This window comes from Camellia sinensis, chromosome 1 (assembly GCF_055761805.1).
Source record: "Camellia sinensis isolate YWXY chromosome 1, ASM5576180v1, whole genome shotgun sequence".
NCBI lineage: Eukaryota > Viridiplantae > Streptophyta > Magnoliopsida > Ericales > Theaceae > Camellia > Camellia sinensis.
In genome coordinates this window covers 242,826,088-242,892,224 of record NC_138961.1, presented here as the reverse complement: position 1 = coordinate 242,892,224, position 66,137 = coordinate 242,826,088, and the positions used below count along the sequence as shown (strand labels likewise).

Sequence of the window (66,137 nt, the reverse complement as noted above, 5' to 3'; positions counted from 1 at the left end):
AACTACTCTTTGGAAACCTAGCGGTTTTGGGTTGAGCGAAAATGGTAGTGTGTTTGCTTTGAGTTTTTTCAATTAAGGCCTTGTTTGGTTTGCGTTTTTCAAAAAATTTTGAGGAAAATTTTTTAGAAATAAGTTTTTAAAAGTAATTAAATTAAACAAATTTTCTTAAAATTTTTTTCTAAAACTTGTTTGGTTTATAAATTTTTCAAACAAATCTCTCTCTTATACACATCAAATTAATCATTTTTTCAAAACTCTCTTTCAAAATAATTTTTCAAAATATCTTTTGAAAAAAAATCAAACCAAACAAATTTTCGTACTTTTAAAAATTTAGTTTTTTGATTTTTGTATTTTTTTTTATTTTTAGTAAATATTTTTAAAATTTTAAACATTTTTTTTTTACTTTTTAGATTCACTAGATGTATCTAAAAAGTAAAAAAAATTGTGAAAAAATATTTTTAAAAATTAATAAATAAATAAAAATATAAAAAATATATTGAATTTTCATTTTTTTTTATATTTTTGGTATTTAGTGAATTTTTAAAAGGTTTTTTTTATTTTATTTTTTTTACTTTTTAAGTATATTTATGTTAGGTATACCTACAAATTAAAAAAATCAGTAAAAATAAAAAATCATCAAAAATAAGAAAATAGAATTTTTTAAAAAATGTTTTTGAAAAATGATAGTAGCTAAATTCGGCTGCGCTGTGCAAACTGAAAAATTATTTGGCGGTACTAGGGCAACTCAGCGAGGTGCTGAAATAGCGAGACTGCGGTATTTTGTTGGGTTTTTTGAATTATAATATTACAAGTGTTAAGTTATAAATGGTATAATAAATTTCTCGAAAAACACCGAATAATTTCTCGTCCAGACCATCGCCTCCTCAGATGTCATGCCGGATTGACTTACAGGTGGATTTAGTAACGTAAATTTTATTTAATTTTATTGTTAGAGATAAGAATCGTGTTCACATTAACAATTCTACCCGTCTTTAATGCTCCAGTTGCAAATATATATAAATATAATATTGGTAAAAAAAAAAAATTATATTTTGAAGTGGCACCTGATTTTAGAGCTCCTTCACCTTGTAATTTTTTTTTTAATTCAAAATAAAATATATAATCTGCTCACAAATGTTTTGTGAAATTATAAAAGTGAGATTATTAGACCATCTCTAACGGTTCACCAAACTTGATATCAAATTTAAATTTTGATGAAAAAGTTACTGTTTGGTGCTCCAACAGTTGCACCAAATCGATATCAAAATGAGATTTTACCAAACGATTCATCAAACTGAGGACAGGCTTCGCATTTCACCAAAACACTGTACATGATTGTTGGGGGAGACGAACCGGTCGACCAGCCGGTTGACCGGTCGGTTGACCAACCGGTTGTCCATGAAAAAGTTCAAATAGTTTAACATTTATGGTTCAAACAATTCAAAAAAAAAAAAAAAAAATTTTGGCTGACCAGCCGGTTGACCAACCGGTTGTCCCGAAAAGAGTTCAAACAGTTCAACATTTCTAGTTCAAACAATTCAAAAAAAAAAAAAAATTTCCCCTCACCGGTCGATAGGGGTGGGCAACAGTTTATCCGAATCGCTCAAACCGCCCAACCCGCCCAATCCGCATATAAATAGGCAGTTTCGCAAATATAATGCGGGCGGATGCTGTTTGAAATATGACAAATTTGCGGGTTGCGGCGGGTCGCGGTTTAAACCCGCAACCCGCAAAAATCGCCCGCACTTTAATTATTATTGTTATTATTATTATTTTTTATATACCAACTTTGTAACTTTAACAGGAGCCCCATTATGTTCTCTATGACACTAGGATCCTTATTTTTAAGTATTTCTCAACTTTCCTAATACCGTAGAATTATCAAGTCCTAAACTTGATTTCTTATATATTTTCATTGGTGACTCATCCACTTTTTTCTAATAAAATTTTCCTTCTGGTAGTCGATGGAGCTTCTAGTTTGATTATTGATTACTGAACTGGCAATTCTAATTGCGTACAACCTTTAATGCATTGATATATATTTTTTAATGCATCGATATATATTTTTTTCATGGCAAAAATGCTAGTGTAGGGTCTCTTTGTTTTAGGTACTTTCATTTATGCTGTGTTTGGTTGAAGGATTTGAGGAGGGATTTGGAAAAGAAAAGGGAAAAGGTGTGTGAAACTAGGTGAAATGTAGGTATATTTTATTCACATTTCACCAAATTTTTCCCTTTTCCTTTCCAAATCCCTCTTCAAATTCTCCAACCAAACACAGCGTTAATGCATTGATATTCAATTTTTATTTGTAAACTCATCAGAAAATTATTGTCAAATAATCACAAATATATAAAAATGAATCTGATGCCTAAATTCGATGGGGAAAAAAAACTCAAAAATTAATTTTTAAAGAAAAAAGTGTAAACCGCAAACCGCCCGCACATCCGCAAACCCTATCCGCATAAACCGCAAACTGCACTGTGGGCGGTTGCGGGTTGACTTTTTCCCAAACCGCATAGATGCGGGCGAGTCAAAACCGAACCGCAAACCGCACAAAACCGATCCGCGAACACCCCTACCGGTCGACCAACCGGTTGTCCCAGGATAGAGTTGGTGAAAGGTGAACCGTTGGAGCATCTGATACCAAATTAGGAAAATGGTGATTTTTTTACTCAAATTTGGTGAAAAAGTTTGGAAATTCTCTTAACCGTACATTTTTAATAGAAATGATTGAATTGAATATATGTTGAATAAATGAATATGTGGTTGCAAGGGTGGAGAGATGGTAACGATGATAGTAATAGTAATGAAGTGACTATCAAGAAGTGATGATAATAGTAAAAAGGTGATTTAGGTAATAATGAAGTTAGCAACAAAAATAATAGAGTGACAACGATGAAAGTGGTGAAGTGATAACAACAATGATAATACATGAGATGAAGGTGGTGGTGGATGAAGTGGTATCCATTTAAATCGATACTACGTTCAAGTTATTTATATTTGTTTATAAAGCGAGTTTTAAATTAGGTTAATTGAAATGATTTACAATTTCAAATTGAGTTTGCCGCTTTTAAATTTTTACTTGACTTAGAATATTATCTAAATTAATTTTAGTTTTTTTTCTTAATTCAAGTAAAAATTTTAATATTAAGTGTTAATTTACATCTTAAGAATAAAATTTATTTGTATATTTCATTTTGAATAAAAAAAATTAAAAGCCCTGATTTTACCCAACTAAAAAGACAAATTTTACTAGCTAGATGCCTCAACATGTCTCAATACTTTGTCCAAATAAAAAAAATAAAAAAAGTAAATTATACTAATCTCTGTTTAAATTTGGAAAAAAAAACACACACACACACAACCTTACATATTTAATATAATTATAATATATTTTTTAAAATTTTAATTCACATATCATTTTATAAACAATTTTACCATTCATTAATTATAATAATAAAAAAATCTTATCATATTATAGGAAAATGTCTCGTAACTCAAATTTTGTGGCTCAAAAGTGACTCAAATGGCCAATTTGAATCACTTTTGAGCCACAAAATTTGAGCTACGAGACATTATCGTTATAGATAGTTGCAACGATAATTTTTCATCACAAATAGATTTATGCAATTATTGCCTTTCTGTTTAAAAACAAGAAAAAAAAATGGAAATAATAATAAAAATAAAAAACTGCAATACCATCTTTGGTGAAATTGATACACAAATTTTCAAACCATGCTTACTGGCATTTTCTTGAAAACGTGGTAAATGTCTAACAAATTTAAGAAATTAAGAGGTTGTTTGAGATGATCTAAATAAGTATAATTTTTTATTTTTTATAAAAAAATAAAGAGATAATGTGACCCAAATAAGTATATTTATCTAAATAAGTGTACTTATTTAGTTTATGCTAAATAGTGCCTAAAACAATAATAAATGTTAAATCTGTTTCTCTTGCAACAATTATACACTAAAACTTGCCCTGGTACTCGGATCAAAAAAATAATTATAATATAATGCTTCATTCAACAATATGAAAATAAAATGTTCAAGTAATTGTCAGGAGTCAACCGATCTTCTCTTTAGCTCCAAGGCTTAAGAAAAAAGGAAAAAGTTGGGGAACTGTTGGCTTTTTGGCTTTTCGAAGGGTATTTTTGTGAATGTGAGCGTGCCAGCAAGGATCAATCAGTCCTTACAGAAATTATAATTGCCAACCAATTATCAGACGATTGTGTTTTAGTTCTTTTCAGCCTCAATGAAGAGGACTTTTACTGGTGGCTTGACTTAGGAGAAATTAAGAGAAATAACAGTAATATGAAGAACAATTGAAGTATTTCATAAAAATGAACACTTACAACGGTCCGAACTCAGCCTCGGAGAGGTTTACAACAGCAATCTACTTGAATCTACTTGAAGCTACTCCTATGAATCGAAGTGCAGTGCGAGTATTTAAAGTGCAGGTATTTAAAGAACAGGTATTTAAGGACTGGAAATATAAATGACTGGAAAGAAAATATATGAAGTAAATGACTGGTTTGTATGGTCTGAGTCCCTCCCTCTTTCTGGGGGCTACCCTGCTATTTATACTCGTCAGTGATGACCTTCGAACTGCACTTCGAACTGTCGAACTGCTCCTCCATGATCGCTGGTCATGCTTCCTTACAAGTAGCTCCATTACGCCATTACTGGCAGTTGAGCTTCCCTCTTGTACTTAGATTTGAATATGAGTAACCGTTTGAAGACACGTCATCTTGCATCCCGTTTATTTGATCTAGTGTTACTCGGATCATGTGAGGACCAATGTTTATTGTCACGTGTACGATCAGGATTAAAGGCTTGAATAACCTTCCTTTATTACCCTTACTATGCCACGTGTCGAACTGTAACTGGCTTTTACAAAATATGTAGCCAACATTACCCCCCGCACTAATATACCCAATACTTGGTGATATTAGTGGATTGCAATTTTCCCGCGCTTCCAGAACGTGTATGAAGTCCATATTCTGGAAATACAACCGTCATCCATTTGGAGATCATCTACATTAACTCGTCGAACATCCCAATACCTTAGTATTCGAACAGGTTATGGCTGCATCAACTTCCCTTTCTATTGATCAAGCATATGAAGAGCCTTTGAGTGATGTTGTTCCCCCTCGAAAGAACCTCCACGCATTCATTAGCCACCTTTACCCGCCCTTCTATATTCAGGTAATGGAGGCTTTTGTAGATTATAAACCTCTGGACTATGAACACATTGCTTTTAATCCCTTGGTTTACAAACTTACAGATACAAAGAATTCTTCCCCTAAGCTCCCTTTGTATTCTGACCGAACTACCCTCGAGCCTTTGCTTCGACAAGTTGAAAATATGGATCTAGGAAACTCTTCTTCACAGACCTCTGCATGGGATGAAATTGTGACCTCTTCATCCTCTGGAGCTTCTGGCTGGACAATCTGGTCCTCTCCTGAGACTTATGATCTAAGGGAGCGAATCAATCATCATTTTGTTGAGTTTACTGACCCTTTGGAGTTTCCCTCCTACGCTCGAAGCTCAGTGGTCTACCCTTACGCGCCCATTGACCTTCGACGTAGCTTGGAGGAGAATCTGCTTGTGGCTTGGTATACTTCTTCCATGCCTACGAAGATAATGCATCCTGCCCAACGTTCAGAAGAAGCACAAGGGTATACCCCTTCATTTTTAGCCAAAAAGGCGAAGATTTGTTCTTCTGATTGGCTTGACTATATTAATGCTTTTGCTCCTTCTGTTCCCGTGCCATCTCCCATAATAGAAGCATCCACACCTTCTTCTGCATCTGCATCCTCTGAGATAGAAACACCTGCTCCTTCCCCTTCGTCTTCTGAAGCAGAATCATCTTCTCCTTCTCCTCCTCCCATCCTTTCCTGGACAGAAAAACTAAGACTTGCCCTTCCAATGGACAAAGTCTTTCCACCTTACCAACCTCCGTCACCCCCTTCTCCAGCCGAGCGAAAGCAAGCTCAACTTTTGCTTGCGGCTTTCTCCCACCTGCCCTTCAATGTTCTTGAGGATGATATTCCTCTTAAGAATTTCCAATGGGCTTGTGATATCCTCACTAGGGGTCATGTCCTCAACCCTCTTGCTCAAGCAGAGCTCCATTTGTTTTTGGACCAACTCCCAGTGCTCCTCTACTGGCATCAGAATTCTAAGATCACCATCCAAAATCTGGATGAACTTTTATCTCTCCGAATTCATGCCCAATATGAAGCAGAGAATCTCATCGAAGAGCTCGATGACTTCAGGAATAAAGATTCTACGTACTGGGATGGTTTGGTTATGGATGACTTGGAACAAAAATCGAGGGAAGAGGCCTTCGAAGCAAAGGCTGAAGAACTCTATTATGAAGTGAGGGCTCATCAGCTTATGCAATCGACTTTAGAAGAAATAGAAGAAATAATAAAGAAAGAACAGAAATTTATTGACCATTGCTGGACAAAATTTCATGACCTTGTTATTTATTCTATTCCTTATTTTTATGAGCTTGAATTTGTACCGAGATAGAGTTACTTAATGTAATAAACAAAGTCTTTCTGTACTTAACACTGTTTGACTCTGTTTCCTTTTATCTCTAAAAGCTAACTCATAACTTTGAATTGAACAATTTCATACTTCGAATCAACTGTTTAATGAAGTACTAAAAGAACCAATCATGTCTTCTTCCAATTCATGGAGTAAAATTGACAATTCTGGCAGATATCATTTTAGTACTTTGATTTTAATGACTTTATATTAACTGTAACCAATATATGGTCATAGTTGATATAGCCAATCAATTTGAAACTGATCTCTTTTGGCTTCGAAGGGCAAACTATGGTAATTCCTTCTTGCTCAAACCAATAACTGGTTTGGATGTTCCGAACAATGCCCTTTTTTCCTTAAAGAGTTCTAGGGCTTGCTTCGAATGTTATCACTTCGAACAGGTCTTTAGATTTTTTGAAGTAGACCAATACTTTGAATATTCAGACATTTTTAAGCATGCAGTATGCTTCGAAGTCGGCTCCTGCATTTCGAAGCCGTTTTTGTTTGAAATTTTAGCGCAAAAATGTGGCTTCGAAGCTGGCATCAATGTGCTTTTCCCTCCAGAAATTATCGATGTTGAAAGAGATTCCTTGTTTTCGCACGTTTTAGTACTTAATGACTTACGAGATGTATCCCCGCACACAAAAGTTATTTAAAACCTTTTCACTCTGTGCCCCGGAATTGCTTACACATTCAAATCCCCTTTGGATTTCCATTTCTCTCTACTCCCTTCTATATTCTCCGAAAACCCACGATCAATGGCTTCTTCCCCATCAAAAGTTCCGACCATAGAGCGCGTAAGCTCATCTGTGGCTTTGAAGCGGCTTATTGATGCTGAATGTGAGAAATACAAGGGTGATGAGAAAAGTGCTATCGATGGGCGTTTCTTTATCCCTCGTCGCCATGTGCAGCGAGAGTACGTGCTAGGACCTATTTTCAAGGAGATCCCTTCCGAGCTTCCCGCCCTATATCCTCGCTTGGAGAATCAATGCCTTCTGTATGAAGGTGGTCTCGACTGGCAAGGCTGGAAAGTCAATCGTCCTCACCGATGCTGGCCCACGATGAGACCAGAGTGGCAAGAATGGTACGACCGAGTTGTCCCTGCTAGGACATTGGACCTTCAAGAACTCTGCCTTCTTGATGCTCTTCGACTATCTAGGGTAACTATCCCAGAAGACCCTTTTCTAATCCCCGCTGCTTTATGTTTCTGGAACCCTATTTTCAATTTCTTTCAGTTTAGGTGTGGGATGATGGCTCCCACTGTTCTTGATATTTGCCACCTATTAGGAGTATCCCCCATTGGTACCCCCATCACACCAGATTTTCCTGACTTAGTAGTCCCTTTCTCCCTCCCCTCTCTTAATGTATCTTACAGTGATTTTGTTAGAGTCGAGAACAAAAGAATGGGTCCAGTAACTGATAGGGAATTCTTTTCCTTTTTATTATATTGGCTTTGCAAATTTCTTTTCTGCACCTCCTCCCAAAGAATCATGCTCGAATTTGCTCCTCTTGCCAAAGCCTTGGTTTTGCAGAAAAGAATAGCCTTAGCCCCATACATTCTGGGTCATGTATATAGAGTTTGTTCCCTCTTTTGTGAGAAACCCCTAGATGCCAATCAAGGGGGACCATTTTGGATTCTTCAGCTTTGGCTCTTTGCCTATTTTTCTGAACTACAATCCAAATGTCTTAAATTTTCTGGGCTACACTCCCTCACTCATGGCATAAAACTGGCCAATGCTTCACTTTATCCAGCTACTTTTGCCTTTTATTTCTCCTTCTTTCATCAACTACCAGCTGCTCTTCCTGATCATCGTTTCCGTCCCTTCGAAGCTAGCATAGGTCCAACCTGGTTAAATCACTTCCTTAGTGATAGGCTCTGTGCTTTGCCTATTCATAAAGATATGTGGGCTTCCCTACTGATCCCTAGGGAACTGTTTATTGGGACCACCAACCCCAGAGCCTATAAATGCATAGCTGAGCCTTATTGTCCTGCTCAATTTGCTAGACAATTTGGCCTCACACAAGGAGTTCCAATACCTCTTTGCAGCAACACCAATCTGAGTCTTACTAAGAGGGATTTGAAGGTTCGAAAATCGAGATTAGAAGAGGCAACCTTCAAGTTTATGGATGATTTGGCCAGTTTTGAGTTCATCCCTTTCTCCCCTCATGGTACTGCATTGAAGAGATATCAAAATTGGTGGGTGAGCAACATGGAAGTTTATTTGGCCATCTCCTCTCAAAACCTATTGGAGGTGCTGGATGTGCCCAAGCCCAAAGAAGCTGAGACTGTCATTTCTTCCACTATTCCAATTACAGTAACTGCTACAACTCAGTTTACTTCTGCTGCTTCAATTCCTCCCAGGGTCACTCGAAGTATGTACCCCTTTCTCCTTTTCTCTAACCTCTTCATATAATGCTTGCTATCTTATCTCTAATCCTTCTTTTATGAAGGTGGTCAACAACAAAAGAAGAAGAGACTCTTTGAGCTAGAAAGGGAAAAAACTGAACTTCCAGAGATGGAGGAAGAAGAAAATGATCAAGAACAGGAGTCTCCCTTGAAAAGAAACAAAAGAGACCCTCAATTGGCTCAAGAGGGGATAGCCGCTAGGGAAGAAGAGGAGAAGCTCACTTTTGAAGAGTCTGGACCCCAACCTAAAAAGGTCGAGAAGACAATGGAGGAGCGAATGATTCCAACTCAAAGGAAAAGGAGAAGAAAAATTACCGTTTCTCCTTCCGATTTTACCGAAGATTCTGATTCCGAGACAATTGCTCAAGTAATAGAAAAGAGGAGGAAGATCACTGTTCTAGCTACCAGCTCGTTTGAAGATCCCATCCATGAGGTTGTAGAACAAGAATATCCCAAAGCCATAGTTGTTCTTGAAAGAGCTGAGGAGAGGCAGCAGCAACAATTCCTTGGGACAAGTAAGTTTCTGCATGCCTTTATTCTTTTCTTGTCGACTTTTCAAGACTAAGACTTGACATTACCTCACATTTTCTTCTTTTTACAGCAACGACCACTGCATTAATCTTCCCAACGGAAACTTCCCCAATTTCAGTCGAAGTTGATCAGATGCAACGCGTGAAAACCATTCAAATCACGCTCCCACTTCCTAAGCCTATATTCGATACGTCTTTACCGAGGCCGAGTATCCCTGCATCTCTTTTCCTTGGCTTAGAGCCATACCTCCCTTTCTTGACTCTTGATCTGCCTCAGTTTGTTTCTTCGATCCTCACTCTTCCTCCTACTGCTACTTCATCTCGCATGGCAGTTGATTCTCCTTCAGGGGATGCCGATAATTTTCCAATTCATGACTCATCACCAATGCCTACTTCCAGCCCTTCCTCACTTGATTTGCTGGTGGCCAAGACCATAGAGGCTGCCAAAGATGCTCCATCTGTTTCTCCCATCCCTATGCAGCCCTTTGTGTCTTCCACCACAACACTCTCTATGCCCTTCATGTCAAGGGATGAGGTAGACATTTTTGAAGAAAGACTAGCTAGTCTTTTTGACATTCCTTCTACCTCTCCTACTTCTACTACTGAAGCTGAGCCATTAGCCTTGGCTAACTCCCTTTTGGAAATCTTCGAGAGTTCTCCTTCCTCCAGCAACAAGCCTTTTGTACCTTTAGTAGATTTGGACACATGCTTGCAACTGTTGACTTCCTTTTCGAGGATCCCCTTCGAGGCTCTACAAAGGCCTATCATCAGGAACGGGTTCCTTCAATGCTGTAACATTGCTGAGCAGTCTGCCATGAGTGTTTCAAGTCATCTATCTCAGGCTGCAGCTACTATTGATTTCTATCTCAACATTTGCCATGCTGCTAAAGCTGCGGATGATAAGCTGGTTAAGGACCAGAGTTTTGTTTCTCAGGTGCATACTGAAGTATCAACTCTGAAAGAACAACACTCTTCTGCCTCCCACTTTCGAGTCCAACTTCTGGAGAAGAAAGCTCAGCTCGAAGAGGAGTTAGCTGCAGTAAACCAAGCCTTGGTTCGAACTGATAAGAAATTGCACATCACCAATCAAGGACTGGCTGATCGAAAAGAAAACATGGCTGCAGCTATTCAATTATTTCCTTCCCTTAGTAATAGGAAAGCTATTGTACAAAAACAATTAAAGCATTGTAATGATTTTTGGGCCAACTTGTGGCATAATGTACTTGATTCTTTATGAAAGCACACTATTTTGAATATAATTTGAACAAGCTTTGTGTTTTTGCATATGGTGTTTACTCTATCCCTTGTGTCTCCCAAACGGTTGGAAAATAAGGTTTTAGATATCTGCCATTAATCTTTTTGGGATGTACATAACCATTCAAATTTCTTAAATGGTATGCTCCGAAAGGCAGAACCCTATGAATTTGATATGGACCTTCCCAATTAGGTGACCATTTGCCAAACTTATGGCTTTTAATCCCAATTGGGAGTATTGTCTTCCATACCAAATCACCTTCATCAAAGCCAATGTGTTTGACTTTCTTATTATAATTCTCGGCTGCTTTCTTCTTTTGGAAAAGAATGCTATTTAATGCCAAAATTCTGGCTTCATCTATGCCTTCTAATTCTAAGCACATACTTTGATGGTATTGTTCAGGATTCAATTGATCTTGACATCTTACTCTCAAAGATTTGACATTAATCTCCACTGGTAAGACTGCGTCATGTCCATACACCAAGGCATAAGGAGTGACCCCTGTGCTTGACCTCGGTGAGGTTCTATATGCCCACAGAACATCCAACAATAGGTTATGCCAATCCCTGGGATTGTCATCCACAACCTTTTGTATTCCTTTTTTCAAGGACTTATTGGATGACTCAGCTTGACCATTAGCTTGTGCATAATAGGGTGTGGAATTAACAAGGCTAATTCTAAATTCTGCCGCAAAAGCCTTCACCATCTTCCCATCAAACACAGTTCCATTATCAACTGTTATGGTTTGCGGGATTCCAAATCTATGGATCAAATCTTTAATAAAACCAATAACCTCTGTTTGGTCTACAGCCTTGTATGGCTTAGCTTCGACCCATTTAGTGAAGTAGTCAGTAGCCACTAGAATGAAACAATGATGTTTCGAAGAAGGTGGGTGTATTTTTCCCATCATATCCATGGCCCACCCTCTGAATGGCCAAGGCTTTACTACTGCATGTAGGTCAGTTATGGGCACGTGCCTTATTGTGCCATGCTTTTGACATGCCTGACACCCCTTTGCATATTCTATGCAGTCTTTAAGAATGGTTGGCCAATAATAGGAATGCCTTCGAAGCAACCATCTCATTTTTACACCAGGTTGATGAGCACCACAGATGCCTTCATGAACCTCAGCCATGGCTGTTAATGCTTCTTTAGGGCCTAGACATTCCAACAATAAGCCATCTCCCCCCCTTTTGTAGAGAGCATTACCATATATCATATATTGCATAGACTGCAATTTAACTTTTCTACTGGCCTTCGAAGATGGACCAGCCAAGTACTGCATTATTGGATGCCTCCAATCTTGTTCTTGTAAGTCATTATGATTGACTTCCAAGATCACATTCCTTTTATTCAAAGGTTGAATTAATCTCTGATATGTTGTTTGGCTTATGTCCCTTTGGGTATTATCCCTTCTCTTGAAGTTCGAAGCCTTTTGAGCCACATCATTGGCTCTATTGTTCAAGAATCTTGGAACATGGGTTACATTTGCTATTTGAAACTGAGAAAGCAAATGTAATGCAACAACATAATATGGCAAGATACTTATGCTTTGACACTTGAAAATTCCTTTCACTTGGTTAATCACCAATTGAGAATCCCCAAATATGTCAACTGCATGTACTTGTAATCCAATAAGAATCTCTAGTCCCACAATTAAGGCTTCATATTCAGCCTGGTTATTGGAACAGGTAGCTTCATCCACTCTAAAACCATGGGTAGTTTCTGTCCCCTGTGGAGACTTGATTACAATACCAATTCCAATTAACCCATTTGCTTTCGACCCATCGAACCACATTTGCCATGGCTCAACACTGGTCATACCAAGTTCCATGATCTCCTGGTTCTCAGTTTGAGATGGATGGTCTGCCAAGAAATTGGCTAAAACCTGCCCTTTTACTGCCCTTTGAGGGACATATTCTAGATGAAATTCTGATAAGGCAAGTATCCATTTGCCAATTCTTCCCCTCAACATTGGTCTAGATAACATATATTTAACCAAATCTGTGGTTGCAATTACCAAGACAGTTGTAGGCAAAAGATAATATCTTAATTTTATTGCAGCAAAATACAAAGCAAGACACAGCTTTTCAACAGCTGAGTATTTACATTCACACGAACTTAAAAACCTACTAAGGTAATAAATAGCTTGCTCCTTGCCTTCTTCATTATCTTGGGCTAAGAAAGCTCCCAATGAATCCTCTGCTGCAGCTATGTATAACTTCAAGGGCTTGTTCCCCTTTGGTGGCATCAGCACTGGAGGTTTAGCCAAATAGGCCTTGATACCTTCGAAAGCAATCTGATGCTCTGCTGTCCACACAAATTCCTCTTCATCTTTCAGCCTTAACAAGGAAGAAAATATTTTAGTTTTCCCTGCAGTGTTAGAAATGAACCTTCGAAGAAAGTTAACCTGCCCAAGGAACCTTTGTAATTCTTTCTTACTTGATGGGGGTTTGGCTTCGATGATTGCTTTGGCTTTATTCTGATCAATCTGTATTCCTTTCTTGTGAACAACATAGCCCAAGAAATTTCCAGATGATACCCCAAAAGCACATTTAAGAGGATTGAGCTTTAACTTGAACTTCCTCATCCTTTCAAAAGCTGCTTCTAAGTGAAACAGGTGCTCTTTCATGGATTGGGATTTAACTACAATATCATCAATATAACATTCCAGATATCCTCCAATAAGATCATGAAAGATAGTGTTCATGGCTCTTTGGTATGTAGCTCCAGCATTCTTTAGACCAAATGGCATTTTAACCCACTCAAAGGTGCCAATATTCCCAGGACATCTGAACGCTGTCTTGTGGATATCTTCCTCTGCAATGCATATTTGGTTGTAGCCGGAATGCCCATCCATCATTGACAAGACTTGGTGACCTGCTGAACTATCTACCAGCAAGTCCACTATAGGCATAGGGTACTCATCTTTGGGAGTTGCTAGATTTAAATTTCTGAAATCGATACATACCCTCATTTTGCCATTCTTCTTGACTACAGGCACAATATTAGATAGCCACTCAACATACCTGGCTGTTCTAATAAAACCTGCCTTGAGGAGTCTAAGGATCTCTTCCTTGACCTTCTGAATTACTTCTGGACTCATCCTTCTTGGTCTCTGCTTATAGGGCCTGAAATTAGGCTTCATAGGGAGCCTATGTTCCACTAATGACCTGTCCAATCCTGGTAGTTCATTATAAGACCATGCAAAGCAATCTTTGTATTTCTTCAGAACAACCAAAAGCTGGTTTCTGTCCAGATCATTCAAACAAGCACTTACATAAGTGGGCTGTTGTACAGAACCTTCCCCTAGATTTACTTCTTCTAAAGGATCTTGTGCATGAGAACTCCCTCTAGTTTCTGCTGCCTTTGAAGTGATCTTCGAGCTTGGTTCTGCCCCTAAGTTCTTCAGTTCAATATCTCTGCCCTCCTCCTCATAGACAAAATCTGTCCACAAGGCTTCCTCTTCCTGTATTTCTTGGACTTTTGTTTCAATGTCCAAGGCACAGTACTTACCAAGAGTCAAGACTCTAGCCTGTTGCTGCTGCTGTTTGCAGCCAATTATCATGGCCTCTCTCTCTTGCTCCTGAACTTTCTGGACTATTGCTTTTATGTCCAATGCTGAAAACTTGATCAAAGCCAAGGACTTGGCTTCTGGTGATTCCTCTCTTTGCCTATAACCAGGCATCATTGTCATCTCTAAGGACAACCTCTTCACCAGCACTTTTTTGGACTAAGTGCTTCAGGTGTGTCACCTCTTCATCAGCCGTCACTTCGGCTGAATTGTCATCTTTCAACAGTATACTGAGAGGTGTCACTCCCTCAATATACAATTTAGCCTCCGCAAAGTCTGCACAGGCTATGAAGGGTTGAGGATCTGCGTCGATCTCCTCTGTCTCTCCATTGCCCAAGGCCATCATGATTTTCTGATGTAAAGAAGAAGGCACACACTTGTTAGTGTGGATCCAGTCCCTTCCAAGCAAAGCATTGTATTTAGCATTACTGTCGATTACGAAAAATGCTGTCATACAATCCCTGGTTCCCACACTTAAATTAATGGGTAGAATCCCCTGAGCCATTTGTTTATCTCCAGCAAATCCAGCAATGGTTGTGCTGGTTGGTATCAACCTGGGATTCTTTTTCCCTAGTTTCTTCAAAGAAGATTTCGGGAGAAGGTTCACTGCTGCCCCATTGTCTACTAGGACTCGGTTCAGCTGTACCCCATCAAAGAAAGCTTTGATGTACAAGGGCCTGACGTGCTGTGTCATCGAATCCGAGGGGTACTCAAATGGATATGATAGATTGATGCTTACCACCTCTTCACCCTCATATCCATCTTCCATCGGGATGACCATTTCGAAGTTATCTTGCACCATACTTGCTTGTGAATCTTCACTGGAGATCTGAACTGGGTCAGCTTCCTGCCCCTCTTGATTCTCATCTCCAGCTTGAAATTCTTGTGGCAATATGTGCACCATGTTTACTGATACTGGGGGAAACGAGCCAAACTGGATGGCTGGCTGTACTTGTTTCCCCTCTTGGTTACTTTGGTTGACTCCCTCAGAAACATCCTGCATGATGCATTCTGGTATTTCATCACTAACTGATCCCTTCGAAGGATTTTTTTCAACTGGCTCTTTAGTCAGAAACGTTTGCTCAGCCATGAAGGCTTCAAACATCTCTTCCTCCACAACTTCTTTCTTCTGACTCACGCTAATCTCTTCTTCAGTCTCACTATCTGTTTCCATCAGAGCTTTCTCCAACCCTACCAAACTGGCCTTTTCTCTGGTTTTCAGTTCAGAATGAACCTTGGCCAACTGTTCTCGGCTGCAAACCACTGTGCTCTGTGGAACTGGCTTTGGAGCATGGTCTGATTTTAGGTTCTTCCTCCCTTCCGTTTTGACTGATGAAGAATTTTCTCCACCTTCCTTCAGATCCTTTTGGTACTGGGTGTACCTGCGCTGAATTTTTCTCCTCTGTGATCTTGAGATGACTGGGATCATGTCGGGTTCCCTCGTCTTTGGGTGTTTAAGCAGTACCCAGTTGTTCGGAGCCACCATAGGAGGCTTGATCATCCTGCCTTGGTTTACAGTATCTCCATAAGCCCGTACCTCCCTAGGTTTGTTTTGCATTACAAACCAATCCGGGACCCCAGGTACCCATGAGCTTACTGATTCAGAAGCTGACCTGCCTTTTTCCACCTTCGAAGCCATCTTCGAAACTGGCCGTGAAGGTAAGTGCTTGGTTTTGTCCTCATGTTTTGAATCTGGTTCAGACCTTCGATAAGGGTGACCATTTTCTGACCTGCGTGAAACTGATCTAGGGAGCCAATCTCTGGCTTTGATTCCATGGACTGAACTCCTCTCCAGCTTTCTTTCAGAATGGCTACTCTGCATTCTATAATAGTTATGTGGTCTGGATTCATGCAAGAGTTCCTTGCCTTTGTCATGCATTCTGTTTACCACAGGCTCAACCACCGGTGGTCTCTGCCTATCACTAGCCGGATACGGCCTTTTGTTGTAAGCATTGGTTGATTTAGGACGTCTCTGAACATCCCTGTAGTATTGCTTCCCATCAGTTGGAAGCCCCTTCAACCACTTGTAACTGAGTCTGCACCTGGGGCACATTCTCTGCATCACTGCTGCTTCTAAAGAATCATCATCCAGTGACTCTTCATCAGAACATTCCATCTGGTGTGAGGAACCTTGTTCAATAACTGGTAGTCTTCTAGTATTCTTCTTGACGTTGGTTTGATTAGCAACATGCATCTGCACATTGACTTCCTCCAATTCTGTCAAGGACAAGTTCTGGAAATCTGATGTAATGACATTGGCTGCTGCCTCTCCAACTTCTGGAAAGGGATCACTGTCAATTCCCATGGCTTTTTCTGTTTTAGCTGAGAACTTCAAACTTCCTTTCCGAATCTGTTCTTGGATCCTGTCTCGAAAAACAATGCAGTTTTTAGTCGAGTGAGACCAAGAATTATGCCATTTACAGTATACTTTTCCTTTCAGTTCATCCGGAGATGGTAGTTTTACTCCTTTAGGCAACTTAAGGAAATTAGCCGCGAGCAAATGATCAAAGATGTCATCTGCTTTTGTTAAATCGAAAGAGTATTTTCTGTGAAAGTCTTTCTTTTTAAACTGCTGGTCTATAGTTGTATCCTTACGAATTAATGCTTCACAGATTACAGGTTCTTTGCCTACAATCTCTGCTGCATCTATTTCATAATTAGGATCTCTATAATATGTCTTATATGATGCATTATTTCGATCTTGTTCCTCTTCTAATAATGTTTCATATCGAGACACCTTATAGGTCAGTTCGACCAAATCTCTGAATTCAGTTGAATCAAACTTCTTTCGAAGCCTGAATTCTAAACCATTTTGAGCCAATCTGACGAATTCTGGCTCTGGCAGGATGACTCTACATTTATTTCGAGCCCTTTTAAATCTGGCAATAAACTGAGTAGCCTTTTCTTCAGGCCTTTGACTCAACCTAGCCAAATCTGCCATAGATACTTCTGGTTCTGATTGGAAGAATTGGGCATGAAATGCCTCTTCCATTTGTTGCCAATTTTGAATGGAGCCAGGTGTAAGGTTGATGTACCATACAAATGCTCCTCCCGTTAGGGAATTTGGAAATAATCTCAATTTCATATAATCATGGTTAGTGAATTCACCGCATTGAGCAGCAAATCTAGCAATATGTTCTATCGTTGATTGATTTCCAGTCCCATAAAAAAGGGTAAAATCTGGTATCCTGAATCCCCTTGGGTATTCATGTACCCTATCTACCCATTCTGGGTATGGTTTTCTGTATATAGGAGTCTGGACCCCCCGAGCCATTGGTCCACATATCTCCCTAACAATATCAACAATCTGGTCTCTAGGGACCATATTTTGTGCCTGCTGAACCACTACTGGAGGAGCAAACACAGGATTTGGTGGATAAACTTGTGCTTGTGGTCCTCTTGGTCCATAAGGTGGTAAATTTGGGGCTGGTTGTCCTTGCGGTGCAGGTTGCTGTTGAGGGTATGGGTAACCTCTTTGAGCATGACCTGCGAAAGGACCTGCAACAGGTGCTGGGACAGGTGTCGTGTCTCTACCATTTGTAGGAAAACCCTCCAACCCCCCGGGTGTAAATTCGAATAAGGGATTGGTGTACCCTCTTGTGCCAGGTATGGCTTCGAACATAGGATTTGTAACCATTCTTACACCAATTTCTTGTACTTGGCCAGATCCACCAACTTGTGTGGCTTCATTATTAAGTGCTGAGGTATTTTGGCCTGCTATAGGCCTTGAAATGGGTTCATACCAAGACTGAGGTGATGGTCTTTCAAAGTTTTGGGTACTAGTTTGACCATTAACTTGCATAGGCTGTTTTTCTCTAGCCAATCTTTGTTGGGGGACATTTACAACTTCCTCCGTTTGTCTTGTGTTTGTTGGTTGGTGGTTATTCATTCGATCCAAAAAGGATGTTGCCCACCTTTCCATTGTGTTCATTAGTTGTTGTCCCATGGCATTCACTAAACCATCCCATGGATTTGTTGGCATAGTGGACGGTCCAATTCCTTGGTTTTGTCCAATAATATGAACATATGGTTCTTGTCCAGAAGTACTGGTCTGCTCGACCATGGGTTCTGACAATATAGGAGTTTCCACAGGATGTGTTACCACATTATCCTCTGGATTTGGTATTTCTACCTCTCCTTCCACGCCTTCTTCGAAGCGTTCATTTTCTCCTTGTCGTCTTCTTCTAGCCATTTTTAATTAAGTCCCACTGGGCGTGCCAAAAATATATGTTGGCTTTTTGGCTTTTCGAAGGGTATTTTTGTGAATGTGAGCGTGCCAGCAAGGATCAATCAGTCCTTACAGAAATTATAATTGCCAACCAATTATCAGACGATTGTGTTTTAGTTCTTTTCAGCCTCAATGAAGAGGACTTTTACTGGTGGCTTGACTTAGGAGAAATTAAGAGAAATAACAGTAATATGAAGAACAATTGAAGTATTTCATAAAAATGAACACTTACAACGGTCCGAACTCAGCCTCGGAGAGGTTTACAACAGCAATCTACTTGAATCTACTTGAAGCTACTCCTATGAATCGAAGTGCAGTGCGAGTATTTAAAGTGCAGGTATTTAAAGAACAGGTATTTAAGGACTGGAAATATAAATGACTGGAAAGAAAATATATGAAGTAAATGACTGGTTTGTATGGTCTGAGTCCCTCCCTCTTTCTGGGGGCTACCCTGCTATTTATACTCGTCAGTGATGACCTTCGAACTGCACTTCGAACTGTCGAACTGCTCCTCCATGATCGCTGGTCATGCTTCCTTACAAGTAGCTCCATTACGCCATTACTGGCAGTTGAGCTTCCCTCTTGTACTTAGATTTGAATATGAGTAACCGTTTGAAGACACGTCATCTTGCATCCCGTTTATTTGATCTAGTGTTACTCGGATCATGTGAGGACCAATGTTTATTGTCACGTGTACGATCAGGATTAAAGGCTTGAATAACCTTCCTTTATTACCCTTACTATGCCACGTGTCGAACTGTAACTGGCTTTTACAAAATATGTAGCCAACAGGAACACTTCTTCGAGGACTCGTTTAAGCAATTTGGGCACCTCATTCGAAAGAAGAAACCACTACTGTAAAGTATTGTGAAGAACCTAGTTAGTACGCGTGACACGATAAATTCAAGCAATAAGGTTTCGTTTGGTAATACTTACGTTTTCAATTTTCTGTTTATATTTATAAAAATTTTAAAAACTCAAATAAAAATTTGTTTGGTAAAATTTTTTATTTATAAATCAGTGGTCTCAGTTTATAAATTTGGCCAAAAAATGAAAACACAAAAAATGTGTTTCTGTTTTGAGTTTTGAGTTTTTTTTTTTTACCACCCAACATTAGCCACCACCCGCAACCATTTTCCACCACCGTCTTCCGCCACCACCACCGATCACCCACCCCCTACCACCACCTGCTACCACCACCCACCACCACCCACTCCTCGCCGCCGCCGCCGCCGCCACCACCACCACTCACTTGCCATCCACCCACCACCCGCCACTACCATCCACCACCCGCCACCACCACCACTCGCCACCTACTTGCCACCACCACTCACCACCCACCTGCCACCACCATCTACCACTCGCCACCACCAGCCACCCGTCACCACCAGCCACTTGCCACACACCCGCCACCACCACCCACCACCCACCACCACCATCTACTACCCACCCGCCATCCACCTGCCACCACCCACCACCACCACCACCACCACCCGTCATGGTCACCCACCCACCCACCACTACCACCACCCGCCACCTATCCGCCATCCGCTACCTACCTGCCACCACCACCCACTACCCGCCACCCGCCACCACCATCACCCGCCACTGCCCACTCGCTACCACCCGCCACCACCACCACCACCTACCACCCACCACCCACTACCCACCCGCCATCTACCTACCACCACCCACCACCCGCCATGGTCACCCACCCACCCACCACTACCACCACCCGCCACCTACCCACCATCCGCCACCCACTTGCCACCACCACCCACTACCCGCCACCCGCCACCCGCCACCACCCACCACCACCAACCACCGCCCACTCGCTACCACCGACCACCTGCCACCGTTACCCACCCACCCACCATCACCATTACCACCCGTCACTTACCCGCCACCACCACCCACCCGCCACCACCGGTCATCCGCCACCCACCTGCCACCCGTCATCCGCCACTCACTCGCTACCACCTACCACCCGCCACCGTTACCCACCCACTCACCATCACCACCACTCGCCACCTACCCACCACCACCCGTCATCCACCACCTACCTGCCGCTACCACCACCACCACCACCACCACCCGCCACTGTCACCCACCCACCCACCACCACCACCCGCCACCTACCCACTACCACCCGTCATCCGCCACCCACCTGCCACCACCACCACCACCACCACCACCCACTCGCTACCACCCACCACCCGCCACCGTCACCCACCCACCCACCACCACCACCCGCCACCTACCCACCACCACCAGTCATCCGCCACCCATCTATCACCACTACCCACCACCCGCCGCCACCACCGCCACCACCCACTCGTTACCACCCACCACCCGCTACCGTCACCCACCCACCCACCCACCACCACCATCCGCTACCCACCACCCACCGTCACCACTTTCCACCACCGTCTTCTGCCGCTACTTGCCACCACTTGTCATTTCTCATTCTTTTTTATATTTTTAAATTTTTTCAAACATTTTGTCAATTACCAAACGCATTTGTAGTTTATGTTTTTCTAAAAATAAACAAAAAATAAACAAAAACCAGTTTATAAAATTTTTGTAAATATAAACTGAAAACGTAAACGTTACCAAACAGACCCTAAATGATATGCCCATAAGGAACTGCAATAACAATTTACCCTTGAATAGTCTCTAGATCTCTGTATGTATAATGTCCTCATCGTCATAAACTTCTTGGATTTTCAAAATACTATCCTACATGTGTGGGTGATTTTCGGATCACACTGCCCGCTTAGTAATCAGCTGGAGAGCACTGGCAGAATAGATGGCACCTGACTGACCTACAACAGATAAGAATCCCGCGGTGGTTCGTCCACCCGGGGGCACTCCGACGATCAAGTAAGAGCAGAAATATAAGAATCTCTCAAAGATAATCAATTATTCAACTCACAAGCTTGAGCCTAAAAAGCATACCTTAGACCCATGGGGGTGCCTCTCTTTTATAGCCAATACAATCCTAGTCCCAATAGGAGCCTAGCCCTAATGGACTTAAGATTACTGCTAATCTGGGACTCCCAGTGGGAATAGGATAAACTCTCTAAGAGTCTTATCTTTACCCAAACTGAAGTCTTCTCCCAATCTAGGACTCTTGTCCCTTATCCACTTATCTCGGTTTCCAATATCTTCGGAGATAACCTTGGCCTAACCGAGATTACCTCGGCATAACGACCAGGACACGTGGCACCTCGGCTGACACGTTAGCGTCACCTTGGCCACGTGTTGGTGCTCAGAAAATATATCCCCACAACTGCCCCCTAGGTTCTATTACCTCGGCATTCTGAGGTGATGGAACCTATATTGTTCGTTCATCTGTGCCCCTCTGTCCGAGATCAAACTCGCCAACCTCAGAGTTCCCTGGACTTTACTGTCCACTTGTGTCAAGTATCAAGTTTCAAGGTTTCCAAGCGGCTTGAGATCGCACCTCCTAGCCGAGGTTCTGGTTCCATTAATTCAAAAACTCCAAGAGCTTTGCAACTGCTTCATTCACATCTTCTGTGGGTTTCCGACTTCCAGTCATCTATTTGACTCCGGCGATATTCATATCGGCGTTCATTTCTCTTGGTAGGTTCATAAACTCTTTTATTAAGCTCAATCTTCCATAACACTTCTGAATTTGTTTACTTGCCATCTGTTGCCTTCTATTTTCGTCTGTTTTCAAGTTTTGAATTGTTTGAATGCCTGGCACTGTTCTTGTCACATCCGCTTTCTGTTGCTAGCATCGTGTCTGGGTCATTACTTTTTTGTTCTTCACATACTTACTTAGTGCATGTGCACTTGGCTTTATTCTTGAACTTTGTTGTCTTCTTGACTCTGATTTTTTTCTTTTTTCATTCAATCCTCTGGCTTTTTCTCTTTCTAGCTCTTTTGCTTAAATCCATCATTTGTTCCAAGCTTTCAAGCTCTGTAACTATTTTCGTTCCTCTCCTCCGGTGAAGCTTATGCCATTTTGTCATTTTCGCATTCGTCGTCAGACTTCAGCAATTCTCATTCCGGCTTCCCTCTTTCTGGTAAGCCACTGTTTCCTCCTAGTTTTATTTCTTGTTGCTTTCCAAGAAGCTCTGCTTCATTGTTAATCACCATTGTTGTTTTACCCGTTGTTTTCCAAATCATCTTCTTGAATACACATTGTTTACACATCTGTTGATTTCTGCCCCTGTTCTTGGCTTGACACACTTGTGCAATCTTTTTGTCTTGATTTCCTGATAGTTTCATCACCATTCTTGATTACGAATTACATTCTTGTTTCTGTTTTCTGTGTCTTTTTCCAAATTCTTGCTTTCAATCCTTGCCTTCAAACTCCGAGGTGCCAATCGTCGAGAAGAGCTTTGATCAAACTCTTCGGGAGATCGATGCTGAGCTCGAGGCCGAAAAGGCTGCTGAGAAGTCTTCCCAACTGTCGTTTATATCCTACCATTGATGCCAAGTAGTTTTGTTTCCTTCTTTTACTCCTTGTACCTTGTACCTTGTACTTTGTCCTTCTTTGTATGCTTTTAATCCGGCCGACGTGCCATTTTTGTAGTCTGAATAATTTATTTTTCAATATTCGGCCCGAAATGCCTTCTTTCTTCTTTAAATGCATTTCTCTAATTTCTTCTTTAAATGAATGTCTTCTTTTTTCTGCTCTTGTATGATTCTACACTTAGAATAATTTGTATGTCTTCAAAAGTACGCCTTGACTGTGCAATCTCTTCGGGTAAAATACCTCTGTCACAACTTCTAATCTTGCTCATCTCGACCTTGTCCTAACACTTGAAAATATTGTAACAAATATTTTCACAAGTGTTGCTTAGGACTTGTCACTTTCTCAATGTCTTCTATCAAGACTTTAGTTTTCTATATTTCAAGTTTTGACAACCTGGTAGTCTCGACAAGTACGCAGATATTGCTTGAGCTTGACTTTAACTTGTAAATTTTTCTCAAAAATTTCAACAAGTGTTTTAACCATCATCCTTTATCATAACCTCGACTTAACTTCAGCTTGTAAATTTTTCTCAAAATTTCAACAAGTGTTAAACCATCTTTCTTTCGATACGACCTCGGTTTAACTATAACTTGTAAATTCACACAGAATTTCAACAAGTGTTAAATATCATCTCGGTTTAACTTCAATTTGTAAATTCACACAGAATTTCAACAAGTGTTAAATATCACATCGGTTTAACTTCAACTTGTAAATTCACACAGAATTTCAACAAGTGTTAAACATAACCTCGGTTTAACTTCAACTTGTAAATTCACACAGAATTTCAACAAGTGTTAAACATAACCTTGGTTTAACTTCAACTTGTAAATTCACACAGAATTTCAACAAGTGTTTAAATATCACATCGGTTTAACTTCAACTTGTAAATTCAGACAGAATTTCAACAAGTGTTAAATATGATCTCGGTTTAACTTCAACTTGTAAATTCACACAGAATTTCAACAAGTGTTAAATATCATCTCGGTTTAACCAACTTGTAAATTGCTACAAATTTCAACAAGTGGTAAACATCATCTCGGTTTTAACCAACTTGTAAATTGCTACAAATTTCAACAAGTGGTAAACATCATATCGGTTTAACCAACCTGTAAATTGCTACAAATTTCAACAAGTGGTAAACATCATATCGGTTTAACTAACTTGTAAATTGCTACAAATTTCAACAAGTGGTAAATATCATCTCGGTTTAACCAACTTGTAAATTGCTACAAATTTCAACAAGTGGTAAACATCATATCGGTTTAACCAACTTGTAAATTGCTACAAATTTCAACAAGTGGTAAATATATTCTTCTTCTCTCTACCCCCTGCATGACTTCCATATACTCCTTTGCGAACCTTATAAAAGGTCTTCAACCTGGCTAACTGCAGTCCAACCTTGTGTGTTTTCTTTTTTATCTTCTGGGATCTGAGATTTGCTCACTGAGCTCTTCTCTTTTCGGACTTAAGTGCCGAGATCTTGTCTGCTAGAATCTTGGATCTGCTCACTCAGGTTGAGCTCTTCTCTTCTCGAGCCTACTCATCTAGGCCGAGATCATGTCTTCTAGGATCCGGGATCCAGGATCTGGAATCCGGGATCTGCTCACTTAGGATGAGTTCTTCTATACTTGAATGTTATCTCCTCGGGAGCGCTCATGCCTCCTGTCTTTGCATCCCTTCTGGAAGGGTCTTCGTTCCTCCGTAGGTATCTATCATTCCATACCTGGAGGTCATCTTTGTTGTAGTATCCGCTTCGATCTGTTGTCTTTGGTGCATCACCTTCCTGGCCGACGTCTTTCACTCTGTGACTCTGGTCACGAGTTTCTGTGTTGCGGTCGTTCCCTTCAACGTCGAGGTTGATAGGTCTCCCACTCCCAGCAGGAGTGTTGTCTCCAATTTGATTCTTCTGTCCGTCATTAGCCATCTATTCTTCTTTCTTTCTCATAGACGACGCCAAATTGTGTGGGTGATTTTCTGATCACACTGCCCGCCTAGTAATCAGCTGGAGAGCACTGGCAGAATAGATGGCACCTGACTGACCTGCAACAGAAATATAAAAATCCCGCGGTGGTTCGTTCACCAAGGAGCACTCCGACGATCAAGTCAGTATATCTCTCAAAGATAATCAATTATTCAACTCACAAGCTTGAGCCTAAAAAACATATCTTAGACCCATGGGGGTGCCTCTCTTTTATAGCCAATACAATCCTAGTCCCAATAGGAGCCTAGCCTTATGGACTTAGGATTATTGCTAATCTGGGACTCCCAGTGGGATTAGGATAAACTCTCTAAGGGTGTGTTTGATTGGGGGGATAAGGGGGGGACTATCCACTATTTGGACTCCATGTCCGGCCTCCCTCCTTATCCGTTGTTTGATTTTTTTTTAGTCCGGCCGGACTCCATGTCCCCCCATATGGGGGACTATCCTGTCCCGGGGGGGGATTGTTTTGGGGGGACTAATCACTGTTTGGATTAGATGCGAAAATGACAATTTTGACCTTCTATTATTTAATTATGTATTATATTTAATAAATTTAATAAAATTTAAATGTCTCAATTTAAAAATAAAATAATTTTATTCAACTTTTTATTAATGTTTTATTTATTTAATTTTTTAAAATAATTTTTTATAGATATTTTATTGATGTTTTATTTTAAAATTTTGTTTATGTTTTATTTAATTTTATTATTTGAATTTAATAGATGTTTTAATAGATGTTTTATTTAAACAATTAAATGTTTAATTTCAACAATAAATAATTTCATTTATTTAAATTATGTTTTATTTAAACATTTAAACATTTGTACATCAACATGTTTATTAAATTATTTCAACATCTGTACATCAACATGTATATTTATTTAACATCTATTAAATTATGTTTTAATACGTCAACATTTGATTACATCTACATTTGTTAATTGTTAATTACATCAACATTTGTTAATTGTTTAAACATAATCTGTACATCAACATTTATTTAATTGTTAATTGTTAATTGTTTAAACATAATCTGTACATCAAAATAATTTCAATGTTAATTGTTTAAATAAAAATTTAAACATTTAACCATTAGTATGTTTAATTTCAACAATAAATTTTTATTTGTTTAAATAAAAATAATCTGTACCAGTCAATTTTTTATCAATATTAGTATGTTTAAATAACTTTAAACAAAATTTAACCATTAGTATGTTTAATGTTTACTAAAAATAATTAAAATATTAAAGATATGTTTAATATTGCTATTACTTAGTAAACAATTGAAAAATGGTAAAATAGTCTTTTGTTCATTTATCCTATCCAGTTCGTCCAACCAAACGTTGGATTCACTGAAAATAGTCCTATCCAGGCATCTAATCCCATGAAAAAACAAACACAGGATACATATCCAATCCGACCAAATAGTCTGGGGGATTCACAGTCCCAGGACTCAAGTCCGATGGATTCTAATCCCCCATTTTCCAGTCCGTCCAATCAAACACACCCTAAGAGTCTTATCTTTATCCAAACTGAAGTCTTCTCCCAATCTAGGACTCTTGTCCCTCATCCACTTATCTCGGTTTCCAATATCTTCGGAGATAACCTTGGCCTAACCGAGATTACCTCGGCATAACGACCAGGACACGTGGCACCTCGGCTGACACGTCGGCGTCACCTTGACCACGTGTTGGTGCTCAGAAAATATATCCCCACACTACATACGAGAAATAAAATGGATGTTAACTCCTCTGGAAAAAAAAAAAACACCTTGAAAAGGGCAAATACAAATATAAATGGATTGCAAAATTAACAGCTTCTTAAAACAAGTATATAAGCTCAACTTGAAAGAATAGTCACTTGAAGAAGCAAATGCAAATGCCCCACAAAATACTAATATATTGAGGACAAATTTCTGATGCAATGATGCAAGTGTAATTATGCTATCATTTAGATATTATATAACTTGATTTAATGGCCTCATATCGTCATATGTTATCACACTGGAATTATGAGTATGGTGAAATTATGAAATTATGGTCATATGTTATCACACTGAAAAGGGCATATCGTCATATGTTATCACACTGAAATTATGAAATACAAAAATAAATGAGTATGGTGATAGAATAGTATTAGTTGAGAACTAGAGTCCATATTGCTATGTACCAAATAAATAACGGTGATGCTAAATCCACTGCAGGAAATTTAGCTTTTAGCGGCGTTTAAAAAGCGCCGCTATAAATGCCAAAAACGCCGCTAATTCTTTTTGCGACGCTTAGCACCAAGCGTCGAGGACGCGGCCGTCGCTATAACTCTATGACGTTTTAAAAACGTCGTTATTAAATTATAGGCGGCGTTTTTAAAAACGCCGCCAAATGTCTTACTTGATAACATCATGACGTCATTCTGACATTTAGCGACATTTTTTAAACGCCATCATATCTTTTTTAAAAATCACCGTTAATATTTAAGGTTTAAGTGGCGTTTTTTAAAAAACGTCGTAATATCTCTTTTTTTTTTTTTTGAAATTGTGCTAATTTATGTGATTAAACTAAAAAAATACATAATACATATAAACGGAGATTGATAGCAAATGCATTCACATAAATTCACTTTCCAATTCACCAATCACCATTACCCATAAAATAACATATCCACAAATATTACATAACAGTAGGGTGTGAAAATACACCATTAATAATTTAAGAATACTTGGTTACATAATTGCTATCATTTGATCAATCTTCTCTTCATCTGTTAGATTATATCAAGCATGTCATGTTTGGTTTCTTGGCAAGCTCTTCTGAACAAGAAACAATGTGCAACACATGTACCTTAAAAACAGTTCAACATTGTGAAAAAAGAAAAAGAAAATGACTAAATCAAACACCTCTTTGGTTTTTTGTTGATTGTCAACGAGTGTGTTGTCCCAATTGCTGAGGTGGCACCTCATGAAGTCATCAAGTTTGGGCAAGAGTTGGGACCTGATGATGGGGGGGCACAGGAGAGAAAGCAAAGCAGCTCTGATGTGCCTGTGGGTGGAGCCATGAACAGCAACAAATATATATATGTGGAGCTGAGGTTTGATTATGATAAAATAAAAATAAAAAAACGACACGACAAACAGAGATAGCTGCCCCATCGCTTACATATTCATAGAAATTAAAGCAACAGGTCACAAATATATATAACAAAAATATCTTTATTCAAATTTAATTTAACTTAGATATGTGGTCGAGTAATTAATGCCAACTACATCCACTATACATCAACAACTACAAAGATGTTTAGTCATATATATGTCAAAATGATTTGATAAAAATCTCGAGACATAAATTTTATATGGCTAAAAATGCATGTGGTAGAACGATTTGGGCATGGAGAATCTTGTGTTCTAAAAAATCATGGGTTCGGTTAACAAATGTTCTAAGGAAAAAATAAATAAAAATAAAAAAAATAAACAGGCAAACAATTTAAAACGCAATATCCTTTTTACTAATAATTTCATAACACTTTTCACTCCTTTAAAATATTTCAGAACTTTTTTACCATTTTAAAAACACTTTTTACAATAATCTCAATAATAAACAAGGTATAGAAAGCACTTGTTAATAAACAATGTATAGAAAGCACTTATTAACCTTCACCCAAAATCAATGTTTCGATATTTACTCCAACCGGTGAGATATGAAAAATTCTAAGTAAACTACACTGTTTAGATTTGAATTCCAATCTCTTATGGAGCTTGAGCAACATCATTGTTATTACGGAGAGCAGGGTTAGATAATCATGAACTACCCAACTAAGAAACTTACTTCCAAGGAGACAACTGGTGAGTATCCAATATGTTTTTGAGCCATAATCATTCAAAAAGAAAAATGAGGTCAATATGGATTTGCCATTGCTTCAGTAAATATTCTAGCATGATGGCATTTTTCAAAAAGGAAATGGCTAGTCAGAAGGGCAACAGTAGACAAATATAAAAATGTTACTAATGTGTTACAAGCAATTAGGCACAATCTTTAAAAGCTATAGAAAGTACAACAGTGATACATCATTATATAAGCTATAGAAAGTACAACAGTGATACATCATTATATAAAGGTACATACACACGTATAGACAGACATGTATATAAATAACTGCACAATGCATAAAGAAAGAAAGAAAGATAAGGAAACAAAGACTGTAAAAGATATAGTAAACAGAGAAGAGAGTTATTTCAGCAACAAAACTAATTGGCATACACAAGGACAATAATACAAGTATAACCTCTACTCAACTGATTAAATATATGTTGTGATTTCAAGAAATTGGTGTGTTACTTGCAAGTAAGGAAACTATTGACCAAGTTAGTCCCTGGTTGTTGCAGGTAAGGAATCTTGTGTTGATTCAATCTCTGTAGAAAACAATAACACAACTGCTATTTTTTTCAAGGCATAGAAGTGTAATTAAGGTACAGAGATTCAAGAATTGCTCATATGAAAATTTGATTTTATAATTATTATATTGTATTCAATTTTTCAATAAAAGCACACATCATGTCAAATATCAACAATCTAAGCAATTTAATCAAGCACATGTGGCCTCATTTTTGGGTGCTTTCTTTTGAGAGGAGATAAGGACATGGCGCATGTGGAATGTTTCATTGCCTAGGTGGACCAATTTAAAGGATACAAGTAGGTAGTCAAAAGATCAAGAATCTAATTCATAGAGTCCATTTGTTAAAATCTGCAATTTTCTCCAGGTTTCAAGAGGGTTTCCGCCTCATGAAAGACAGTATCAGATATTGGAGAGTTGTGTGAAGTTAGGTACCTTTAGCATGTCACCAATTGTGGGGACATATTTTCTGATTACCAACACGTGGCATGGTGACGCCGACGTGTCAGCCGAGGTGCCACGTACCCTGGTAGTTAAGCCGAGGTAATCTCGGATAAGCCGAGGTAATCTCGGATAAGCCGAGGTCATCTCCGAAGATGTCGGAATCCGAAGATAAGGGACAAGAGTCCTGAAGCAAAGAGGGGACTTAATTAAGATAAGGATAAACCTCTTAGGAAGTTTATCTCTATCTCCTAAAGAGTCCAGAGTAAGTACTAAGATTGGGGTACACAGAAGTCATATTTCTAGTTGGACTTGGATTAAGTATATTATAAAAGAAAGGCACCCCCGTGGGTCTAAGGTATGTAATTCATACTTTGAGTATTCAGTTTAATACTTGATTATCCTTGAGAAACGTACTGACTTGATCGTCGGAGTGCCCCCGGGTGGAAGAACCACCGCCGGAGCTTTTCCTTTCTGTTACAGGTTGTTGGAGCAATCTATTCTGCCAGTGCTTTGCTGCTGATCACTAAACGGGCAGTGTGGTCAGATTTTTACCCACACAATTTGGCGCCGTCTGTGGGAACGAAGGAAGAATAGATGGCCAGTAACGGACAGCAAGGAAACGCTGGGGACGATGCTCCTTCTGGAAGCAGCAGACCGATTAACCTTGACGCCGAAGGAGACAATCACAATACAGAAGCCCGTGACCAGGGTCACAGGGAGAACGACGATATCCAGGAAGGTGACACAACAAAAAGATCAAACCAAGGAAAATACTATAATGAAGACAACCTCCAGGTATGGAGGGACAGGTGCCTACGCAGAGACGAGGAAGTAAAAGAATTAGCAAACAAGTTGGCGGACCTCCAGTCAGTCGTCAACTTCATGATGCAGAATAATGTTATGCAACCACCATACCCGCTGCAAAATACGCCGATGCCAGCAACCAACACCCAGAAAGGTGGAGGAAAAACAATCCCCGAGGTCCCTCAACATACCAGGAGCGGAAGGCATTCTCACCGGTCTTCCAGGGAAGTCGGACGAGAAAGGCCAAGGCAAGAAGAGTCCCGAAGGACACAACACATAAAGAATCCAGACCCCAAAGAACATCGACATGTTCAGGGGCAAGTACTCCACTTTGACACAACCCATGAAGAAAGACCCAAACGGACCCACCTCGAGGCCGAGAGCAGTATACCAAAAAGACTAAAATCAAAAGACAGCCGAGCTCCAGGGAGGAGCAAAGAAGACCTAAGGGACTACCTCAAGAGGAGGCAGCAAAATGCAGAGGCCGAGGTAAACTCCCCAGTAAAACCGAAGACAGCCTTCTCGGTAGAACTGGACAAATTTGAACCACCCAAGAGGTTCAGTATGCCGAGGTTCCAAATCTATGATGGTAAGTCAGATCCAAACTTTTATGTTGGGCTATACCTAAATTCAATGGCACTATATAGCGGGAACGAACCATTGCTCTGCAAGGTATTCCCCTCATCCTTTGGGGAAATTGCGTCTGATTGGTTCCACAAGTTACCGAAAGGAAGTATAAAGACATGGGAAGGCTTGGCCGAGATGTTTGTGGCCAGGTTCGTGACCAACAAGCTGCAACCCCTGAGGGTTGATGCTTTGATGGCTCTAAGAATAACCAAGGAAGAAGGCCTTAGGGCCTATGCGAAGAGGTACTACGAGGTGTTCAACCGAATACCTGAGTGCAACCAGGAAGTAGCAGTCGTGTCTTTCAAGAACGGCCTGAAAGATGACTGCCCACTACGGAAGTCTTTGGCAAAAACATTGCCAAAGAGCATGGAAGAACTCATGGCAAGAATTGAGAAATACGCCAGGGCCGAGGAAGATACGTCGGGAAACAAAGAGGTGAAGCAAGAAAAAGGAAACGGCTCGCCAAAGCGAAGCCGAGTCAACAATGGACCCACCAGACAAGAAATAGAATTAAGAAATAAACAGGCGGTAACCACGGTATTCCGGATCCCAATCCATAAAATCTTGGATCGGATTCGAAATCAACCATATTTCAGGGCTCCGGAAAGAGCACCAGGGGAATTCATGGGAAGAAACGTCGGCAGACGTTGCGCCTACCACAATGAAGAAGGACATCCAACTCAAGGTTGCAGAGCCTTAAAAGCACACTTGGAGGACCTAGTAAGGCAAGGCCTTCTAAGGGACCTGGTCGATGAGGCCAGAACCAGGGAAGAACAGGCAAGGTTGCCTCAAGCACCAGCAGCACCCCCTCCCCCAGCACAGTTACCACAGGCAGGAGAACCGAGGGTGGTCAATGTGATCCACTCAGGGGTCAACGAAAACGAGGTCAGAGGAGAAACCCAGAGGGTAAGACATTTACAGCATGTCCACCAAGTTGGGGACAAAAGACATCGGCCAGAAGAATGCCAAGGGCCAATGATAGCCTTTACCGAAGCCGACCTAAAATTGGTCCAACATCCGCATAATGATGCCTTGGTAGTATCCCTCCAGGTTGGGGAATGCCAAGTAAAACGCATCCTAATAGACCAAGGCAGCTCCTGTGATATCATGTACGTCAGATGTTACAGAGAGCTAGGCCTTCACCCCGATGACCTAGAGCAATCCAGCGGCCCGATGGTCGGCTTTAATGGGACGCCGACATGGCCACTGGGTGCAACAAGCTTGGAGGTACAAGCCGACACTAAAAAGATCAGGACAAAATTCCTGGTTATTGACACACCCTCACCATACAACATCATCCTTGGAAGACCATGGTTGCATGCAATGGGGGCAGTTCCCTCGACGTTGCACCAACTACTCCGATTCCCAACAGAGAATGGGATTGAAGAAGTCAGAGGGGATCAACTACAAGCCAAAAATTGCTCAATGGCAGCGATAAAGTCCACCTGTAGTATACAGGAGCCAAAGAAAGCAGAAGTTGAAGATGGAGACATGGAAGTCCTGGAAGACGTCGGGAAAGAACCGACCGAAAAAAGCGAAGAAGCGCTAAAGAAAATCCTCGTCCAGGAGGGCGACGAAGAACGATTTTTTCTCCTCGGCTCTGGCTTAGCTAAAGAAGAAGAAAAGGAACTAGAAAATTTTTTAAGGGAAAACATAGAGGCATTCGCCTGGACACCCTATGAAATGCCTGGCATTGACCCCGAGGTCACTTGCCACAGTCTGAATGTCGACAGATCGGCAAAACCAGTGATTCAACGAGCCAGAAGGCCGACGTTATTACACGTCGAAGCAGTGGAGGAAGAGGTAGACAAACTCCTTGAAGCCAGGGCCATCCGAGAAGTTCAGTACCCAACGTGGCTGTCCAACACAGTAGTAGTAAAAAAGAAGAATGGCAAGTGGAGGGTTTGTGTGGATTTTACCAGCCTCAACAAAGCTTGCCCCAAGGACAGCTTCCCTCTACCCAAAATCGACCAACTGGTAGACGCCACTTCGGGACACGAAAGAATGAGTTTTTTAGACGCATACAGAGGGTACCACCAGATTGCTATGTACCCTCCAGATGAGGAGAAGACCGCGTTCATCACCCCGAAATGCCTGTACTGTTACAAGGTAATGCCTTTTGGGCTGAAAAACGCAGGAGCAACCTATCAGAGGTTAGTAACAAAGATGTTTAAACATCTGATCGGCAAAACAGTAGAAGTTTACATTGATGACATGGTCGTAAAGACCAAGGAGTCAAAAGGTCATCTTGCCGACCTAAAAGAGGTCTTTGACATACTCAAAAGATATCGGCTCCGACTCAACGCCGCAAAGTGTGCCTTCGGAGTTGGGTCAGGTAAATTCCTAGGCTATCTGGTAACAAGAAAGGGCATAGAGGCCAGCCCAGACCAAATCAAAGCCATCCTGGAGCTACAGAGCCCAACATCGGCAAAGCAAGTCCAAATGCTCACTGGAAGGGCCGCAGCCCTGAACCGATTCATCAGCAGAAGCTCAGACAAGTGCAGACCCTTCTTTAACCTGGTGAAAAAAGCCACCGACTTCCTATGGACAGAAGAATGTGAAGCTGCCTTAGCCGACCTAAAAAAGTACCTGACCACAACCCCGGTCCTTTCTAACCCAGTCCCAGGGGAGGAATTATTTTTGTACTTAGCAGTCTCTGAACACGCAGTCAGTGCAGTGCTAATCCGAGAGGAAAAAGGAGAGCAAAAGGCTGTCTATTATGTAAGCAAGACTTTGGCAAATGCAGAAACAAGATACCTACCACTGGAAAAATTAATGCTAGCCCTGGTAATGGCTTCAAAGAAATTAAGCCATTACTTTCAGGCACACAAGATTGTGGTTCTAACAGAACACCCACTGAAGTCCTTATTGCATCAAGGAGACTTAACAGGAAGGATAGCAAGGTGGGCAGTGACACTGGGTCAGTTTGACCTGGAATTTAGACCAAGAACAGCAATAAAGGGCCAAGTTTTGGCCGACTTCGTCGCAGAACTCACACCCGAAGCCATCACACCTCGGGCTCCGTCGAGCCAAGATGAGGACCATCCCAATAAGCAAAAAGAAACCCAGTCAAAGACAAAACAGCAAGAGAAAGAAAAGCTCAGACCATGCAGCATCTACATCGGCGATTCGTTCAGACTATTTGTCGATGGAAGTTCAAACCGCCAGGGAGCAGGAGCAGGAGTACTGCTGATATCTCCAGATGGAGAGATTGTAGAACAGTCCATCCGACTGGGGTTCAAAGCCTCCAATAATGAAGCAGAATATGAGGCATTAATTGCAGGACTAAAACTAGCAGCAGCAGCAGAGGCAGACGAGGTAATTGTTTTTTGTGATTCGCAATTAATTGTTAACCAGTCAACAGGAGAATTTGCAGCCAGAGACAAAAGAATGTCGGCATATGCAAAGGAAGTCATCCGACTGGCAGCCCTATTCCGGAACTGCAGATTACTCCAAGTCAGCCGAGATGACAACACCCACGTCGACGCGTTAGCCAACCTGGCCAGCTCAATTCAAACTGGAAAAACAAGGACAATTATGATCGACTACATGTCGGCCCCGAGTATAGATAAACAGAGTACCGAACAAGAAACGATGTGCGTGGGCCTTGGACCAAGCTGGATGGATGCAATCGTTGCATTCCTAAAAGAGGGAAAGCTACCAGAAGACCACAAAGAAGCACATAAAATTAGGCTGAAATCGGCCAGATTCAGCCTAACAGCGGAAGGCCATCTCTACAGGAGGTCCTTCACTGGACCACTTTTAAGGTGCGTACACCCTTTGCAGGTTGAAGATTTTCTTTATGAGATTCATGAAGGAATTTGTGGAAGCCATGCTGGGGGCAGAACGTTAGCCTATAGGGCCATTACCCAAGGGTATTGGTGGCCCTACATGCAAAAGGATGCCGAAGCCTATGTAAAGAAGTGTGAGCAATGTCAAAGGTTTGCACCTTTGATACATCAGCCAGCTGCTGACCTAAACCCAGTATCCAGCCCTTGGCCGTTTGCCCAATGGGGCATGGATCTGGTTGGACAACTTCCCCAGGCAACTGGGCAAAGAAAATATTTACTGGTAGCAACAGACTACTTCACAAAATGGATAGAGGCAGAACCTCTTGCCAAAATCCGAGATGTGGATGTCAAGAATTTTATTTGGAGAAACATAATCACCAGATTTGGGATTCCAAGAGCAATAGTTGCCGACAACGGAACACAGTTCGACAGCAAACTTATCAAAAACTTCTGTGCGAAATTCAAGATCAAGAACTATTTCTCAACTCCAAGTTTCCCTCAAAGCAATGGGCAAGCAGAAGCGTCCAACAAAGTAATCCTGGATGGAATAAAGAAGAGGCTCCAAGCAGCAAAAGGAAAGTGGGTGGACGAGCTGCCCAACGTACTTTGGGCATATCGGACTACGCCGAGAAGATCAACGGGAGAATCCCCCTTTGCCATGGCCTATGGCACAGAAGCAGTCATCCCATTAGAGATCGGCATCCCAGGGATCAGAACCCAGGGAGTAGAGAATGGCGACAATGACGTACTCTTAGCCCGAGACCTGGATTTACTAGAAGAACGAAGAGAGAAGGCTGCAATCCAGCTTGCAGTATACCAGCAACAGCTTGCCAGAGCTTACAACAAGAAGGTTAATCCAAGGGATTTTCAAGTTGGCGACTTAGTCCTAAGAAAAGTCGTCGGGAACAAGAAGGATCCCAGGGAGGGCAAGCTTGGCCCAAACTGGGAAGGACCCTACAGAGTTACTTCAGTACTTGGCAATGGAGCATATCGGCTTGAAGACAATGAGGGCAAAGCATTGCCCAGACCTTGGAATACTTGTAACTTGAAATTCTTCTATCATTAGATAAACGTCATTGTTTGGCCGATATTATCAATAAAGTCTTTTCAGAATTCTCTCAACATGTATGATTAATGTTTATTGAAGACATATCAAACTCAGGCAAACGAAGCCGATGTTATTCCTTGATCCACTTGTTGAAATTTGTAGCAATTTACAAGTTGGAATCAAGCTGATTCCTTATCTTCACTTGTTGAAATTTGTAGCAATTTACAAGTTGAAGTTAAGCCGATGTTATTCCTTGATCCACTTGTTGAAATTTGTAGCAATTTACAAGTTGGAATCAAGCTGATTCCTTATCTTCACTTGTTGAAATTTGTAGCAATTTACAAGTTGAAGTTAAGCCGATGTTATTCCTTGATCCACTTGTTGAAATTTGTAGCAATTTACAAGTTGGAATCAAGCTGATTCCTTACCTTCACTTGTTGAAATTTGTAGCAATTTACAAGTTGAAGTTAAGCCGATGTTATTCCTTAATTCACTTGTTGAAATTTGTAGCAATTTACAAGTTAGAATTTAGCTGATTCCTTATCTTCACTTGTTGAAATTTGTAGCAATTTTCAAGTTGAAGATAGGCCGAGGTTATTGCTTAAGTTTTCATAACAATATGTGGGTTGTTTAAACCCTAGGGAAGATGCTTAACACTTGTTGAAATTTGTAGCAATTTACAAGTTTATGTTAAGCCGACGTATGATCACCCACTGAGGTATACAGAAAATTAACAGGCTGAAGCAAAGGTTAAGTATATTGTTTAATCCTTGTTGAAATTTGTAGCAATTTACAAGTAGGCTAGACCGAGATCACCGTTTAAACACTTGTTGAAACTTGAGAAAAAGTTTGCAAAGTATACATTGAGTAGTATATGTTTTGTGCTTATCAAAATTTATACAAGGTTTGCAGGTCAGTATCTTGCCAAAGTAAAAGCTTTGCAATTTTACCCGAGGTATGTAATCCCGAGAAGATTGCACAAAGAAAGCAGAAAGCAAGCAAAAATTTCTAAGTATAGAACTACGCAGAAGCAAACAACAGAACATCATAAGATCGAAATATCCATAGCAAGAACAGTTGCAATTACATACTGAAAAAGGCACATCGGCCATAAGAAGGAATATACATTGTCCAGGAATTGAAAAAACAAAGTCCAAAATCCAGAAAAGAAAGAAGGGAAAATCAAGACTCTCGAACATCAGCAACAGCAGGAACTGGAACCTCGGATGATTCAGCTGGAATCTCCTCGGCCACCTTCTCCGCTTGTATTTCGGCATCTATCTCTGCCAAAGTTGTGTCAAGACTTCTTTCAGTCAGAAGGAGGTCAGATGAAAGACGCCCTGAAACAGACTCCTTGGACACTTCCTCAGCATCATCACCCCCCTCATCTTGAGTTAAGTCCATAACCAGTTCAGCGGGAGGAGGGGACTTGACTTCGGCAGCATTCTTGGGCTTTCTCACCAAGGCCTCACCATCATCATTTTCTTCATCTTCCTCCTCGGCCTCGGACTCTGACTCACCAGCAGGAGGAGGTGGAGGAAATGGTAACGGAATAGCATCGGCCTGACGCAATGGTGAGTCAGCAGGAAGGTCAAGCTTCTTTATCAAGGACATCCAACCAAGGGAAAATCCCCTGTTGCATGCTTGCCTGACTTGGAGCTTGTAGTCTTCTGCAACGTCGGCCATACCTTGAGCATAGGCTTTTTCATCGGCCTCTTTGATTTCGGCCTCCTTGGTGGCCAGCGCTTGTTGAAGTTCTTTTTGCGCTTGGACCTTCTGAGCCTCGGCCTCCCTTTTCTCGGCTTCAGCTACTTTTTTAACGGCTTCAGCAGCTTCGGCCTTTTCAAGAGCTAAGGTCTGGTTCTTTGTTGCAGCCTCGGCTTGATCCTCTAGTTTTTTCATTTTTACTTCAAGAGCCTTTAATTCTCTCTTCATTGAAGTCGCTTCCCTCTTCATATCAACCAATCTTTGACGATTTTCAAAGGATTGCATTGAAAATGAATGGGCATGTTGGATAGCCTGAATGCAAACAGAAGTATCAGAAAATTTTCTCAGAAAGAAAAAGAAGGAAGAAACATAAATACAAACAGAAATACTTACTTGAGCAGAATGTTGGAGCATAAGAGCATAATTTTCATACTCACTAAAACTGGCATTTCGCTCCAAGTCATTCGGTAGAAGGAGAGCAGTGCTAAGAGCGACAGCAACATTAATGTCGTCAGCACTCTCGCTAGCCATAATGGGCCTATCCTCCAGAGATAGATCAGGGGCCCATGGGACGTCGGGCTTCTTTGAAGCCGAGGTCGTCGCAGACGATGACCTTGGCCGCTTTGTTTGTGTAGACCCTGAGGGTTGACCCTCAGCAGATCTCTTGGTGGAGACAGAGGCTGATTTCTTGCTTTCTGCCAGCTTTGAAATAGGCACAGTATCTTCAGCTTCGGCATCTGTAGCCTTGGCCTTAGGCTGAGCCCTTTTTACTCTCTTTTGTTTGGGTGGGAGCATTGTTTGCCCTGGTGCGGCTTCGGCGTCAGTTGGAATGTCGGCAAGAAGATCTTGGACGACAGGCTTTGAACGAACCATTTCGGCTGTTTTTACAAGCTTTCTTCGGCGTTTACGTTCTGGAATTGGTATTAAGTAGGGGGCCGAAGTTGATGGAAGATCGGCTGGGTCAGATGTGGATTCTTGATCTGTTCGGGATGTAGAAGCAGTTAAGGTTGTGGCTGTAGGTGGAGAAAGGCTCTTTTTCCTTTTTCTTGGGACGTCGGGTAAGGTAGATTTGTATGTAGGGATGAAGTTTAGTAATACTGGGGCTTTTCGTTTATGGATTGGGAGGCCAAGAAGCGTTTTCAGATCTGTTCCTGGGAAGAAGGATTGACGAAAATTTTTCGGTGGTTGATGAAGATCTGCAAAGAATCAGACGTCAGAAATAAAGTATTGAAATCTTAAGTAAAAAACAACTAAGTGTTGACTCAGGGCTCTTACTCTTGCCCTCTGTAAGTGTTCGAGGAAGAGGGTAGAGGTGGACATCTTCATCTGGGCCAAATTCCCAATTTCCAGAGGCAATAAGAAAGTCATCTCCAGCCCCCTTGTTGGAGTCTGGAAGGTCGGCTATAATCTTGTACTGAGTGGATCTCGGCTTAAGGTAATAGACAAAACCCCTATCTTCAGATCGAGAGGACACATGGTATAACAATATTGAAGGTCGGCTAGGGTGATTCTAAGGTTTTCTTGCCTAGCTAAGACAATAATGCCGTTAATTACCCTATAGGAGTTGATAGTAAGTTGCATAGGGTTCAGCCTATAGAAATGGAGAACTTGACGAAAGAGGGGATCGAGTGGAAGCCGAAGTCCACATTCGGTAAAAGCAACTATTGGAAAAGGCATTGTATGATCTGTGGGCACAATGGTATCATCATCCCCAGCCAATTTAAGATGAACATCGGCTGGGATAGAAAATTCTTGTCTAAAGTATTCAAGTTTTGTTGGGGTATTTACCCTATGCCTCCACATACCCATTTTTGTTGGCTTAAACTAAGAGGAATCTGTCTTAAAAGATGGGCGTTTTTTAAGCTTCCCTAAAGATTAAGGGTTCTACAGACAAATCCCAAATCTATGGACTATAAAGATAAAGATCAAGGGCACAGATCTGGGACAGATACAAAAAAAGAAGAAAACAAAGACGAAGTTTCAGATTCAAGAACAGAGGTATAGTTCTCAGAAGCAGTAGAGATACAGAAACAAATCAAGAAACAGCAGCAAAGAGAATAATGGAAAAGCATAGAAGCTCAAAGTATAGCCACAAATTCAAGAGACAAATAAATCCCAGACCTCGAACAAAATCAGTAATGGCAGTAGACAGACAAAAGCACATAAAGAGAATTGAAGAATTAAAAGAAAGGGTCTTACCAGAACAAATGAAGCCAAGGCAGTGCTCACCAAACCCAGAAACCAGTTGCAACAGCAGAGAGGGCTTTTTCAAGAATGAAGGATCAAAAGCAGTTCCAGGAGAAAGTTTGAAGCAGTGGCGGATTCGAAGAAGAAAAAGCTTTCAGAAGGAGAGAGAACGAGAAGACAGAATGAAAAAAGTAAAGGAAAAGAAGAGGCAAAAAAGAGTTTTGTCAAAAATTTGAAACGGCGGCAAAAATAGGGCAATTATTGCGCCTAGGGTAACGCACGCGTCAGACGGCGCAGACGAACGAACAGACAGCTTCCAGGCGCGTCTCTGACACGCTCCAATAAAGACGAAACACGTGGAAGAAACAGTTAGATATGCATGACAGCTCATATGCGTAGGGGAGTACGACCGAAGCATCGTTCTCCGAAGAGAACACGTCGGCTGAAAGAAAATAATCTTGGCAAAACAGTTTTTTTGAACCATTACTCAGAAAAGAAATGACAAAATTTCGAACAGTGTAGGTTCTATCACCTCAGAATGCCGAGGTAATAGAACCTAGGGGGCAGTTGTGGGGACATATTTTCTGATTACCAACACGTGGCATGGTGACGCCGACGTGTCAGCCGAGGTGCCACGTACCCTGGTAGTTAAGCCGAGGTAATCTCGGATAAGCCGAGGTCATCTCCGAAGATGTCGGAATCCGAAGATAAGGGACAAGAGTCCTGAAGCAAAGAGGGGACTTAATTAAGATAAGGATAAACCTCTTAGGAAGTTTATCTCTATCTCCTAAAGAGTCCAGAGTAAGTACTAAGATTGGGGTACACAGAAGTCATATTTCTAGTTGGACTTGGATTAAGTATATTATAAAAGAAAGGCACCCCCGTGGGTCTAAGGTATGTAATTCATACTTTGAGTATTCAGTTTAATACTTGATTATCCTTGAGAAACGTACTGACTTGATCGTCGGAGTGCCCCCGGGTGGAAGAACCACCGCCGGAGCTTTTCCTTTCTGTTACAGGTTGTTGGAGCAATCTATTCTGCCGGTGCTTTGCTGCTGATCACTAAACGGGCAGTGTGGTCAGATTTTTACCCACACACCAATGTTGCAAACAAATGTGCCGGGGACTGGAGGAGCGGATATCCACTCACCAGATTGGTTTCTCACCTTCAACAATTTACTAAAATCACTACTTTTGGCTTGATATAAAAAAAAAAAAAAAAAACCATTAAATAAGATAACAGCAAATAAATTAAAATTTTAAACCCCAAATTGAATGGAACAAGAAATAAATTAAAAACAAGAATCTAGTATTACGCCATTTTCAAACCAACAGAATTTAACCCTGGAGGTTTCGTAAACAAATGTATTGGTTAGTATATAAATGATAAGAGTGAGAAATTTCTTTCTTTAAACCAAAATTATAAAAATAAAAAAAGATTAAAAATTAAAAGAAAGAGTCGATGATCATACCTCTAGTGCGGTTATATCAGCATCCTGATCAACTATTCATAATGGCAACACAAACACCAAAACTTCAGAACCAATTAGGCAAAACATACATCAATAGCTTCGTGCATGTCAGGGATGCCTTTGGTTATATTTTCGCCAATCCGCTGATACCCTCTGTGTGCAAAATGTTAACTCAGTCAAATTAGGAAGCAATTTCCAAGTGAAAAAACGAAAAAGAAAATACTAATGCCACAAGTTATTCCAGGGAGCATACCTGTATCCAGTTGTGGGAGATATTTTAATCTTTAGTTTTTCCTCGTAAGGTAGACTAAAGAATTTGTGTGCCACATTTCCAACCTCTTTGATAATGGAATTGGGTATACCGTGACCCTTCTGATTAATCACAACACATAAAAAACAATATTAAAAAGTATTTATATATATTAATAAACAAATAAAAATTTGGTTTAGGATGTTTGGGCTGATTTTAAAATAGATTAAAAAAAAAAAACTATCATTTTTTGAAATATCAATCCAATGTTGGTTAAACTTAGACCCTGTTTCCATTTTCATTATTTAACCAAATATGTTTGTTTTTATGTGTAAACAATCATACATGCTAACCAAATATGATTATACACAACTTGTTTATTCATTAATTACCTATTTAAATAATCAAAAACACATTTAATAATCTAAATCAAACAAGTTCCTGAAGTCCTGCTGTTGAAGTTAAGAATTCAAAATGATAGTAGGTATCCAACAAGACAACAAAGAGAGAAGATAATTGAGGGTCAGTAAACAACTGCCCCAATCAAAATAAAATACTTTGAAAACAAAGATGAATATTGAAATGACTGATATTGAAATGACTGTTGAAGTTAATAATTTGTTGTTTACTATATTTAACAAAAGTCTGAAATAATCCTAGTCTATGTAAAAAACCAAGAATTAATATGCATTTTCATTTCCATTCACTTAAAAGTGTTTTTTAGTCCTAACCACATATCACTTTCTTCAAAAAAATCAGACATACACACCATTAAAGAGTTTGTAGGCATGTTGTAACCAAAGAACAATATGATATGTGCATAAACAGACACCAACACTCACGACAATAACAACAATATGGCAATACCACCACCAAAAAAATGGAAAAAGAAAAAAGGCAAAATTTTGATGCACATATAAACAAACAGACAGATACATGGCTTTTGAAGACTTTCATAGTTTAATAATATTCTATATTTTGTGCCTACTAAGTATTACACATGTAAATCTAAAGAATGGCTCTTTTGTTGTGTAGTTAATATTGTAGGCACGCTTATTTATTAAGTAGGTAGTAAATGTTTACTAGCAGAAAACACTACCTTAAAGGTTTCTATAGCATTGGCAGCAACATTGAAATTTGGAAGTTGTATATAGTCAAAAAACTTCTTCATATTTTCTGATTTTAAAACATACCCCTGAGAAGAAAACCAAACAAAACCGCTTCCGCCGGTGCTGGTACCAACGCCATTGACACCAGGGTATGAAATGCTCACACTGGTGTCCCTGATAGAGAATGGTAGTTACACCAACACAATAATGTCAATATAATAAAACAAACAAAACAAAACAAGGGTTTGAAATGTTAAGACATGGCATCATGGGGCCTAGATCATTCAATATTTACAAGTATCTTTTTTTTTTGTTGTTGATAAATTTCACTTTCAATAGCACAATTAAAAATGTACCAAGTCCCAAAGTGGTTGATGTGAATCTAAAAAGCAGTTGAGGGAATTTTTTCAGTTGAATTGTGTAAAATTAGACACAGTTATGTTAAGAATACAGAAAAATTTCACAGAACATGTGACAAAGATGTGAAACAAAGGTGTGAGAGCTACCTTTTATCTCACATTTATGTCACATTCTGTGAAAATTCTCTGTGCAATTAAACTGTTTAACTAGGAAGAAAAAGCCTCCCTCACATGATGGCACAGTTGGGAAAGAACCTCTCCATGTTGCCAACCCCATTCAGATCCAAGTAATCCAATAAGAAAATTGTGGGAACAATATACGGCCCCCACATGAAAGGAACATGCCAAATAGTTAGCTCAGCTCTTTATGGCAACTTTGCATCAAATTGTTACATTCACATTTATTATTATCACATTTCTATTATGATATGAACATAAAAACTAAATACATAATAGAACACAAAATACATACGAATGGATAATATTTTATAAAATTTGTTGATAAGACTCATTTTACAACCTGATGTGACACCCACATCAACCTGTGTTTTAAAAAGAATAAGTTTACAGTTAATAATTTATACCAACAGGAAGAAGCCAAATGTGTAGTGTCACAAGCAAAGATAAATGAATTTCAATATAACGGTTCAAATAAATAAAACCACTTTCCTCTTTGTCATTTGACACACTACTATTAGACCTTGAATCAACATCAAGCCAATCCTCAAGAAGTATAGAATCTACTATGGTAAACAACAGAAAATGGAGACACAGATCATTAAGATAAAAGGTACACTCATTAAGATAAAAGGTACTATATGTAATACCTTGCTCAGAAGATATGCTATCCAAGTTAACACAGAACCAGTGGTCTTATGCCCAGAAACTAACACTGACAAAAGGTCATCTTGTAATTGTATGCTTGATACCTGCAACACAGTGGCACAAATGTAGAAACAAAGACCAAAACAATAAGAGCAAAACCTTGCATGTCAATTTAAATGTGAAAAAGCCCATTAAACTGAACAAAATATGTTATCAACCCAATCAAGCACAAGCATAACCAAATTTGGATGGCAAGATTAACTATTTTTTAGTTTATTTTTGACAAGTATGCCAAGCTTAACTGAAATTATGAGGAAACAAGTGCAGTGAATTACCTCTCTAGGCATAAGAGTTTTTGGAATCACTCTGCAAAAAAATAAATAATGGAGTTTATGAGTGGAGAAGAGAGAGAGAGAGAGAGAGAGAAATTACCCTAAGACGTGGTGGCCACCATCATAGACAGCTTGGGAGATTAGACCCATCAACCCTTTTGGAACCAAATGGTTATTTCAGCAAAGATTATTTCATATTTCAGCAAACATTATTTCATATTTTTTCAGCAAAGATTATTTCATATTTTTTTTGTTGAATATGACCTTAAAATGCAAAACTTGCTTTCCACAACCCGTGACCTTGAGATGTAGCCATAATTTTTTCTTACTATTTTACTACCCTTGGAGCACAAACCAAAAACTCATTTATTTGGCTATAAGGTTCATTCATCCTGTTTAAGGGAAATGATACATACAATACATGTGAACAGATAAATATGCGTGAAGTGTATAATTGATTGCTAGATACATTTACTTTCTATTAACAAATAACATATTAGATATTAGATAAAATAAAACAATGAAAAGTCTAATATTGCAAACCCAGACATTTTATAACAGAGAATTTTCACTCATTCTCAGCAAAGCATTTCCTTTAAGCCAAGTGTAAGTATTTACTGAGCCTGAAATCCTTTGAAGCCACTGTTGTCCAAAATTGCATACAACAGTTAACGTGATTTGTAAGACATTTTACATACCCTTGTCAAGCTCCCAAACTGTTGTTCTCTTTCCAGGAAGACTGTCAGAGTCTTCATAATAGGTTATGTACTTTATAGTTAACCCAATTGAGCAGTACGAGACAATTATAAATCTTACGGCCATAAAAAAGTAAAGTTGCAGTCCTTCAGCAGGCCTATTAGCTTATTTCTCATGTTCTCAATGATCCAGGAGTGGTTACTATGTTTTATAGTTTAAGGTCCCAAACTATGAGATATGCTTTCTAGATAGGGCGGAGTGAAGCAGGAGGGTAAGAGAAAATGAAAATCAGCAGAGATGGTTCTAAAACAGCATGTCAAGTTTAAAAAATGAGCATACTAATAAACTAAAGTCAGTTGAAAAATGATCATTCTCCAAAGAGTGACAAAATAAACAATTTATTTTCAAATTACATGAAGCACAAACAAACAATTTACCAAAACAAGTCCAATTATGTTTGTAGGTTGCTCATAGTAGACTGGCACTCTTCTATGCCCTTTCTCCAAAATTAAATTCATCAGCTCCCTATTAGATATCAAGCATCATCATATATATGATCAAAACAAAGTTAAAAAAGACTTCAAGTAAACCTTCTATTCAAAAGTTTTCCAAAGCATGCAACACCTGTCAAGCTTGGCATTGATATCAACAGCAAAAGTGTCAGATATGGGAGTCATGGCATCACTGGCTGTTTTCTCAGTAAGCCCAAGTGCTCCAGCAATAATTGTTGTCTCATCATGTGTGAGTTCTCCACCTTTTCCAGCCTGTTTACAGGTAATCAGAAGACTATCAAGTCACAAGATAAAACAGAAGGAAAAAGAAGCTCTTTGCAATGGAGTTTGAAGTGAAAAATAAAAATGGGATAACATTAACTTCGGGAGACGTTTTTATAGACGAGAAAATTAAAATTCCTGCAAGCAGCACATTTTGTAGGAAAAAGGGAGGAGTATTGGATGGATGTTTTAAGGATTCCTCAATTGGAGACCTTTTTTTTCTTTTCGGTGTGGGTGGGTGGGTGGGTGGGTGGGTGGGAGGGGGATGGACCAGATTGCATCATAAATAAAATAAAAATAATGTCGTTAGTTCATAATACTTTCACAAATGTGTCTACTTACCTCATTACCATGCAAATCAACTAGTGTTTTCAACTCAACTCTACGGAAAAGTGCTACATGTCCATGTCCTAGCAGAAAATCTAATAGCTGAAAATCACAGACAATAAGGGTACCCAAGAAGACTAATTAGAAAGACCAACCAATGAATTTGCTTTAAGTAATGCAATGCAATAGTGCTGAGCAAACACAAGTACCTTGCTTATTGGATATGCTACAGGAAAACAAATCCAAACAAGAACGCGGACAAATGGGGCTACAGCTGCATCAATAGCCAACCCATGTCTAGAACAAACAGATTGTGGTATAATCTGTTCACACAGACTAGTAGTAATTAGCACATGCAAATTCACCATGCTGATTTAACCAGGAAAATTGAAACATCATGATGCGAAAAATAGATTTGAGTTTTCTAAAAGCACTTCTTTAGAAAATGTATCCATGCTACAAGAACATAACTCAAGTTTTCTAATAAGCACTTTTTCTATCAGAACAGATGGGCAGACACATTCAGATGAATTCAGACTAGCATTTATTTATATTAAAAAAATATATAGAATGGCAATTAAACAGGAGAGAGAATACATATAGAACAGAAACTCTTCAATTGCCTTCTCTCTAAGGCTTCCCCCAATTCTTGATCCTTCTCTGCACAAACGAAAATCAACAACCAAATCAACATTGTCCTTTCATAATGAAAATGCTGAAAATGAACCAGATTTTTAGAAGAAAATTTGTCTATCACTACAACTCCTTCAAAACACTGATTGTAAACCCAAACACAACACTAAAAATATAGAAAATAAATTATTATTTTTAAATATTTTGGGAATAATTACCAATAAATGTAAAAGCGATGATGATCGAGGCTTCAATCAATGCATCGCCATAGCCCTAATGCGGGAATCAGGTGATGCTCACCTTAGTAGACGATGGTGTTCGCTCCCCTCGCCGGTGCAGATGGTGGCGGCGGTGGCGCTTCGAAATCGAGAGAGAGAGAGAGAACTTCGAAATCAAAATCGAAATCGTCAATCGCTCAGAGATTGGATCTGAGATGAATCCCCAACCGCTCTGAGATTGGATCTGAGATAAATCACCAATCGCTCTGAGATTGGATCAAACGGGGCTGAAGAAGGTTGATTCGATCGGTTGATTCGATCGGTTGAGAGAGATTAGGGTTTAGAGAGGGTTGTGAGAGAGAGAGTGAGAGTGAGATCGATCCAGAGAGTGAGTGAGAGAGTAAGCGAGTGTTTTGGGTCCTTGACCCAAAATAAGACATTTGAAGAGAGAGAGAGAGAGAGCGCGCGCGCGTGGGAAAGTTGTACATTTGCGCGTGGGAGAGTTGGACATTTGGAGGCGCTTTAACACGCCCTCTCTTATAAAAACGGTATCGTTTTATTTTTAAAAAAATGTGGCGCTTATCAAATGTGATAAAATATTAAAAAGATGACGTTTAAAAAAACGTCGTTAAATGAACGTCGTTAAATCTCATTTTTCTTGTAGTGATCGATGGAGGGGTTCGTGAGTTTCTTGATAGAGCTGCATTCATCTACAGCTAATTTCAAGATAACGGTAATAATGGTGGAGCTTTCGTGGGAGTGCCTTTAGGCATGGGCCTCAGCGAATATCACTGCAATACTTGTAGGTAGCACAAGAGCAATGACTAATATATATTTTCTTTCTCATTCCTTAGCAATGTTTTTGAGTAAAAAAAATGCATTAGTCTCTTAAGATAAGTGTAGCATTTTCATTTGGCCACTGGTTCGGTAATTAAAACTTGGCCTATTAACCTTGAGGATGTGGGTCAATCTTGAGGACAGTCACTTTGTACAAATTACGCCATATGTTAGGCCTATACCCAATCTACATCCTCCCAAACCCCCGATCAAATGGGGACTAAATTAGGTATAGTTTTTTTTAATCATATCCTATATATGCAAGTTGCTGCATTGTTGAGGAGGAATTAATTAGATTCTTTTCTCTTTTTGGAAAAGAACATTCAATTCTAAAAATCTAATACCAAACCTCTTTTCCCAAACTTAAAAGAGGAAATTTGACGTAACTTTTATTTTCTTATGGTCTTTCGAACACGCCATAAGAATTACACTCAAACCTTAAATAGCATAACGCATTTAAAAAATGAGAAAAATTCAGAAAATTCTAACTCAAAGATTTCTAACAGTTGTAATTAAAATAATAATAATAATAATAAAAATAAAAATAAAGAAGATAATAATAGATAACTATATACTAATATATTAAAAATGTAGCTAAAAAAAATTATACCCTATTTAATTCCCCAAACCGTATATCACAAATATGAGACCTCTAAAGCCTATGCTTCAAATATAAACTGGGAAAGTTACCAATAAATCCTAAATGTTGAAATTGTGCTTCATTTAGTCCTAACTTTTTTTCTTTTAATCTATTTGGTCCTTTCTATTGCTGAATACCACTACATATTTTTCTGAACGCTTGAATAGGTGATGTGGCACGTGTCACATTGAGGGTGATCTGTGGGTGCCACACATCAACAAAGTATACTAAGACTCTTTATGCTTTTATGAGGGTGATTGGTGGGTGTCACACATCAACAAAGTACACTAAGGCTCTTTATGAGGGTGATCGGTGGGTGCCACACATCAACAAAGTACACTAAGGCTCTTTATGCTTTTTGCCTTGGAAGGATGTATGTCACGTGACACACACAAGGAAGGGTATATTTGACCACTCAATGTTACCAAACAAAGGAAATAGAATCAATTGGTAAGATATTCCCCCACTAATAGGACTAATCAAAACAATAGAAATAACCTTAGGACCAATCGGTAAAACTGTTTGTCAGATAGGATTTATTGGTAAATATCCCATATAAATTCTATAACTCTTACTCCAAATGTTGGAAAAACTACAACAAGTGACTCTAAAAGTTCAAGAAAATAAAAAAGATGGTTTTATATCTTTTTTGCTAACATTGTTTGTTATTGGTTTCTGTATCGGTCATGTGTCCATTCTTTTTTACCCATTATCCAAAGATGATGTTATGTTGTTATGTAGTTGTGCCAGAACGAATAATTCTTCTCGTATGATCCTGTTAATCAAGTTTGCACTCCTCCAGACGTCGTTACTTTACTTCCTAAAAACACAAACGTGAGCTAGCCGGCGAGTGTGTGCCGGAAACCCCTCCGATACCTAAGTCAGCAAATAGACAATAGACACAAAAGCTCTGTGTATTCTAGAGTAAGAATTGGGATACCTGTACATAGGTCTGTCATGAGCTTTTATAGATTCTGCCTGACACAATTCTAGTACGATTCCAACTCTCTTTATAAGAGTCCTCCTAGGAATCACACACCCTACTCACTACCAACCAAGTGAGATAGTTTGCACAATCCTAGTAGGACTCTACACTCCTCAGCAGAGTCCTCCTAGGAGTCTCAAGTCCAAGGATAATGTTTATCCTTAAAACACTCTCATCACTGCAAGCCAAGTGAGATGGCTGAACCCTTACCTCGGCTGACACTGCGGTCAACTGTGTTCACACAGCTCAGTGATACTTTAAGCACCACTGTCAGTCTTGACTTTGAGATGACGCCCTACAGAGCTATCCTTTAGCTCGGTCCTCCCTCTAGTGATACCTCGGTCCTCCCTAGCTAGGTCAGGCCACTGGTAACCCATCTCTGACCGACCCGATGTTTAGATGATCAAGGACCGTGCTACATAAATAATTACCGCAGCCCATAGTTCGGCCCAAACCTGAAATATGAGATGTCTTCTTGGCCTTAGACCGAGCTACACCAGTCCTCATCTCGGCCCATTACGTGGCCCAACTCCCAAAGAAGACTCTTCCTAGCTCGACCCAATTTGTTTACAAATTACCCTCTCAATTGCCCCTTAATTCCATCTGCGTAGCATGATTGAGATTATTTTTCCTCCAGCCAAGCTAAGAACGCCCCACTTTGTCGAGCTAAAAAGTTGTTCGGTTTCACAGCTCGTTTGGCCCCAATAAGCCTCGTCAGTTGCTCAACATGTCCTTCCACTAATCTGGTACAACGTCATTCCCAGGATACATGGCGTGCCCGTCATATACCTCTAAAATTTTGAATAACCCCACGTTTTTGCCTTCAATGTATATAACTTTCGAGCTCGCAATTGTACGACAAGTCGTTCTTTTTGTGTCTCGCCGAGCAGACTAACTCAGTTTACTAATCCTGCCAACCTGCTTTGGTCGAGGTAACTATTATCCCAGCCAAAGAGTGCAAAAATTTTTGTTGGCCAAACCTGCCAACCTGCTTTGACCAAGGTAACTATTATCCCAATCAAAGAGTGCCAAAAATTTGTTAGTCAAACTTGCCAACTTGCTTTGGCCGAGGTAACTATCATCCCGGTGGAAGAGTGTCAAAAATTTGTTGGTCAAACCTGCCAACCTTCTTGAGCCTAGATCCTGATCTCGGCTAAAAAATGAAAAGTGTTGGTCAAACCTGCTAACCTTCTTCAGTCTTGATCCTTATCTCAGCTAAAGAACAGAATATGTTTGGCCCAACTTGCCAGTCTTCCGTCAGCCTAGATCCTAATCTCGGCTGATGGACTAGATGTTGGTCAAACCTGCTAACCTTCTTCAGCCTTAATCCTTATCTCGGCTGAAGAACAGGATATGTTTAGCCCAACCTGCCAAAATTCCGTCAGCCTAGATCCTTATCTCAGCCGATGGACTAAATGTTGGTCAAACCTGCCAACCTTCTGAAGCCTAGATCTTTATCTCGGCTAAAGAATGAAAAAAGTGTTGGTCAAACCTGCCAACCTTTTTTATTGCCCCCCAGTCGGGCAAAGACTTGTTAGAAAGAGTTGGTCAAACCTGCCAACCCATTTTGCCCTCAGTTGGGCAAAGATTTTTTACTTAATTGGTCCTTCTTGTCGACCGTACCAACTTTTGTCGAAGGTGTTCTGTCCGACATCGTTGTTTGTATCGGACTTTGCCTTGGTGCACATCCCATCTTCCTCTACCAAGATGTGTTGGTGCACTCTCTCCATCAGGGCTTCCATGGTAAGAGGCGGCGTCATTGTCATTGAATCCCTCAACTTATGACCCACTGGCATACCCCACTTATACTGTGCAATAACTAGGTTTGTAGGGCAATTTCCAATCTGATTAAAAGTTTCTCAATATCGGTTGTTGTAAGATTTCAATGTTTCCTTCTCGCCCATATCTATGGAAAGAAGCTGGTCAATCTCTACAGGTGTCTTGGTGTTTGTTCTGAATCTAGTCACAAATGCATCTGCTAGTTGCGCCCATGAAGCTATGCTACCTTCTGGTAACCTTTCAAACCATGTTAGACCCAGGTCACCAAGGCTGGAAGGAAATATGATACACATTAGAGCCTCGTTTCGCCGATACACCACCATATCCTGGCGAAAGTGGCGAAAGTGCATGTAAGGGTCCGACTTTCCCTCATATGTACTGAATTTGGGCTGGCGGAAGCCTGAGGGTAATTGTGCATCCTCTATTGCTAGAACGAATGACGAGCTCTGTAATCATGCTAACGCTTTGTCTGTTGCTTCGTAGGCAAATATGTGTCCTAGGAGCCAACTGTTGTAGTGCAAAAACTCTGCGAGGGTCGCGAGCCTAAGCGTTTTCTCTCCTTTGAGTTTTTTCCTCTAACATCGTCCACAAGTCTGCCGACCTAGGCAACTTTGTGTGCCTAGATGTCGTTTGGTGTGAATACGAGGACCGATAACTACTTTCCTCCGTATCAGACCTTTCAGTCCTCGTTTTCTCAGACCTGGAGTAACGAGTCTTGGAAGTCCTCGATTGTGTATCGCCTGTCCGGAGGCTTCTACTTTCAGTTTGTGACGGTGTGACTTGCCTGTAACCATCTTTTGAGTGGTAAGAGCGCGTGTTGCCTTTGTGCCTCTCTTCTGTTGCCACCCCTTCGCCTTTTATCTGGCGCTTCATAGTCTCTAGGTCAGCCGTCATTCTTCTTATTACTTCGTCTTGCTCCCTTACGCGATCTTCTAGAACCTGAGGATCTATCCTCCGCCTCTGTCTATCAGGGCTTTGAGAGCGGTATAGACTTGAGCCCCGTCTTTCTCGCGCCTCTCTTCGTGGATTCCGTCGCTGGGGATCTAATTCTGCCATGGGTGGTACATAAGGCAAGCCTTCGCACCCTTGCACTCCCTCCCAAGGTCTTCCAATCAATAGCAGAATGTGGTAAGTCTTCGTTGTGCGCCATTGCTTTCAGCTAGAGAGGTAAACTTGATTAAGAGGTTTTGTCCTTCGTGAAATTCCCACAGACGGTGCCAATTGTGCCAGAACAAAATAATTCTTCTCGTATGATCCTGTTAATCAAGTTTGCGCTCCTCCAGACGTCGTCCCTTTACTTCTTGAAAACACAAACGTGAGCCAGCCGGCGGGTGTGTGCCGAAAACCCCTCCGACACCTAAGTCAGCAAATAGACAATAGACACAAAAGCTCTGTGTATTATAGAGTAAGAATTGGGATACCTGTACATAGGTTTGTCATGAGCTTTTATAGAATCTGCTTGGCACAATCTTAGTAGGATTCCAACTCTCCTTATAAGAGTCCTCCTAGGAATCACACACCCTACTCACTACCAACCAAGTGAGATGGTTTGCACAATCCTAGTAGGACTCTACTCTCCTCAACAGAGTCCTCCTAGAAGTCTCAAGTCCAAGGATAATGCTTATCCTTAAAACACTCTCATCACTGCAAGCCAAGTGAGATGGCTGAACCCTTACCTCGGCTGACACTGCGGTCAACTGTGTTCACATAGCTCAGTGATACTTTAAGCACCATTGTCAGTCTTGACTTTGAGATGATGCCCTACAGAGCTATCCTTTAGCTCGATCCTCCCTTCAGTGATACCTCAGTCCAGAATAGCTGAGTCAGGCCACTGGTAGCCCATCTCTGACCGACCCGATGTTTAGATGATCAAGGACCGTGCTACATAAATAATTACCTCGGCCCATAGTTCGGCCCAAACCTGAAATATGAGATGTCTTCTTGGCCTTAAACCGAGCTACACCAGCCCTTATCTCGGCCCATTACGTAGCCCAACTCCCAAAGAAGACTCTTCCTAGCTCGGCCCAATTTGTTTACAAATTACCCTCTCAGTAGTAAAATTGTATTGTGTCTGAATATATGACATTGAAACAATAGGAGTAAATTTGACATTTGAGTCAATTAAATAACTTTACAATAGGTACTTCAAATGGCAAAGTAAATCGCAAAACACATGCCAACAAAATCTAATTAAGATCTATCTAAATAGTAAATATGTTGGTCTCCCTTCTATCATGTATTAATTATCTTTAAAGGGGCACTGTTGGGATCTCCTTCTATATATATATACTAAAACCTGTCAACGCATTATTGTTGGAATTCAATTGAAACCATCACAAAAACAAAACTTTTCTTCATGGCCATCAAAAACTAATAATGGCACCTAATATTGTCTATTTTCTCATACAAAATTCACTTTTCTTCATGACAGTGCCTTTCATCGTCCAATCAGAAGATTCAAAACTAAGAGGTCAATGCTTCAACTTCCTCCGGCGTCTAAAGGGATGTCATTAGGACCAAGTAGTGAAAGACCTTAGTGATCTGAAGTGTTTACCTTGAAAGGCTTAGGTACTAAACTACAATGTTTCAAAGGGCAAGAATGTTATCCATGTAAATGATGACAAATTTGATGAACTTTTAGATTCAGCAGTCAAATTGTACCAAGCTAATTATCATTTGAACATTTTTGGAATACTATATGCTAACACAATCAAAGAAATGGAGCTTCCAAGATATGGGGTAGCTGATTTTATGAATAATGCAAATTCAATGACAAAAGGAACAATAATTGTATAACCCAGACTTTCCCATGTGGTTTCTTATTTTGCATTTTATCCAGGAATGACGACATGGCCCCATTTAAAGATACATCTCACTTATCGCATTAGTTCTACTGCACCAGTTGTCCCAGGAGGTACATTGAGGTCTGTTTGCAATCGAGCTTTCAAGAGATGACAACATGTGAGCCGTTTCACATTTTAAGAGGTTACTGGCAAGCGTAGTGACATTGTGATAGGACTGATCAAAGGTATCATTGTTCGGTGTGTCCATCATTTGACAGACCCGAAGGAATTCTGGGTCATGCACATGCTCTTCCACCAACAAATGGGAGGTTCCATTTTGACGCAGATGAGTAATGGAGCACTAATCCAACCAGCAGTAATCAAGTCGACTTGGAGTCAGTGGCAGTGCACGAAATAGGGCATCTTCTTGGGCTTACACATGTAATGTTAAGGATGCCATTATGTATGCCAAATTTTCGGGAGGTATCAAGAGGCATCTTCACCCTGATGATATCAAAGGTTATGTTACACGGACTTAGGTGTAGGTGTCAGATATGGGTATGTGTCTAGGCATCAGATTCTCCTATTCGTAAAAATAAGGATACGGGGACTCGGCTAAAAAGTGTCCAAAAAATAGATACGGATACAGGGACACAACATATAAAATATCAGTAGAAATTTTATATTGTACTAACTACATAATCTATGCATCATAATGATCAATACCAAGATTGTTAAAGTTTAAAAAAAATACATAGAAGGAGAAAAAAGTAATTTATTATGAAATGAATGTAGAACCTAGGCACATACCTGATTCATTAGTGCTTCCAACCTCCCACAATTCACATGTTCTTTCACCATTTTAGCTGCATAATTCCTTATCACTATCAGTTTAGGCAATAAATAAAAAAAAAATCATTGTGTATAAAATATAAATTAAGCAAAAAAAGACAAGAAAATGATATGGATGCTTGCTTGATCAAGTTTAAAATGTGTGACTTTGACTACACCTATAATATTCTATATCATTAGAATTGTAGCATAGCATATTATAAATTCAAATCGTGAATGATGTCAAAGCTCCTTAGTAAAATCCTTAATCAAACTATTGAATCCTTGAAATTGACAAGGAAGATTGATCATCCAATAATGTTGAGCTTCTAAGCTCTTCAATGCTTTAGCCTTAAACTTGTCAGCAACTATACCAATACATTGATTCACAACATTCCCACAAACATCTCTAATTGCGTCCCGTAAAACCTCCTTTGCATACAAATATAAACATTATGATAAAAAAAAACTACCTTCAAGTTCATTGAGATAATCAAATTTAGATTTACAAAAATGATAAGTTTTGTATGTCAAGTCAACTATTCATAGTTCACTGATCATCTCCACCACACCACAAAATGTCAAAAAAAAAATAAAAAAAAATAATAATAAAAAATTATATATAGTCTTTACATAAACATCAATATATGAAAAGGCAAAAGATCAAATCAAGGTAGTCCAAAAGTTAAGCATCTAAGGTTAACCATGATCAACACCATCAGGTTGAACCTCCTCCATTGCATCATCAAAAGTCACAAGCTCCAACACAGGTTCATTGATGGAAAGTTCAGTAAACTCAATTGGAGATCCATCAATGTCAAACCTATCTCCAGCCACAATCATGTAAAAGTCAATAACTAATCCAAAAAACAAAAAAAATTTAAGTTCAACTAGTAGAAGAAAGAAAACAAGATTAATAAATTAGCAAACTTACATAAATTCCAATACTTTGAAGGGCCTTCCTTGTACTCTTTTTCTTTCTTGATAACATCGTTAATTATGTTGCAATGTACAAAGACTAGATCTTCAGCTCTACTACTTGCCAACCTATTTCTTTTGGTGCTATGAATAGGACCATAAGTGCTCAAATTTCTCTCACAACATGATGAAGAAGTTGGTTGTGACATCAACTTAAATGCTAACCCTTGCAACAATGGTGTTGAAGCACCACGATTAGCCCACCAAAAAATTGGCTCCTTATGCATTCTTGCTTCAATAACATATGGCTGATTGAAATAGCCGAATCCACTTGAAAAAGCACCATATTTAACATAAAAATTTCGCAGATGAGTTGTATTTTTTTGAAATAGCCGCTCAAAACACTTGCTCCGGTTAGTAGACACTTCTTCATCTTCATGCGGTGCCAATTGCCGAATGCCATTACTTCCACCTTGAAGCCAAGACTCATGATAATACTTAGGAACCAAGGAATGAGCTATGTAATGCAGAGGTGTGTTGCTTTTGGCCCATCTAGCTTCTAAATTTCATGAATCGTGTCAAAGAAATTTGATTGTCCTGTGATATTATCTTTGTCTTCATGCTCAAATATAATTGCTTTCACATTTTCTATCATGGTGTCCCACATATCATATATAGAATGCAACACAGGAGCATCAGTGTCTGCAACCCTTAACATGTCAACAACAGGCTCTGTAAAACTCAAAAAGTAATCCAAGTCATCCCACCAAACATCATTTACTATGATTGCTTCACCTCACAAGCTTTAGCATCCACTGGATTCTTTCCATCTCCTTTGTAAATCTTCCATCTTGCATTCATCACCATTTTCTCTAATGCTGGCTTTATTTCCTTCAAACGTTTAGCCATGACAATGTGTGATGCAAACCTTGTTTCTGCAACCTTTAGTAATTCCAAATTTGAGTAACTTTTGAAAATGGCATTTGGCAAGCTATGATTCACTATGAAATTTCTTATATTATGAACATCAATGACTGAGTTGGCTATCCATTTACATTTAGAATGTTGAGATGAACTTTGGGGGGGGGGTTCACACATACTCTTTAATGCCCAATTCAGACTATGCACTACACATGGTGTCCAAAAAATGTGAGGATACTTACTTTCAATTGTCAACCCAACAGCCTTAAAATTAGACCCATTATCTGTAACAATTTGAACAATATTCTGCTTCCCAATTTCTTCAATCACTGATAGAAATATGTTCGCAACATAATTTGCATCTTTTATATTTCCACTTGCATCAATTGCTTTCACAAACATTGCTCCACCAACAGATGCCGCCATTATGTTTATGAGCGGTCTCTTCTGTCTATTTGACCATCCATCAGAATATATGGATACTCCTTTCTTTTTCCATGAATCTTTTATGGGCTGAAGCTTTCTATTCACATGTGCATTTTCTTGTGCAAGCAATGTTGTCTGCAACCTATCATATGTTGGGGGAGAATAACCAGATAGTTTGTGGTTTGCCAAGGTTTGTGAATATTTTATAAAATAAGGACACCTTGCTAAATTGAATGACAGAGCAGAGGCATAGAACATACGAGTAGCTTGTTTATCAGCAATGTCTCTTTCTGCCACGTTAAATGCGCCAAAGGTCCTGAAATTGAACCCTTTCTTTTTTTGTTTTGAAACAAGTTTGATCCTTCAAGTAGAGACACATAAGCTATTTTTTTTTCCTTGCATCCAATTGTTGTTGAGCTCTTCTTTTTTCTGTCATTTCATGCTCCTTCTTGAGTGTTTCAAAAACATCATCCTCTATAGCTTTGCAGGTTTCCACTTCACAGTTAGGAAACTTCAACAAATGAGCCTTGACTTTTGAATATGAGCCTGTTACTTTCTTATTGCAATAGTTGCAGGAGCAACATCTATTTCCACCCCCACCTAATGGTATACTAAGAATCTTCGCATGATTCCACAATGGTTTATCATCAAACTCAATTCCTTGAGGTTTCGCTAGACGTTAGACAACAGCTTTTCCTTTTCCCTTCTCATCTAAAAAAACAAAATTATAAACAAATTTATTCAAAAGAATGATATAACCATACTATTAGTATTGTAAATAAATTCATTTTTAATGGTGTTTTATTTTAAAATCAAAGGTCCACAATGAACTACATTATTATATATAAAAATTATATATATGTTTGCTTATATAACATTACTCATTAATTATAATGATTATTGATTTAGTTTTTTCAATTTGAATTGCCAAGCTATTTAATACAAACTAGACAATACCTCTAAAATAGAGTATCTACCTCAACCATAATGAGTTTTTTAAGTGAAAATTGTAATAAATAGGATACTATTAAAATAATTAGTAAAATTTGTATTAATACAAATTAGATATGGAGGAAAAAATTTTATGCTGAATATAGAAAGGATAGAAAAACTAAAAAATAAGCATAAGAGAATATGATAAAAATAATTTCTCTTTCTTCAAAAAATTATGCACAATTACAATTTTGAAAAAATAAAGAATAAGCATAAGAAACCAAAATTAATTATAAATTTATGCTTAATAGGTAATGTCATATATTATGAATAAATTTATTATTTGCATATTATTTTTATTTACTATAATGACCAAACTATTGTTAAAATGTTAGTAAATTTGAGAATATGATATATTTTTATTGTATTTACTTTCATATAAGATGGTATAAATTTTTTGAACTTTTTCAAATATAAATTAAAAATATATAAAATATGTTAATCTTATTTTATTTATAAATGGTGAAAAAATTACATATTAAATTTTCTTGAGATATTGTTTAATATTGATATTTTTATAAAGAATAAATTAAAAATGGTGACAAGATTAATTTTTTAAAAAAAAATAAGTAAAAATTAATATTAGCCTGAGAATAGACTATTTTAATAATTTTTAAAAATTTTAGTTAAAATATAAGGTAACAAAATTTTAATGTTTGAAATAATTTTTTAATTTTTTATCAAAAACTATGTAAAAAAATTGAGAGAAAAAGAAATACTAGTTAATTTTTTAGTTTAATTTTTTGATTTTATTTATAACTTTTTGACTAATTTTTGATATTCTCAAATCAACCCTAAATAAAAAATATTCTTGTATTTATTTTCTATATAAATATAATAATTTTTCTTTATTGCCATTGAATTATATTATAGAAGACACAGAATAAAAATAAAATCAAAAAAATAAAATGTACATATATTACCTGTATACCCATCTATCATAATTATACACACTTTCCAATTATCTCCAGTCACGTGAAGACCTAATAAGACTATCATTTTTAAATAAAATCTTTCTTTTTTTTTCTTTATTTCAATTTTTTTTTTAAATTATAAAATATATTAAAAATACTTAATAGATTAGTAATGCTATAAATAAAAAATTCATACATACTTTTATGGGAGACTTATTTATAAGTTTTTTTTCAGACACTTATGGTAAGTTAAATCCTGTGTAATTTCTTATAGAGTCTCAAGTCCTATTTAGATAGGAATGTATTCTACAAGATCCTACATAAACGTAACGTAATGTGACACCTACATAAATGTAACGTAACGTGCCACGTTACGTTTCGCAAACTTAATGAGTTTTTTTTTTTTTTTTAAATTGAATGTAAAAATGTTGCTGGTTTATATTGGTGTCACGTTACGTTTCATATAAATATGATCTATGATAACATTCAATTTCCTATAGATCATAGGTGTCACGTTATGTTTATGTAGGTGTCACATTTCGTTGCGTTTATGTAGATATGATCTATGGTAACATTCAATTTCATGTCATAGATCATAGATGTCATGTTACGTTTATGTAGGTGTCACGTTACATTACGTTTATGTAGATATGATCTATGGGAATATAAGTTTTTTAGTAGGACCATATGTAGCATAAGTCTCCCTAATAAGACTTATAAATAATTTTCCCTACTTTTATTAGACAAATATTAATAAGTGTTCCCATGCCACTTGTTAATATTGAGAATGTGTAAAAAAAAATATAGTTTCAAAAATATAAAAAGTGTATTAAATTAAAAAATATATTAAATTTTTAATAATAATTTTTTCAGAATTAACATATTTTTTATCCATATTATTCCTTAACACGTGTCCCATTCACTTCAAAATAAAAAACTATTGAAGATGCATTTATTTATAATAATTATATTACCACAAAATTTTTATAAATTTTTTTGTATAATTTTATGCATGAATAGAATTTTTTAATTAATATTTTATTTTTTATTCACATTATCTTATTTTGTAGGTTGAAAATATCATAGAAATAAGAAATAAAATATTTAATAAAAAAAATTGATTTATTTTATAAATTTAGGGAAAAATTATTTATAACTCCTATTAGGGAGACTTATGCTACATATAGTCTTACTAAAAAACTTAGGTTCCCATAAGTCCTGTGGGAAGTTTGTTGACACATTTACCCTCAATATTAGTTGTTAATATCATAAATAATAGTAAAACCATATATAGAAAATTGAATATTACCGTAAATCATATCTATATAAACGTAACGTAACATGACACTTATATGTAACGTGACACCTACATAAACGTAACGTAACGTGATACATACATAAACGTAACGTGACACCTATGATCTATGGCAATATTCAATTTCCTATATAGGAAATTGAATATAGGAAATTGAATATTATTATAGATCATATTTACATAAACGTAACGTAACGTGACACCTACATAAACGTAACGTGACACCTATGATCTATGGCAACATTCAATTTCTTATACAAGAAACTGAATGTTACCATAGATCATATTTATATGAAACGTAACGTGACACCAACATTGTAACGCCCTCAAAATAATACATATAAACCCACATTCTTAACATGCATAAACATAAGAGAATAAAGCATATTTCCATATATCAAAGTATTCATTACAAAAGTATTACATGTTGACAACAAAAGTAAATGCCTTACGGGCTTACAACTTTTCAAGCCAACACTTGGTTACAAAAATATAGTACTAACTCAAATACACTTTAAGCCCTTGGCTTGAATTTACATGTAATACCAAAAGAGAACAACAAAAAAATCTAACAGCCTCAAAGCCTCCCAAGGTACGTCCTTGGAGGTGGCAAATCACCTGAACCTGAAAATGATGTCCCATACAGGGTGAGCCAAAGCCCAGTAGAGATATACTAAACCAAATATAAGAAATAACTAAAACATTAGCATTCGATAGATGATTAACACTTGTAAACCAACCTACAACACTTTCTAGTTCCATGACCAATACGTTCATGTTTCATTACACCTTCATTTACTTCCAATTCAAATTTATAAATATGGCTCATTATCTAGCCAAGCAAATAAATGAGACTACACTCATATCAAAACACTTCTAATACTTCAATTATCAATGGAGTCCATCCCCTATCTCCTCTCAAATAGGTTTGAGAGTACATCTCCTATCTCCTCCCAAACAACATACATATACAATGTATTTAAACAGTTCATCATATACAATGATCAATCCAGGCACATATTCAATGTAGCATTTCAACCGTCATATTCAATGACATAACACATTTGATTAGTTTCAGTTTTCCCTAATCAACATACAATGTCTACAACAATCAAGACTATCCTCCACCGATAGCCCAAAGAAGTTATCTCTAAACAGAAAATAAATTTATCGAACAAATAAAATAACAACATTTTCATAGGTGAGTGATTAACTAATCCAACTACACCATCCAATCCCACAACTTCCCAATTTCATGACTTTCAACACAATTTAGCATTTTTCCCAAATTAATTATTCAACTTAATTATTCAACATAATTAGGGCATTTCCCGCCTTTTTCAAATATTAACCCTAAGGTTCAATTTCATCAATTTAACAACAATTCTTCCATTTTCCAAGGTCTCACATACATATGAGTTTAACATTTAAAAACCCCTCTTTATAACCTCAAATCAAACCCTAACTTTTTCAAAATTACCAAACAACACCACCTAATCAAAATGACTAAAATTTAAGTCAAAACTCATAAGATGGAGTAGGTGAAGAAAACCCAAAGTGCTCTAAATTCGCTATTTTTCAGATTAAAGTGAAGGTCACGCCACCCTCTATCTTTCCTACAAAGGGATTAGGGTAGGAACACTCTAGAAGTAGATGAAGTCTTAGAGAGAGAAAGTGTGTAGAGAGAGGGGCAACAGTCGTTCAAGGGTTTGAACAAAAAAGATGAAGAAAACTGAAGAAGAATAAGCTGCTGTGAACTGATATATTCGAGCCTCGCTTGAGCGACCAGACATAAAGAAACCTTGCTCGAGCGCAGAAAGCTTCGCTCGAGCCAACAATTCGAAGCTTCAAGTCTGCAACCCAGAAGCACGCTCGAGCGAAGAAAAGCTCGCTCGAGCGAAGAAACCCAAAACATAGTCCTCGCTCGCTCGAGCGAAGGAAAGCTCGCTCGAGCCAAGAAATGCAACTCTCAGGTCCAAAACCAAACGCAGACGCACGCTCGAGCGAAGGAACCCTGGCTCGAGCGAAGGAGCTAAAACACAGAGCTCGCTCGAGCAAAGACACCAAAATCTGGACAGCAACCATTTGTTTCTAATCACAACCAACCTGTTACAAATCTGCCCAACACATCCTAAAACTCATATATAAGGAATTAAAGGACGGAAATGAAACATACACAGCAACAGACATTTATGAAACATCGTCCAGAAAACAATAACCAATGGAGGGAAAACCGGGATCGCTATAACAACATAAACCAGCAACATTTTCACATTCAATTTAAAAAAAATAAAAACTCACTAAGTATGCGAAACGTAACGTGACACGTTACATTACGTTTATATAGGTGTCACGTTACGTTACGTTTATATAGGTGTCACATTACGTTACGTTTATGTAAGTGTCACGTCACGTTACGTTTATGAAGGATCATATGGAATACGTTCATTTCTAAATAGGACTTAAGACTCTATAAGAAATTACACAGGACTTAATGTGACAACCCTCACCTCCGATTAGTGCTAATATATGATTAAGCATGATAAGTAATTAATTAAGCTGAAATTCTAAACTGATTGCCGGAGTGTATCGGTTTAAATGCATTTCTATCTGTTTGATTTCTGAATGATCTGTTCGTGTTTTAATTTCGAACTGTAAATTGAAGGCCTTATCGACGACTGAATCAGAAATTGATTAGTGTTTTATGCTAATTAGAATTTATATGATTTTATGGTAGGTTTAATTAAAATTGGTTTTGGAATGATTAAATTAGCATTGTTAATGTTAAATCATTGAACTTAGTTATTTACTTTATTGCCATTGAGTGGGCATTTCTCAATTCATTGTTGAGACTTAATTTATGCACTTTGATACACCTTTCTTCAGCCACTTTCTAGGCCTAACCATGAGAGAGTGAGGGAGATAGGAGAAAATTGAATTCATCTAGAATTCTTACTTGAATTTAGAAAACTTGAAGAAGAGATTGCAAAATTGGGCTTCCATACCTTGAAATTCAAAACCTAGGTAGGATATTCATCCTTTGGTTTATGTATTTAAGTTGTTACATGCTTGGTCCATGGTAAAATTGCTAATTAGAGTCTAGAATTGACTCAAAGTGTTGTATTGAGTAGCTATGGTTACATGCATGTCCATGTCATTGAGTTTTAAGGTCTTTTCTATAAAAATTTCTACATGCATGTTCATGTTTTTTTTATAGTCCATGAATTCATCTTGATTTTGAGCTCAATCTTACTTTTGGTCATGTTTTAGAGCATTGGAATTTATATGAACTCATGCATGTTAAGTTCTTGCATTGTTCTTGAAGTTCTTTGAAATTGTGTTCAATTGACTTACCCTTGAGCTTTGATTTTACAAATTGATCTTCAAAACATGTTATATTGTTGGTTTTCAAGTGCTTTCCAGAAAATTAGCCCAAAAGGTTGAGTTTTGAGGTGTTGAATGCTTGGTTTAAGCTTGGGAGACAAATATGTCGAGCGATCATCTTTTGTTCAGAACTCCGCTCGAGCGACGGAATGCTGGCTCGAGCGTAGATTGCAAGCTCTCAGGTTTTTGTGTACGCAGACGCATGCTCGAGTGACGAGACCTACGCTCGAGCGACGAGACCTACGCTCGAGCGAAGAGCTGTGTCTTACGCTTGAGCGAGCATCGAGCGGGGATTTTCAACATCCAGTACTTTTGCATTTTTACAAACTGCTCGAGCGAGAAAGTATACGCTCGAGCAACCCCTTTGTTTTGGTAAGCTCGCTCGAGCGAAGAAAGCCACGCTCGAGCAAGACCCCTATTTCAGCAAAATTTTGAAAAGTGTTTTAAAGTGTAATTTTGCATCCTCATCCCATCCTAAGCATTCCTAGGCCATGTTTAAGGCATCTTAATGAGGATAATGTTATAGAACTACACCAAGTCATGTTAGGGGCTAAGTTATTAATCCTGAGTGTATGTTCGTTCTGCAACTGTAGGGTTGGCATCCAAGGACGCTCATTAGCTTGTCTATAGCCCAGCACTCTGTGAATAACAATGTTGTAAAGATACGTTCAATTATATCTATTTCTGAATGATTGACTGTACTATTTTCTGAAATGACAATGCTTACTGAATGAATGTTTGTCCTATTTTTATGAACTGTACTTGTGGCATCAATAGCAACTTACTGTTACTGTACTGTTACTGTTACTGTTACTGTTACTGCTACTGTTACAGAGATCTCTGTTGGTTCCAATGATTGGAACTACTACTGTTTATTGTTACAATGGCCATCAACTGACTGTTTGGTCTGTTAAGACCTACTGTACTATTTTGCTATTGGATGTACCACATATGACTGCTTTGGTTTCTAAATGACTGATATGACTGTTTAATTACTGAAAGGACATTCATTCTTAACCTCTTTACACAGCTGTTATTCACTGGGCTTTAGCTCACTGTTTATATTTATATATAGGTGTCCAGGCACCAGACCGGAGCTAGGAGCATCGGGTTAGCTCTTGTTTTGTCAAGCCAACCACTATGCCTCACTTCGAGGTTCCAAATCTGTCAAGCCAAGGCTATTTTTGGGGTGTCTCAGTTTCACCCTTCTGTCTCTGTTTGTAATGAATGTTTTAGACTTGACTGTGCAGTTATGTTGGAGGGACTCGATCCCTAACCTGGATGTTATGTGCACTCGTTATGTAAATATGTTTTGGTTATGTATGTGAATATGTTCAGAAAGTCTTTTTGCATACAGAATGTCATAGCTCATTGGACATCTTTCTATTACTGTTTGGCTTTCGCTAGCCCCTTACTCTGTATTACTGTCATTTCTGTTAAGCAGGCCTTTGGTAATCACTGATTACTGCCCGGTTGCGATGCTAAACCCATAGGGCGGTTTGGGTCGTGACAGAGTGGTATCAGAGCGATACCAAACACAAGTTATACCGCACGCACGTGTCCAAATGAGCTATAAAATGTCCTAGAAAAGTAATTAGGGCATTGCATGAGCATGAAAAAGTGTATGTGTGGGCCATGACATGAATATATGTGCTAATATGCTTAAGTAAGCAATTCCTATGTTTATTATTACCGTATTGCATATAGTGAAATGGACAATGCAAGGAATGCCGATGAATCTGAATCATCTGACGCCAGAATGGCAAGGTTAGAAAAAACGGTTGAACTGTTGACTGAGGCCCTAAGGCAACAACAGAACCAACAGCCCCCACCTCCTCCAGTACAACCTGAACAGAACGTTAATGATGATATAATTGCTCTGACACAGAAGTTCAGCAAAATGAAACCACCATCATTCCAAGGAGGCCTTGAACCACTAAAGGCCGAAGCATGGGTTTTGGAAACCGAAAAATTGTTCGAAGTGTTTCCTTGTTCGGAGGCACACAAAGTGTTATTGGCCACCTTTACCTTGCAAGAAGAAGCTAGGCGGTGGTGGATGCTTGTCCGTGATATAAATAATGTCATGACTTGGGCTCAGTTTAAAAAAGCCTTCTTCGAAAAGTACTTTCCTCAGTGTGTCAAGGACCGCAAAGTAACCGAATTTGAACAGTTGAAGCAAGGTACCGTGTCTGTAGCTGAATATGAATCAAAGTTCACTGAACTTGCCCGATATGCACCACACATGGTGGAAACTGATTATAAAAAGGCCAAGAAGTTTGAAGGCGGACTTAATGTCGAGATACTTGATCGAATTAATGTCTTGAAACTGCTTAAATATGTGGATGTCCTCAACCGAGCAATAATAGCTGAGTCGAATATCGAAACATTA

At 38.9% G+C, this 66,137-nt stretch overlaps 5 protein-coding genes and 1 long non-coding RNA gene across 16 annotated transcripts in view; 2 read left to right on the top strand and 4 right to left on the bottom strand.

The window, feature by feature from the left end:
- The window catches only part of LOC114263485 (putative F-box protein At3g23950), an 11,356-nt gene extending 11,259 nt beyond the window's left edge, over positions 1–97 (bottom strand). For 5 of the 9 annotated variants that reach the window (XR_014347269.1, XR_014347261.1, XR_014347267.1 and 2 more), the window contains exon 1: positions 1–70. This exon is cut by the window's left edge. The gene's annotated coding sequence lies outside the window, so the exon portion shown is untranslated. The other 4 variants (XM_082899963.1, XM_082899965.1, XM_082899966.1 and 1 more) reach the window with 2 other exon arrangements.
- Positions 98–9,064: 8,967 nt separating this feature from the next.
- On the top strand, positions 9,065–11,413 carry LOC145804795 (uncharacterized). Its single transcript, XM_082899956.1, has 2 exons — positions 9,065–9,477; positions 9,564–11,413. Exons 1-2 carry the CDS (start codon positions 9,072–9,074, stop codon positions 10,727–10,729), a joined length of 1,572 nt encoding a protein of 523 aa, XP_082756082.1. The 5' UTR covers positions 9,065–9,071; the 3' UTR covers positions 10,730–11,413.
- A 16,223-nt stretch (positions 11,414–27,636) lies between these two features.
- On the bottom strand, positions 27,637–28,897 carry LOC114262753 (uncharacterized). The gene is made up of 2 exons (XR_014329840.1): positions 28,856–28,897; positions 27,637–28,072 (listed from the first exon to the last, which is right to left on the bottom strand). It is a non-coding gene; the product is annotated as an uncharacterized LOC114262753 (long non-coding RNA).
- A 12,233-nt stretch (positions 28,898–41,130) lies between these two features.
- LOC145822999 (uncharacterized) lies at positions 41,131–44,235 on the bottom strand. Its single transcript, XM_082921705.1, has 6 exons — positions 44,203–44,235; positions 44,046–44,147; positions 43,687–43,760; positions 42,850–43,033; positions 41,754–41,872; positions 41,131–41,653 (listed from the first exon to the last, which is right to left on the bottom strand). The coding sequence occupies exons 1-6, from the start codon at positions 44,233–44,235 to the stop codon at positions 41,575–41,577; spliced, it is 591 nt and encodes a 196-aa protein (XP_082777831.1). The 3' UTR covers positions 41,131–41,574.
- LOC114281565 (DUF21 domain-containing protein At2g14520-like) lies at positions 42,958–46,673 on the bottom strand. Of its 3 annotated transcripts, XR_014347173.1 has the most exons (7): positions 46,381–46,673; positions 46,187–46,273; positions 45,696–45,835; positions 45,509–45,596; positions 44,379–44,409; positions 44,046–44,147; positions 42,958–43,033 (listed from the first exon to the last, which is right to left on the bottom strand). XR_014347173.1 is itself a non-coding variant. In XM_082899852.1 (6 exons), exons 1-5 carry the CDS (start codon positions 46,537–46,539, stop codon positions 44,383–44,385), a joined length of 501 nt encoding a protein of 166 aa, XP_082755978.1. In that variant the 5' UTR covers positions 46,540–46,673; the 3' UTR covers positions 42,972–44,147; positions 44,379–44,382. The 3 variants fall into 3 exon arrangements, 2 of the variants coding, with proteins under 2 accessions (XP_082755978.1, XP_082755971.1); XM_082899852.1 differs by having other exon boundaries at positions 42,972–44,147; XM_082899845.1 differs by lacking the exons at positions 42,958–43,033; positions 44,046–44,147; positions 44,379–44,409 and having other exon boundaries at positions 44,416–45,596; positions 46,381–46,670.
- Positions 46,674–51,191: 4,518 nt separating this feature from the next.
- LOC145822996 (metalloendoproteinase 5-MMP-like) lies at positions 51,192–54,949 on the top strand. The gene is made up of 4 exons (XM_082921699.1): positions 51,192–51,227; positions 53,832–54,058; positions 54,421–54,487; positions 54,938–54,949. The coding sequence occupies exons 1-4, from the start codon at positions 51,192–51,194 to the stop codon at positions 54,947–54,949; spliced, it is 342 nt and encodes a 113-aa protein (XP_082777825.1).
- Positions 54,950–66,137: the final 11,188 nt, after the last annotated feature.

Excerpts from the sequence above, each read along its gene's own strand:
- LOC145804795 (XM_082899956.1), top strand. The coding sequence starts at position 9,072 with ATGGAGGAAGAAGAAAATGATCAAGAACAGGAGTCTCCCTTGAAAAGA. Across the intron at positions 9,478-9,563 it reads GCAACAATTCCTTGGGACAA|CAACGACCACTGCATTAATC; the intron begins GTAAGTTTCTGC and ends TTCTTTTTACAG.
- LOC145822999 (XM_082921705.1), bottom strand. The coding sequence starts at position 44,235 with ATGGGCTTTTTCACATTTAAATTGACATGCAAG. Across the intron at positions 43,034-43,686 it reads AAAATATTATCCATTCGTAT|GGACACCAGTGTGAGCATTT; the intron begins GTATTTTGTGTT and ends ATTCTCTATCAG. Across the intron at positions 41,873-42,849 it reads ATGCTATAGAAACCTTTAAG|AAGGGTCACGGTATACCCAA; the intron begins GTAGTGTTTTCT and ends GTGATTAATCAG.
- LOC114281565 (XM_082899845.1), bottom strand. The coding sequence starts at position 46,539 with ATGGTGAATTTGCATGTGCTAATTACTACTAGTCTGTGTGAACAGATT. Across the intron at positions 45,836-46,186 it reads TTGATTTGCATGGTAATGAG|GCTGGAAAAGGTGGAGAACT; the intron begins GTAAGTAGACAC and ends ACCTGTAAACAG. Across the intron at positions 45,597-45,695 it reads ATCAATGCCAAGCTTGACAG|GGAGCTGATGAATTTAATTT; the intron begins GTGTTGCATGCT and ends GATATCTAATAG.
- LOC145822996 (XM_082921699.1), top strand. The coding sequence starts at position 51,192 with ATGTGTTGGTGCACTCTCTCCATCAGGGCTTCCATG. Across the intron at positions 51,228-53,831 it reads TCTCCATCAGGGCTTCCATG|GTACTAAACTACAATGTTTC; the intron begins GTAAGAGGCGGC and ends TGAAAGGCTTAG. Across the intron at positions 54,059-54,420 it reads AAAGGAACAATAATTGTATA|CAGTAATCAAGTCGACTTGG; the intron begins ACCCAGACTTTC and ends TAATCCAACCAG.